The sequence below is a fragment of the Schistocerca serialis genome, chromosome 4, assembly GCF_023864345.2.
Source record: "Schistocerca serialis cubense isolate TAMUIC-IGC-003099 chromosome 4, iqSchSeri2.2, whole genome shotgun sequence".
NCBI classification, from domain to species: domain Eukaryota; kingdom Metazoa; phylum Arthropoda; class Insecta; order Orthoptera; family Acrididae; genus Schistocerca; species Schistocerca serialis.
Window position 1 is genome coordinate 282,339,276 of NC_064641.1, and position 72,089 is coordinate 282,411,364.

A 72,089-nucleotide genomic window follows, 5' to 3' on the forward strand; every position below is an offset into this window, starting at 1 on the left:
GCATGAATGAGGATGAAATGATGAGGACAACACAAACACCCAGCCATCTTGAGGCATGTGAAAATCCCTGACCCCGCTGGGAATCGAACCCAGGATCCCATGCTCGGGAAGCAAGAACGTGGCCGCGAGACCACGAGCTGCGAACTGGATGATTTGAGTGAATGACTTGGCCACCCAGATCACCCAATATGAATCTCATTGAACATTTATGGGGCATATTCAAGAGGTCAGTTCATACACAAAATCCTGCATTGTAACAGTTTCACAATTATGGACAGCCATAGAGGCAGCATGCTGGGGGCTTCCAAGACTTGTTGAGTCCATGCCATGTCGAGTTGCTGTACTCTGCACTGGGCAAAAAGGTGCTGACACTTCATTAAGAGGTATCCTATGAATTTGTCATCTCAGTGTACCAGTTTAACTAAGCAAATAAAAAAACTGTGGCCAGGGTAGCTGAGGTACTTACTTTTGTAGCTGGGTATTGTGCTGGTGAGCATATATAGAATGGCACTACTTGAAGGATAGGGATCTAAAAGCTCAGTGATTTGTGATAGCTGTTTAAATTTCCCTCAGTACCAGAGAGTCAAGACTGCATATTGTATCAAGTGGTATTCCTAACAAATACACTAACAATTTGCCCATTATACAATTCACCACAGCAAGCTTCAAATTTGTGCTCATCAGAGTACTTTCTAATTAAAATTTGGGAATTTCTGATTAGTTCTGTGGTACCAAACTGCTGAGGACATTGGTCCCTAGGCTTACACACTACTTAATCTAACTTAAACTAACTTATGCTAAGGACAACACACACACAACTATGCATGCCAAGCGAGGACTCGAACCTCCAACAGGGGGAGCTGTGCATACCATGGCAAGGTGCCTTAGACTGCATGGCTGTCCCGTGCAGCACTAATAAATATTTAGCCATGACTGTAGAACAACCTGAAGTGGAACTCTACATTGTTCCACTCGGAACAGGTGACAATTTCCACATGTCTATTGTGGCTTCTGAAAAACAAAAGTCAATGTAAGCATACAAGACATGTAGATGATGATGGTGTTGATGAAGGCACATCCACAACCCTTGAAGAGCTACATCAATGTGCTAGCATTATGGATGAATATAAGATCACTGTTTCAGTAAGTTCAGTCAAGATAGAATCATCATACACAATGGAAAAGTGAAATAAAATGCAAATATCTCCCCTGAGTGTCATAGGATGTTTTTCTCAGTTTGTGAGAGAGCTTAAATGAAGCAAAAATATTAGTCTTTATATATTACACTCACGTCAACAAGAAGGTAGTTATGACATTTCTTGTTGTAAATCACACATTTCTAGCCACTGGTCCCACACATGTGTCACTGTCGTAGCAGCATGCCCAATGTTGCAGTTGTTGTGGTCTTCAGTATGAAGCATCTTTATTTCTAAATAACTACTACAACCTACATCCATTTGAAGCTGTTTTCTGCATTCAAGCCTTCATCTCCTTCTTCTATTATTACCACCATTATAAAATTGATGATTCCCTGGTGCCTCAGGATGTGTCCAGTCAATCAAAGTCTTCCTTTATCGAAGCTGTACCATACATTTTTCACCACTTTGATTCAGTATGTCTTCATTAGTTATTTGCCCTGTCTATCTAAGTTTCAGTTTTCTTCTATAGTACCACAGTCAAAAAGCTTCTCTTCTCTTCTTGTCTGAACTATACATTATCCATATTTCACTTCCATGCAAGGCAACTCTCCAGAGAAATGCCTTCAGAAAGAAGACTTCACAGCCTTAAATTTATATTTTATGTTAGCAAATTTCTCTTTCTATGAAATGCCTTTATGATACTGCCAGCCAACATTTTATTTACTCTCTACTTTGGCCATCAACAGTCATTTTAAGGCACAAATATCAAATTTAATCTACTGTTTTTATTGCCTCATTTCCTAATTTAATTGCCTCAGTAACACCTGATTTAATTTGATTACATTTCATTACCCATATTTTATGTTTGTGCTGCTGAATGAAGTGAATGCTGTCTTAACAAGAGTTTAAGGATGAATATCAACTCATCCTATAAACTCAAAAGAGTTCACTTCATTCAACTGCATTTCTAAGTCTGTTGCCTCCTGTAACAAAATTACAATTTCACTGGCAAATTTCAAAGTATTTACCTCTTCTTCAAAAAGTTTAATACCCTTTCCAAATTTCTTCTGTGGATTCCAAACCACTGGGGATAAGCTACAATCCTGTTTCCCTCTCTTTCCAACTAGCGATTAACTTCACAAGTCAACATGTCACTGGTGAATAAATCACTGTCCTTGAGGCCAATGATTTTGCCTCATTTGAGCTTTCTCACATATTGATATAACAGCCTTTGACATCAAAGAGAGATACTTGGTATTTGCTTTAATGTTTGCATTTTGTTTTGTGGCTCTTCCTTGACTGAGCTTGGTGTGGTATAGATGCGCCTGATCACAAAAGACAGATGCTACTAGCCTTATGTGGTTCTCATATTTCTTCAGCCTTACTCATTTATTAATGATTCATTTGGGTCATTCTTTCTATAACATGTAATTTTCATGAATTTTAGTTTAATTAAAGTATTTTTTGTTCAATATGTAGGATGTTTTTCAGATTATGAGGTCAACAGTAACTGTAAATGTTGGTTAAATTAATGAGTGGAATAAACTTATGCACCCTTTCATAGCTTGACTGGTTGGGTGAGCCACTTGCCAACCATAACCATGACCTATCTGATTATGTGTGAACACCAGAGAGAACTTGCTGGACCCTGCCTGTCTGTACTGACAGTGTATGGGCTGGCTGGTAGCAGTCAGGGTAAGCAGGTAGTGGTAGCCTATGGATCTGACACACCCAAACCATGGATCTGACATCAAGGTCAACCCCATTGCCCATGTACAGGTGAGTTGGTCACGGCCGACCCACTTGGCAAATGGATCAGCAGACCAGACAGCCTGTACATGGGGGCTTTTACTGTAAAATTTCAGAGTAACCATTCATCATAAGTGAAATGTTTGTGGGTGCAGATACAAAGATAAGAGTAGGAGGGAGCAAGGAGAGATGAGAAGGCTGAGGGCATGAATGACAACACAAAAGCTGTATATTTTAAGTTCTTAGTGTAGCACAGTAAGAATCTACCATTCAGTATTGCTTGCTGTGCTTTTTGTACCAGTATGTTAAACCAAATACTCCTGAAGTATAATTTTAATTTCTCAAAATTAGTTTTTTTTTTTTTTTTTTTTTTTTCATTTGTGCTGTGCACATTCCGATACAATTCTTTATTTTCATCACAGAAAATAGCAAGCCCTAATCTAGAAACTATGATCTGGAAAATGTGTTCACTTAAGACTCTATGTATATACACTCCTGGAAATGGAAAAAAGAACACATTGACACCGGTGTGTCAGACCCACCATACTTGCTCCAGACACTGCGAGAGGGCTGTACAAGCAATGATCACACGCACGGCACAGCGGACACACCAGGAACCGCGGTGTTGGTCGTCGAATGGCGCTAGCTGCGCAGTATTTGTGCACCGCTGCCGTCAGTGTCAGCCAGTTTGCCGTGGCATACGGAGCTCCATCGCAGTCTTTAACACTGGTAGCATGCCGCAACAGTGTGGACGTGAACCGTATGTGCAGTTGACGGACTTTGAGCGAGGGCGTATAGTGGGCATGCGGGAGGCCGGGTGGACGCACCGCCGAATTGCTCAACACGTGGGGCGTGAGGTCTCCACAGTACATCGATGTTGTCGCCAGTGGTCGGCGGAAGGTGCACGTGCCCGTCGACCTGGGACCGGACCGCAGCGACGCACGGATGCACGCCAAGACCGTAGGATCCTACGCAGTGCCGTAGGGGACCGCACCGCCTTTTCCCAGCAAATTAGGGACACTGTTGCTCCTGGGGTATCGGCGAGGACCATTCGCAACCGTCTCCATGAAGCTGGGCTACGGTCCCGCACACCGTTAGGCCGTCTTCCGCTCACGCCCCAACATCGTGCAGCCCGCCTCCAGTGGTGTCGCGACAGGCGTGAATGGAGGGACGAATGGAGACGTGTCGTCTTCAGCGATGAGAGTCGCTTCTGCCATGGTGCCAATGATGGTCGTATGCGTGTTTGGTGTCGTGCAGGTGAGCGCCACAATCAGGACTGCATACGACCGAGGCACACAGGGCCAACACCCGGCATCATGGTGTGGGGAGCGATCTCCTACACTGGCTGTACACCACTGGTGATCGTCGAGGGGACACTGAATAGTGCACGGTACATCCAAACCGTCATCGAACCCATCGTTCTACCATTCCTAGACCGGCAAGGGAACTTGCTGTTCCAACAGGACAATGCACGTCCGCATGTATCCCGTGCCACCCAACGTGCTCTAGATGGTGTAAGTCAACTACCCTGGCCAGCAAGATCTCCAGATCTGTCCCCCATTGAGCATGTTTGGGACTGGATGAAGCGTCGTCTCACGCGGTCTGCACGTCCAGCACGAACGCTGGTCCAACTGAGGCGCCAGGTGGAAATGGCATGGCAAGCCGTTCCACAGGACTACATCCAGCATCTCTACGATCGTCTCCATGGGAGAATAGCAGCCTGCATTGCTGCGAAATGTGGATATACACTGTACTAGTGCCGACATTGTGCATGCTCTGTTGCCTGTGTCTATGTGCCTGTGGTTCTGTCAGTGTGATCATGTGATGTATCTGACCCCAGGAATGTGTCAATAAAGTTTCCCCTTCCTGGGACAATGAATTCACGGTGTTCTTATTTCAATTTCCAGGAGTGTAGTTTTATCACAGTGGACTGCAGACAAACGGATAAAGTAGGTAAGACTGGCTGGATAAGGAAAGATCAGAAATTTCATATACACATGTAACTCATAATTGCATTGAATGAAGCCATAAGATGATTTTTCTCATTTTTACATGTGGTTTTCGCTAGTGTGGCATATTACGTAATAGTAATTGTGGCTCTCAAATTCATCACAATTCTGATTATGAAATTGTATAGTCAACATTTGTTTCTCAGAAATTTAATATTCATTCACTCATCTGTGGATCCCATCATTGTAAAAACTCTTCAGAGTTATGAAGTAAGTGAAGTGGCAGCTAGGAATTGCATTAATAATTGACTTACACGCTAATAGAAACTATGTTTGCTTACTCAAGTTAAATTCAAATTAGCAGTACTCTGAAAAAAATTAAGCTGCTGGTTGGACACTTGTATTAAATGTTTATTGTTCATCTCCTAGTGCAAGCTTAATATACGTAATTGATCACAATAAAAGGAAAAGGATAGATTGCTACTCACTGTACTGATGACACACTGAGCTGCAGACAGGCACAACAAAGAGGCTGTCACACATTTAGCTTTCCACCAAAGTCTTCTTCAGAAAAGGAAACACACACACAAATTCATTCACACAAGCAAGTACAGCTCACACATACAAGACAGCCATCTCCAGCAGCTCAGACTGAGTGGTTATATGTGTGTGTGAGGTGTGCTTTCTTGTGTGAATGAATATGTGTGTGCTTCCTTTTCTGAAGACAGCTTTGGCTGAAAGCTAAGCATGTAACAGTCTTTTCATTGTGCCTGTATGGAACTCAGTGTGTCATCTTTCCAATAAGTAGCAATCTATCATTTTCCTTTTATTGTTGATATTTCAACCTGGAGTTTCCATTGTATAACTGATTTCAATGGCATTTACCATAGAAAAACAGTTCTTTATGTGGAATCAGAGCACGGGCCTGTTTACAACAGTGTCATGAATCAACAGGAATCTTCAACAGCAATGATATCATTCATGTAAGGAGTGGCTCATAAGCCGTCTTCAGTTGCACTTTAAATTTTTAGGTTTTCTACATTTTTTACCTTACATCAGCTTGGAGTTGTTCTGGAAATAACAGTCGCTGAAAATGGTAAGTAGATGCATTGATCTGAAATAAACAATGCATCATATTGTGGAAAGATATAAAACATCTCAAATCTTCCATCAGGAAATTTATAGTTTCTCTCTTCATACAGCAGATGGTGCTCCTATTTTTTGAGCCCATAATTTTTATTGTGAGAATACCATATACTTCATAAAAAGGATCATTAGCTTCCTTTCAGTATGCATGTTCAAAAATTATTCACAGCTCAGAAGAAAATTAAAAATACACCTCACTGGTCACTCCTACAAATCATCTGATTTCTACTCAAGGCTGAAAATCCTGTTATCAACACAGTATGCAACAATTTTCACCGAAAAATTGCCTGACCATTGTAAACATTGTAAATGGGATGTGCATAACCATTTTCTCTGAAAATACAGGGTGATCACAAAGCCTTGATTCATTTCTAAAAAATAATAAATGCATTTATATAATGCATAGTTACAATCAATTTCTGTGATAATGTAGGCCTGTTACTTTTTCCTTTTCAGAATAATCAACAATAATACTTCTGACACCAGAATTTGTGACTGTTGTTAGTGTGTGATGGCACAATTTGTTTTTTTCTAGAGGTGTAATGAGAGATCACTCATAAATTTCACAAGCCAGTGGTAACATCAGCAGAACTTAGTTACTTCACAATACATTACAAAGAACTGATAAATCATGATCTTGGAAAACTCTTCTACCACAAGAGACTATTCAGTGAATCAGAGATGAAATTGAAAGAAGCTTGAAACCATCAGCTAGATGATAAAGCAATGAATTAGGTGTGCCAAAGCCAACAATACTTAAAGTTGTACATTTAGCGCTAAAGAAACAGTCATAAACATTCAGGTGGCTCACAAATTAAACCATGAAGATTATGCACCTCATCAAGCAGCGTGCTATGATTTGATAGGAGTTACAAGCAATGAACACCTCATGGCTCACATTTTGCTTGACGATGAGGCCACATTCTACATCTTTGGAAAAGCTAACAAACATAACTGCCACATATTGAGTAAGGAGCCACCTCAGGCTGCCACTGAATGCCAATTAGATACACCAAAAGTGAATGTGTGGCTTGCATTCACAAAGATTACAGTTTATAGACCCTTCATTTTTGCAAGAAAGACAGGTAACATCTACCTTGATATGTGAGAGCAATTCCTGGAGCCAGAGTTACAGCAACAACTCTTAGGACAGGCACCTTGTATACAGACTTATAACATTTTTTATGTATTATCAGGGTGACACACACAAATGTTATGGTGTACATAACCACAACACAAGAAGCAAGCATAGTTATTACAGACAAAGAACTAAATTAAAAGTAACAGACCACCATCCATACATCATTGGCTCTGTGTGGTACAACAAACTCAGAATCAGTAAGAGCATGTACTGGGCAAAAGTAGTTATATCACTCTACACTTTTTGTTAACCATCAGGGTGACACACTTAAATTGTATGATGTATATAACACCCATGAACCATGGACCTTGCCGTTGGTGGGGAGGCTTGCGTGCCTCAGCGATACAGATAGCCGTACCGTAGGTGCAAACACAATGGAGGGGTGTCTGTTGAAAGGCCAGACAAACGTGTGGTTCCTGAAGAGGGGCAGCAGCCTTTTCAGTAGTTGCAAGGGCAACAGTCTGGATGATTGACTGATCTGGCCTTGTAACACAAACCAAAACAGCCTTGCTGTGCTGGTACTGCGAACGGCTGAAAGCAAGGGGAAACTACGGCCGTAATTTTTTCCCGAGGGCATGCAGCTTTACTGTATGGTTAAATGATGATGGCGTCCTCTTGGGTAAAATATTCCGGAGGTAAAATAGTCCCCCATTCAGATCTCCAGGTGGGGACTACTACAGAGGATGTTGTTATCAGGAGAAAGAAAACTGGCGTTCTACGGATCAGAGCGTGGAATGTCAGATCCCTTAATCGGGCAGGTAGGTTAGAAAATTTAAAAAGGGAAAGGGCTAGGTTAAAGTTAGATATAGTGGGAATTAGTGAAGTTTGGTGGAAGGAGGAACAAGACTTCTGGTCAGGTGACTACAGGGTTCTAAACACAAAATCAAATAGGGGTAATGCAGGAGTAGGTTTAATAATGAATAGGAAAATAGGAATGTGAGTAAGCTATGACAAACAGCATAGTGAACACATTATTGTGGCCAAGATAGATACGAAGCCCATGCCTACTACAGTAGTACAAGTTTATATGCCAAGTAGCTATGCAGATGACGAAGAAATTGAAGAAATGTATGATGAAATAAAAGAAATTATTCAGATAGTGAAGGGAGACGAAAATTTAATAGTTATGGGTGACTGTAATTCGGTAGTAGGAAAAGGGAGAGAAGGAAACGTAGTAGGTGAATATGGATTGGGGGTAAGAAATGAAAGAGGAAGCCGCCTGGTAGAATTTTGCACAGAGCACAACTTAATCATAGCTAACACTTGGTTCAAGAATCATGAAAGAAGGTTGTATACATGGAAGAAGCCTGGAGATACTGACAAGTTTCAGATAGATTATATAATGGTAAGACAGAGATTTAGGAATCAGGTTTTAAATTGTAAGACATTTCCAGGGGCAGATGTTGATTCTTACCACAATCTATTGGTTGTGACCTGTAGATTAAAACTGAAGAAACTGCAAAAAGGTGGGAATTTAAGGAGATGGGACCTGGATAAACTGACTAAACCAGAGGTTGTACAGAGTTTCAGGGAGAGCATAAGGAACAAATGACAGGAATGGGGGAAAGAAATACAGTAGAAGAAGAATGGGTAGCTTTGAGGGATGAAGTAGTGAAGGCAGCAGAGGATCAAGTAGGTAAAAAGAGGAGGGCTAGTAGAAGTCCTTGAGTGACAGAAGAAATACTGAATTTAATTGATGAAAGGAGAAAATATAAAAATGCAGTAAATGAAGCAGGCAAAAAGGAATACAAATGTCTCAAAAATGAGATTGACGGGCAGTGCAAAATGGCTAAGCAGGCATGGTTAGAGGACAAATGTAAGGATGTAGAGGCTTATCTCACTAGGGGTAAGATAGATACTGCCTACAGGAAAATTAAAGAGACCTTCAGAGAAAAGAGAACCACTTGTATGAATATCAAAAGCTCAGATGGAAACCCAGTTCTAAGCAAAGAAGGGAAAGCAGAAACGTGGAAGGAGTATATGGAGGGTCTATACAAGGGCAATGTACTTGAGGACAATATTATGGAAATGGAAGAGGATGTAGATGAAGATGAAATGGGAGATATAATACTGCGTGAAGAGTTTGACAGAGCACTGACAGACCTGAGTCGAAACAAGGCCCCGGGAGTAGACTACATTCCATTAGAACTACTGACAGCCTTGGGAGAGCCAGTCCTGACAAAACTCTACCATCTGGTGAGCAAGATGTATGAAACAGGCGATATACCCTCGGACTTCAAGAAGAATATAATAATTCCAATCCCAAAGAAAGCAGGTGTTGACAAATGTGAAAATTACCGAACTATCACATTAATAAGTCACGGCTGCAAAATACTAATGCAGATTCTTTACAGACGAATGGAAAAACTAGTAGAAGCCGACCTCGGGGAAGATCAGTTTGGATTCCACAGAAGTGTTGGGACACGTGAGGCAATACTGACCCTACGACTTATCTTAGAAGCTAGATTAAGGAAAGGCAAACCTATGTTTCTAGCATTTGTAGACTTAGAGAAAGCTTTTGACAATGTTGACTGGAATACTCTCTTTCAAATTCTGAAGCTGGCAGGGATAAAATACAGGGAGCGAAAGGCTATTTACAATTTGTACAGAAACCAGATGGCAGTTATAAGAGTGGAGGGGCATGAAAGGGAAGCAATTGTTGGGAAGGGAGTGAGACAGGGTTGAAGTCTCTCCCCGATGATCTGTATATTGAGCAAGCAGTGAAGGAAACAAAAGAAAAATTTGGAGTAGGTATTAAAATCCATCGAGAAGTAATAAAAACTTTGAGGTTCGCCGATGACATTGTAATTCTGTCAGAGACAGAATAGGACTTGGAAGAGCAGTTGAAAGGAATGGATAGTGCCTTGAAAGGAGGGTAGAAGATAAACATCAACAAAAGCAAAACGAGGATAATGGAATGTAGTCGAATTAAGTCATGTGATGCTGACCGAATTAGATTAGGAAATGAGACACTTAAAGTAGTAAAGGAATTTTGCTATTTGGGCAGCAAAATAACTGATGATGGTCGAAGTAGAGAGGATATAATATGTAGACTGGCAATGGCAAGGAAAGCGTTTCTGAAGAAGAGAAATTTGTTAACATCGAGTATAGATTTAAATGCCAGGAAGTCATTTCTGAAAGTATTTGTATGGAAGTGAAACATGGACGATAAATAGTTTGGACAAGAAGAGAATAGAAGCTTTTGAAATGTGCTGCTACAGAAGAATGCTGAAGATTAGATGAGTAGATCACGTAACTAATGAGGAGGTACTGAATAGGATTGGGGAGAAGAGAAGTTTGTGGCACAACTTTACTAGAAGAAGGGATCGGTTGGCAGGACATGTCCTGAGGCATCAAGGGATCACAAATTTAGCATTGGAGGGCAGAGTGGAGGGTAAAAATCGTAGAGGGAGGCCAAGAGATGAATACACTAAGCAGATTCAAAAGGATGTAGGTTGCAGTATGTACTGGGAGATGAAGAAGCTTGCACAGGATAGAGTAGCATGGAGAGCTTTATCAAACCAGTCTCAGTACTGAAGACCACAACAACAACATATAACACCAACACAAGAAATAAGCACAGTTATTACAAACAAAGAACAAAATTAAAAGCAACAGACTCTATATATCAGTGACTCAGTGTGGTATAACAAACTGCCAGAATCAATAAGAATATATATTGTGAATCCACTTAAGACAAAACTAAAAACTGTTCCAGTAAATAAATGTTTGTATTCACTGAAAGCATTTTTAGTTATATACATCATGTATCAACCTTTTAGTTAAATATAACAAGAAAACAATTCATTTTTGACAAAATAATTTAACTGAGTACATAAAAAAATCTACTCACCAAGCAGTGGCAGAACACACATATAAAAGAAGCTTGTGATTAGGCAAGCTTTCAGAGCCAGTGGCTCCTTCTTCAAGCAGAAGGGTTGAAGGGGAAGGAAGAGGGGCGAAGGAAAAGGACTGGAGAGGTCTAGGAAGAGGGGAGATCTCTGGAAAGTCAACCAGAACTGTGAGTCAGGAGAGACTTACCACATTGGATGAGAAGGAAAGACTCCTACCCCTTTTCCTAGACCTCTTCAGTCCTTTTCCTTCACCCCTGTTTCTTCCCCTTCAACCCTTCTGCCTGTAGAAGGAGCCACTGACTCCAAAAGCCTGCCTAGTTACAACCTTCTTTTATGTATGTGTTCAGCTGCCACTTGATGAATAGATTTGTGGTTAAATATGTTATGCATTAAACTTTCATACAGTAATATGATGTCTACTCTACCTCTATAATGATATAACATTAGCAAAAGCCTTCTTTTGATGATTACAAGAAGAAATAAATTTAATTAAGTAAATACATAAATAAATGTAAGAACACCACATATAAAATTAATCATGATCCAGGAAACAGAAACTAATACCATGTAATGTCACCTCTAGCCACAATAACAGCCTCATTTTGGCTAGGAAGATAGTCCACAAGTTTCTTCTGGTATACTGAACCCATTCATGGATAATTAGATCCTGTAGAACATCCAAATTGTGGGTATGTTGACTGCTACAGTTCACCGACTGTTTGTATAGACCCAAACACTTTCCATGGAATTAAGGTCTCACGACTTTGCAGACAACTTGAGGAGCGAGAGAGTGACTGATGTGGCTATGAAGTATCTTGTGACAGAGTCCTTGCATAAAAATTTCTCCATTGACTTGCTGCATAAAATTTCCATAAAATTCCAAGCTTATTATGATATCCACCACCATCTTCATCAGGGACTAAAACTGACTATTGTGAACTATGGGTATAAAAGAACTGTGGGTATAAAAAGAGGAAACCTTGCTGTTTCACTGCAGTCAATTTTAGTCCCTGATGAAGATGATGGTAGATATCATCAAAAACCTGGAATTTTATCCAATGCAATAAGGCAACTGAACTGAGAAATTTTGAAACATGGTAACCAATGTTTGTAAGCTCAGAAATGTATGTATGTAGCCCTGTGAACAGGGATAATGTCAGAGGGTGGAAGTGGAATATTCCCACCCTTGCTCATATAGTTTCATGAACTTCTGATAGGTGGCAGCATCATATGTAGCCTTCAAAATGGCATCCATAAAGGGGGTGCATTCCATGCAGAGAGCTGTCATTGAGTTTCTTTAGACAGGAAACCAGAAAATCACCTATATTACCTATATTCATATGCACTTGCAGAATGTCTATGGAGACCTGGCAGAGAACAAAAGCACATTGAATTGTTGGACAAAGTGTCTGACACCATCGCAACAAGGTCATGCAAACCTGTCTGATTTCCCATGTACCACTTGGTTCAACACAGCTGAGACTCCTGCATAGTTGAAACACTTGATGTCATCAACTAAATGCAAATGAACTTTTCTTCTCCATTACAACACAAGGTCTTACACAAATCAGCACACCCAAGAGGAGCTCACAAAACTTCACCAGACTGTTTTTCCTCATCCACCCTACAGCCCAGATCTTGCACCTTCTGACATCCATCTCTTTGGCCCAATGAAGGATGTACTCCACAGGCAGCAGTATGTGGATGATGGATAGATTATTGATGCAGCAAGACATTGGCTCTGACATCAACCAGTAGAGTGGTGCCATGTGGGCATACAGCACCACCCAGTAAGATGGCATTAGGCCATTGCACTGAATAGAGATTACATTGAAAAACAGGATTTTGTAGCCAAAAGAGTGGGGAATAATGTGGTGTATTGGAATCCTGTGTAAAACTAACCTGCTTTCAGAAAATATTAAGTGTTGCCTTACTTTCTGAATGCCCCTCATAAAAAAGGACAACACTCGTCCTTGAGAATGTTAAAATAAACATCCTGGTCATTGTTTATGATAACCTGAATGAGTTGGCCCACATCATGGTATGAAAAACACCCCAAAAACATCACAGAACTATCTGCAGCCTAAACTATATCGTCCATACACTACAAGAAAACTGCCCCACCAGACCATCGATATACTTGGTCCACAATACATTCTGAAAAGAGGTAAAAGCACAACTCACTGTACTATATTACATGCCTCTAGTCAGCTACTGTCCACTTTCCATGTTGCTCAGGCCACTGAAGAAGTGCTGCTTTCTGTGTCCTGGAAAACATGACCTCTTGCTAGGTACCAGATTTCAAATATCCATTACATTCAGTTTCATTTACAGTACTCACTCTACAACTGTTTGAGGTGTGTTTTCATTCAATGACACTTCCATTTAGTTTAAAACATATTGTCACTGACTTGGTGTGATGCTCACCTCTCATACCTGTTGGTTATGATCTTGTTACAAACATGACTGCAAATATGTTGAACATACCACATTGATACAACAACAAACTGGGCAACTTCATTCACAGTGCAGTCATAAGTACACCAAACATCATAGCTTGTATCTGACGTTCAGTCATATCTCATTTTCTATAACATTTTATTTTGATGAACATTTGTTTAACATATTTATGGTTACATAATTTATACATATCTGTGCCATTTTAATGATGTACCAGGAATAACAGGAATTCTTTTATTGATAGTGGTATATTTATGGCTCAAACTGTTGTTTTTATGTTGCAGCCAGTTCTTAAAGTTGATAAAAGTTGATAAAAGAGCTGGTATTTTGATGGCTGTCACCCATAGATTAGATATTTGCCTGAGTGAGGTCTGCTTCTGTTATAAACACAGTACCATCCAATCTCATTTTTCCTAAGGAGTAATCAATAACTTAAGGAAAAATTTCATTTATTGTTCCTTCTGTTGGTGCAAGTTGTGCAACTTTTCATAATCTGCATAACACTCTTGAAGCCTACATATTGCTCATATTGCACATGTTGTATCTAATATTATAATTACCCTAAATATTACTGTGAATAAATGGAATTGGCCAAAGCAAACTAACTTACTGATACTTTTGTGGCATCTATCAGAACACAATAATTGCCTCTTCGGAGAGAACCTCTTTTACACCAGGAAAAGGAAAAGTTTCATTTATTGTTCCTTTTGTTGATGCATCTTTGTTCAGTTTACCTTTACATCATCTACATAATACTCTGCAAGCCACCTAATGATGCACAGCAAAACAACAAGGGGTGCAAGCCTCCTCCATGAAAAATATGACCACACCGTAACACCTCTGCCTCCAAATTTTACTGTTGGCACTACATACGCTGGGAGATGATGTTCACTGGGAATTTGCCATACCCACACCCTACCATCAGATCACCACATTGTGTACTGTGATTCATCACTCCACACAATGTTTTTCCACTTTTCAGTCATCCAATGTTTATGCTTCTTACACCAAGTGAGGCATCGTTTGTCATCTAACAGTGTGATGTGTGGCTTATGAGCAGTCACTCAAGCATGAAATTCAAGTTTTCTCACGTCCTACATAACTGTCATAGACTTACAGTGGATCCTGATGCAGTTTGGAATTCCTGTGTGATGGTCTGGATAGATGTCTGCTTATTACACATTACAACCCCTCTTCAACTGTCAGCAGTCTCTGTCAGTCAACTGGTGAGGTCGGCCCGTACACTTTTGTGCTGTACATGCCCCTTCACGTTTACACTTCACTATCACATTGGAAACAATGGATTTAGGGATGTTTACGAGTGTGGAAATCTCGCGTAGAGACATATGACACAAGTGACACCTAATCACTTGACCACGTTCGAAGTCCGTGAGTTCCACTTTGTGCCCCATTCTGCTCTCTCACCATGTCTAATGACTACTGAGGTCACTGATATGGAGTACCTGGCAATATATGGCAGCACAATGCACCTAATGTGAATTGGGGGTGTCTGGATACTTTTGATCACATAGTGTACTGTATGTATATTGGAAACAGTAACAGTCTTGTCACACTTCCCTGAGGTACTCTGGTAATTACCTTTGAATCTGTTGATTTTGTTCTGTTAAGAGTGACTTATTGAGTTTTATCAGCAAGAAAGTCTTGAATCTTGTCACAAGTTTAGTTCAGTTATCAGTAAACTTGTAACTTCTTCACTAAATGGCAGTGCAGGATGGTGTCAAATGCCGTCCTAAAGTCAAGGAACCCAGCATCAACCTGAGTGCCACTTCCTACAGCACTATGGATTTTGAGGAAGAACAGGGAGAGCTGAGTTTTGCTAGATGATGCTTAGGTCATCAACAAAGGAAAATATTCTGTAGTACAAAGTGGTAATTAATTTCAGAATTGGAGAAGGATCATCAAAACTTACTTTGACATGCACATAGTAATCTGCCTGTGGTGCAAAAAGATTCCATATGCACACTGGCAGAGCTCCTATATCAACTTTCCAATTTTCTGCAGGTCTTCTTTCATTTCTTATTTCTCCATAGTTTAGAAGACATAATCTATATTTCTTAAAAGTTAAGATCCTCTCTCCTACAGAATCACCAGAAGTATAAGGATCCAATCACATAATATTAGAGGCTAAGTGTTAAGTCTAGATCCTGAATTTACCTCCAGTGGTCTCTGTGACATATGTCAGAAGACTAACAGCCTGATTCAAAACTATTAATAATCAGAATTATAACAATGATGTATAATTACTGCAAATTCTTTAACTAAATATTTTATGGTTGCAAGACATTTGTTTTAAATCCCTACATTGAATGCATAATTATAATATCAATAAAATTGTGAAGGTAATTCATTTCTTTATGTTCCATGTGCAAATTGTTTTACAATACTTTTAAGAAGTACTGTTTAATTCTGCAAAGGTTGTAGCTCATAAAATAGGAGCAATGTATGCTATACTACAAGTCAAACTGGAGAGAATATTGTGCATATAAGCTGAAATTACTTTAGTAGCAAATATCTTATAATGTACAATTAATATTAGATGTACTCTGCCTACAATTGAATTACAGGTAGATGTTTTATAAAAAGATGTTTCTGTCGTATTAATGAATAGAATAGTTAAATGTGGCACACAGATCATGCACTGATTGTGTGTGTGAGTAACAGTAAGCTATAGGAAGACAAAACAGGATATCTGAGTATATTTTAAGATGACCAAATCAGAGGGGCCAATGGAATGGGAAATTCCCAGCTGCAACTGTAAATGTATTATGTTTTTCACGTGCCTCCATATCAAGGGCCTACTGTTTGTAGCGTTAATTTACATTTTGGTAATATTGTTGTGGTTTTGATCAAGAATGAGTGTGGTTCAATAAGTCTGGTAAAAAAAAATGTTTGTCTCATAATGATTTCATCTTACTTTTCAACATTGTCTCCTCTGAGAAATATAGCTTGGTCCAGCAATCATCTGGATTTTTCATTCCATTGGAAAAATAGTTTCTGTCAACCTCTTCCAGATACTCATTGACTGCAAATATCATTTCCTTATTTGATAAAAATTTCTTTCCCAGCAAACAAAAGTTTCAAGTTAGAGAACAGGAAGGCTTCACTTGGGGCTAAATCTGATGGATACGGTGGATGAGGGACCAATGCAAAGCGTTTCCACCATTGTTATTGTTGATGCATGGGATGGTGCATTTTCCTGGTGAAAGAGCACTTTTTTGAATGTTAACCTTGTTCTTTTTCAGCCAATGCAAGTTTCAAACAAACCAACAATGAAACATAACAGGGTCTGATTCTGCTTTTTTCCAAGTGTGGATGAAAATCCTTACCAGCTGAAAAAATGGTCTTTGCCTTCTTCAGTACACGTTCATGAGCCTTTGTCCATTGTTTTAACTGCTGTTTTGACCCTGGTGAATGGTGGATGCAGTTTCAGTCTCCAGTCACAAATCAGTGCAAAAAGTCTCTCTCAGATGGTCTTTTGGTCGATTAGGAGCAATCATGACACCAGCCTCACACACAGCTCCTTCAAAGCCAATCTCAATGCAGGATGTTATGCACTCACTCAGTTGAGACGCCTATAGTCTCAACAATCTCACAATTTTTATATGGCAGTCTTGTTTTACCATGTCATGGATTTTGTCTAAGGTTTCCTCTGTGGTGGCCTCAACTGAACAGCTGCAGCATGCTTCATCTTCAGGGCTTGTCTGATCACATTTGAATTCATTAATCCAAAAGTACATGGTCTTCAATGACAGTGCAGAGTCTGCAAGAACTTCTTTCAGTTATGTTTTGATTCATGTGGCACTCATCTCTTGAAATAAAAATGTTTAATAACAGGACGAATCTCGATTTTCCCCATTTTCGATTGCAGCCAACACAATGACCAATTCAAACAGTGTTGGCAATGAACTTGTGTGCTGTCCATTGTTCCATTGTTGAAATTCTTTACATGGTCTTTGGAATAATCAAGCTTACTCATCTTGAAGGTGCAACAAAAATGTTCCAGTCATTCATAGAAATTTACCAGACTTATCAAATCACCCTCATACAACAACCAAAAGTGTGTGGAAGAAAGGTATCAATGTTGGGTATGTCAAATTGATATTTTGGATAGATGGGCAACACTGCAGCACATCACTTGTTAATACCGAGCAGTATTTGACTGACTGACTCTTATTTGGTCCCATTTTATTACATTGTGTACAGAATGTGTATCTCCAATTTATTATTCCTGTTCTACATGGACAGGCTATCTACTCATCATATTTTGGATTACCTCTAGCTTAATTTCCTTGTCTTGTTTATTATATATATTTTTGGCTCAGATGAAAAGAAATATGACATGTAATTTTCTATTCTGTCCTTCAGACTTCAGATGCTCAGCCTTACCTCTGTACTGGGAATATCATCTCTTAAGGGATCTTTTTAAGTTAAAAACATCATTTTAGCTCACAGTCTTTCATTGTTTGTTGCTGATTGGTCAGTAATTTAGTATTTTATTACAGGTACAGGTATAACTACATAAAATTTCAATGGCCTTTTCCCAGAGCTTTCTTTTTTTTTAAGTTTGTCCACAGTTCCATAGATCTGCTGAAATGAAACGTAGGCAGTCTGTATTCCGTATAGTTATCTCCATCATAGGAAACTGAGAACCCAAATAGATAAAACTGTTCATTTGTCAATGACTTTGCTAATTACCATCTTTGACCTAAATGAATGTTTGGCTTTGAAAACTTCACATTTAAGTATTTTCACAGATATTTTAAATTATGTTTTCCTGTAGTTATTTGAGAAGATTGCTAGTTTTATGCAGACTGACTTCAATTTTTTTAAAAGATAACTTGACTGCCACCTAATAAAATAGTATTTACTCTAAGCTCTTTGACTGGTTTGAATTACCTTTTGATGAATTGCTGTGCAATACAAATATCTACATCTATACTCTGCAAACCATCATGAGGTGCTTGGCAAAGAGTATGTCACAATGTACCATTTATTAGGGCTTCTTCCTGTTACATTCATCTGTGGAGCACAGGAAGAATAATTGTTTGAATGCCTTGTGTATGCAGAAATTAGTCTAATTTTATCCTCTTGATCCCTATGTGAGTGATACATAGGAGGTTGTAGTAAATTCCTAGAATCATCATTCAAAGTCAGTTCTTGATACTTTCTCAGAATAGTTTACATCTATCTTCAAGGGTCTTACAGTTCAGTTTCTTCAGTATCTCTGTGCAACTCCCCCACAGATTAGAAAAAACCTGTGACTACTCATACTGCCATTCTCTGTATATGTTCAATATCCTCTGTTCATCCTGTTTGTGTGTGTACCACAGGCTTGAGCAATAATCTAGAACCAATCTCATGAGTAATTTGTGACCAGTCTCCTTTGTTGACTGTTTGTACTTCCCCAGTATTCTACCAATAAACGAAAGTCTACCACCCACTTTACCCAAACTGAGAGTATGTGACCATTCCATTTCACATCCCTACAGAGTGTTATACCCAGGTATTAGTGGGAGTTGGCCAATTCCAACAGTGACTCATTGGCATTATAGTCATAGGATACTACATTTTCTTGTGTAGTGCATTTGCATTTCTGAATAATTGGAGCAAGTTGCCAGTCTTTGCACCACTTCGAAGTTTCATCAAGATCTGACTGAATATTTATACAGTTTCTTTCAAATAGTGCTTCATTACAGAGAACTGCATCATTTTCTGCAAAAAAGACTGAGGTTACTATTAATATTGTCTGCAACATCATTGATACACAACATGAGCAGCAAGGGTGCCAACACACTTTCCTGAGGCACACCAGAAGTCTTTCTACATCTGACGATGACTATACATCCAGATAACATGCTGCATCCTCCCTACAAAAAACTCCTCATTCCAGTCACAAATTTCACTTGATACCCTGTATGATCATACTTTTGATGGTAAGCATAGGTGTGGTACCGTGTCAAATGCTTTTTGGAAATCAAGAAATACTGTATCTACCTGCCTGCCTTTATCCAAAGCTCTCAGAATGTCATGTGAGAAAAATGCAAGTTGGGTTTCATGTGATCAATGTTTTCAGAATCCATGCTGGTTGGCAGTGAGGAGGTCACTGTCTTCAAGATACCTCATTGTGTTTGAGTTCAGAATATGTTCTAACATTCTAAAACAAATTGATATCAAAGATGATGAACAGTAGTTTTGTGGATCACTTTCGCTACCATTCTTGTAATTGGGTGTGACCTGCACATTTTTCCAAGAACTGGGTGTGGTTTTTTGTTCAAGATACCTACAGTAGATTATAGTTAGAAGAGGGGCTAACTCTGCCACAAATTCGGTATAGAATTTGATAGGGATTCCACCAGGGCCTGGAGCTTTGTTCAATATTAACAATTTCAGCTATTTCTCAACACCACTGACACTACACTTATTTCATTCATCTTTTCACTGGTACAAGGATTAAATTGGGCAATTTTCCTGGGTTTGCCTTTTGTAGAGGGACATTTCAAAGTGGAGTTAAGCATCTCCACTTTTGCTTTGCGACCCTCAATTTCAGTTCTTCTCTCATTCACTAGGGTCTGGACACTAACTTTGCTACCACTAATGGCCTTTACATATGCTACCTGACTAGCAGCCTCTAATGTGTAGCGCACACCTGGTCCATTTAGGAGGACCTACGGTTCTCAACTGTACAGTAGAAATCTAGCAAGTTACAGCCTAGCTGGCACAGGACCTTTGAAGTCTCTTGTTCAATCCTTCCACTCAGCTCAGAACCAAAGAGCCACAATCAGGTCTGGGGACAATGCTGCAAACTGTGAACTTCGTTGACAGTCCATGCACAAGGCTGCTCTTCTCAACCTTCTCTGCCAGCTGCTGGAATGACCCAAGTATGACCTTGGAAGCCATAGGCATTACTCGTTCCCATGGCATCACAATCTGCAGTTGGTTGCACCCTATTCCCTCAACAGGTCTCTTCAGCATGCTGTATTAGGCTCCAAGGCATACACACTGAGTGCACCTGTTGTCCTTTCCTGACCGTTGCTGCCATTTCCCTAAGGTGTACCATCATTCGCCGAGTGTTTGAGCTGCCACTGACTAATAGACCCCCTACCTTTTGTGTTTGCCTCCTCTTGACACAGGACAAAACACATGAAGTGAATCCCACTGGCACAAAACAATGCAGAAGTTAGTAAACAATCATTACTCATTATTTTATTTATTATTTATTTCTTCTAATATTACAAACATACATTGTGCCAATTTTCAAAAAAATAATGCAAGATTTCACTTATAGGGACTATACACAGTCCAGTCACATTAATGTGACCACTGCCTATGTTTGACATCAGTGTGCAATAACCAGTCCCAATGCAGGTGGCAGCACTAGCAGTGGAATCTGCATGCCAGTACTGCAACTTGACGTCCACTGAGTGGTGACAGGTGGCCTTTTCTGATGAATCATGTTTGATGCTCTATCAGACAATAGTCATTGCCAAGTATGGCATAAAATTCTAACACTTCCTTGGATGACAAGAGACAGTGCTGTGTTCAGTTGCATGACCCACATGTCTCTTCCAGTTGACTCATACATTGTGCGTGCAGCCAATCCCCTTCTTTGGGTCATCTGCTACGCCACTCTCACTGTTTAATTCTTCTCCGAAGACTGTATCAGATTAAAGGGAATAATATTAACCAAATCTCTATTCTTGAAATACATCATGTACTCGTAGAACATTTTCAGTTCAAAAACAATATATTTTCAACTCTCATCCCCAAAGTAACAATTATTCTGTACAAGCTCCAGCAAGCCAACTGGTTCCAAGATAAATGTCAGAATCGACAGAACACCCATACAATTACATACATGCTGCCTCATGCAGAGCCAAGATATGAAGTAAGAGTCTCTATACAATACACACTTCATCTGCTTCTATAACAATCCTCGTGACACCACAGAACATGGAACATTATACAAACACTCTTTGAGTTTTTGATATAAATTCCAAGTCTCTGCTGGTAATTTCGAGGCGACTCATCTGACACAGCTCCTGGCTTCTCGTGACAGCTGTCCCTCCTGCACACACAAATATGTGTGGTGCAGTAAAAAGGCTCTCTCACCCTCATCATTAAAATATCGGGTGTTCGAGATGGTGCAGAGCCAAGTGTTTCTAGAACTTACCCTGAAATTCTCAAAGCACTGCAAAATGTGAAAGCAAACACTCTGCAAACAGGAGGGAGAGTTATGATCTGGGAAATGCTTTCAAGGTGGTCAATGGGTGATCTCAACATTATGAAAGTTGCAATGGATCAACACATGTATGGATCTGACCACGTCCACCCTTACATGCAGTTTGCTTTTCCTTATCATCCTGTCAGGTAAGTCTCCCCTGACCTGCAGTTCTGGATGACTTCCTCAAAATCTACCCCTTTTCCTAGACCTCTCCAATCCTTTTCCTTCACTCCTCTTCCTTCCCCTTCAACCCTTCTTTGTGAAGAAGGAGCCACTGGCTCCGAAAGCTTACTGATTGTAACCTCCTTCTGTGTGTGTTCTGCCGCTGCTCAGTGAGTAGATTTTTTATCCAGCCAATTACATTATTTTGCCAAAAATTGATTGTTTTCAATGTTATATTAGCCTGCATGCAATTTTTTTTCCTCGGCACAATGGCGTCTACCAGCAGGACAAAGCAACATGTCACACACTCACAGTGTACATGTGAGGTTCAAATAGCACCGGAATGAGTTTACTGTGCTCTCCTGACCACCAAACTAGCTGGATTTAAATCAAATCGAGAGTCTGTGGGACCACAACTGTATTGATTGGGCTGTTTGTACCATGGATTCTCAACTGAGAAACCACATCCCCCTTCGCACCTTACAGAACCTCACTAACTCTCTTCCTGCATGTCTCACAGTGGCCTGTGCTGCAAAAGATGGTTACTCAGGTTGTTGACAGGTGGTCATCTTAATGTTACTAGAAAGTGTGTATGGTCAAACAATGGTAAAGTTATAGATAAAAATTGCAAAATAGAAAGTAAAATAATTGTTGTGTTATAACTCTAGCTCACACTTGTGTATAAAACAAGCAAGAACAAGAAGAGCCCTGGTACTAAGATAACAGTATAGACATTCAGTTCCTTTCACAATAAATAAAAGGGTTTGTTGTTAATTTGAACATGTGGTGGAAGTCTCAGCATATCCCTGAACTATGGAAAAACTGTTAATTCATCCCATACTGAAAAGGGGTGACTGCTATAACTACACTGGCATAGCACCTCAATGCATCCAACAAAATACATGCTAAAATACGATTAGGAGTGATTGAAATAGTAACAGAATCCCTACTTAGTGATGGAAAGCATGAGGTCAAGAGAGGGTCTCATACAGATCACATATTCATTACAATGTAAACATACAGCGTACAACCTGGAAGCATATACATTTTGTTTATTGCTTCCTGATTTTTGAGAGAGCTATAGAAGGTAAAAACAGTGGTGAAGACAGATACAGGAATATATCCAAACAAATAGCTGAGAACATTGGATGCAAGTGCTACTCTGAGATGAAGAGGTTGGCACAGGAAGAAATTTACTCTGATAGTCAGAAAATAACTAAAATACAGGAAATTGTAAAACAATGAGGATGCTCAGACCATATGACAGAAACAATAGACAGCTGTACAAACATAAAAAAGTGTGTGTTAGCGAATGATCCCCAGAGAAAACTACAGTACATAGTTGGATACCTGGTTACTAGTGTTACTCTACCTATGACATTAACATTACTGCATTTCAGTTCACAGTGTAACATAAAAATTAGTATTGTGAGGAATAAAAGTTTACAGTAATGGGGCTCATCTGAAAAATGGAGAAAAACATTTCAAGTTGACAGATATTGACAAAAAAATGTGGGTACTACACCAACAAACAATATTTTGCAGTTAGACAACTTCCTACATTCTGATACTTTAAATCTGAAGATATTTTTATGTCTGTATATGAGGGTAGTATAGAGAACACCAAATCCAATGTTTAATATTACATGAGAAAAACAGTATTTTAAACAACTGAACAACATAAAGTAGGATAGATTGCTACTCACTCATTGAGGAGGTTTTCAGTGACAGACAGACACATTGAAAGAAGACTACTTGATATTATCAGCTACTGGAGTAAGTCCTTCATCAGATGTAGATAAAACACACATAAAATCTCATATGCATAACTCACAAGCTCATGGCCACTGCATCTCTAGACACTAGAGCCTATGTCTTCCCTATGTGGTGAGTAGCTATCTAGACAATATTTTAAAATTTAGAAGGTGATACTTGAAATACACTGAGGTAATAGTGAAGTACAGCAGGATTTAAATTATACCATCCAGATCTCCTGATTTGTGTTTTGAACAGTTTCTCTAAGTCATTCCAAGCAAATCTACACAGCATTTCTTTTGGTAAGACCAGAGCTGATTCTCTCACATATATTTCTTCAATTGGGCCAGTTCTTTGCCTCTAATCCTAATGATGATAAAATTTTAAATCAATACCTTCCTCTCTGTATTACTTTATTGCATTATTATTTTTAACACAGTCCCTGTCCCCTTGATGTGTATTTGATTTATAGTAGCTTCTATACTGTTACACTATTGCTAATCAGATTTTCTGCCAGGAAATAGTTATTTTGGATTGTCCGCATGAAGTGAAATAGAAGTTCATAGCTGGCCAATCAGAATACCACTCGGTAATTGCAACTATATCTGGTTCATTCACCCATGGGCATCATTGCCAGGAGAAGGGGGTGGGGGGAGGTGATGTGTCCCTCCCAATAGCAGCAGTTTCAATATTTTGAGTCTCAGTTGATGAAAAATGACACCACTGAATGAACTTATCCAAGATTAACTAATTACACATACTAAAATCTCTTGTACAGTAAGAATTAATGGTGTTGTGTTTTTAAATGTATTTTCAGTGTCTGAAAAGCAAACTAAATAATATTGTGTATGATGGGCTATTTATTTACATTTCCAATGAAAATCAACCAGAGTTTAGTTTGAAACAACTATTCAATTTGAAATATTTACCAAGGTCGTTTAGGGAATGTACAAACTAATCATGCACACACTGTCAATAAATTTAAATTTTAATGTTATACAAGTTTTTTATACTCAATAATTGCAAAATATGTTTTAATCCAGGCTAAAATTGGCACGCTTTAAGAGTTTTAAGTGCCATTGAAATATATGGTCTGAGGCATCAAAAATTCTCCAAAAAGTAGTTTTAGGTCCTAATTTTTTCAACTTTTTTCAAGGGGGTCCATCCATTTAGATCCCATTGTGATGTAACATTACATATTGAGTCATCCCCCCCCCCCCCCCTTCCAATAATTTAGTGCTACTGATGCCAGCGCATTCATTATCACAAAACAGACTTCACAGAACTTCTGTTGTTCATAAAATGAGAAGTCTGTCTTCCATCATAAATTTTCCCTTTTAGGTATACTGATGTCTTGATTCTGGATGCCTAGTGAAGAATCAAAATGTCATTCATATTTACACATACCTGTAAACATTTAAATGTGTTTTTTGTTTTTATTAAATAACAAAATAGCTGTAATGTATTCTTGTATATGAACTGAATCTTGCTTGTTTAAATATGCATAACTTCAGCAGTACTGGAGAGTTTGTCCCTGATGCACTTTGCAGTTTTTCAATTGGGTTATTGTAAATTCTGGTATTAAATCCATCTGAATTTTGTACACTATCAATTTGTAAATTGTTATATAACACAACAAACATTTACAAACAACTGCTTGGCTTCAGACTGATGCAGCTACACTATCACCAAGAACTACATACCTTTAAAAAATGCATGACATCCTACCTACTGCAAAACTGTTTTTATTCAACCACTCAGTATCTCTAGCATGAAAACATGTAATTCATAACTTTAACTCTAGAAAAAGGTTATAAATGTATGCATGTACTCAAATTTGTAACTATTCTTTACATGGATCAATTTGTTACACTAACTTACATGTCATTTATTTGCAAATTGTAAAACAAACAGATAAAAAGTTTTCCTGTCTAATATCTTGTGTATGATATATGTTCAGAAAGAAAGATTTATATAGACAAATAAATAATTAAATGTTTATTCTGTGTTGTTCTCAAGAAAAGTAGAAGCTTGTAACCGGTCAAATTCGAAATGTATAGTGTTTTTCTGAAATGTTAAATAAAATGTGTTTATAATGAGGATCAGTAGATCATCAATGCTAATTTCTGTGTCAGGTGATTTCACACAGCACATTTCTAGTTGATAACAAGGCACTCCAACAGGCCAGTTCAGCATTCCGCATAAGAAGAAATACAGCACTGTTTTATTGAAATATAAACCCATGAGTATAGGTTACAACTTCATCCCAGAGTTACTGTATAGGTAAAAAGAAATTTCAGCATGGAGAAAAATGCTGAACCAATACATAGTAAATGAATTTAGATTAGGTCACAAACTCAAAGAAGTATATATTGATTTCTGTAGCGACAAATGGTCTCATGAGTCACAACTGCAATAATTCAGTAGACAGGATGTTCAGCCATCAAAAGGAAGGAGTTATGAGACTAGGACTATAGATTTCCTTCAGGCAAGAAAATATGGTAAAATTTTAATAGCAGACGTCAATGGAAGGACTATGAGAAGAACAAATGAGTCAAGAAATTTATTTACTTGGGGTGAGGTTATTCAGCTAAAAGTGATATAGGATTTAAAAATTAGATTAGGTCTATTGCATGGAAAAAACTTCTATAATAAGGATTTAGTGAAAATAAGGATGGGCTGATGGGCAGATGTGATTATGATCTGATGACAAATAGAACATATAATAATGTTAGAATGATGAGGCAGTTGTTCTGCACACATATGTTCAAAAGGGCCACATACAGGAAGACTGAGAAAATGATATTCATAATCTTCTAAAGATATATACGTATATACAGTAGATTTCAAGGACTAGAGAAAGAACTCTTACAAACTACAATGACAGGAGGGAATTCAAGCAGGTGGCACAAGGCTACAAGAATTTCAAAGTGCCGCCAAAGTAAAGAAGACAGGCTCAAGTGGTACTGTTAGGCTATAAAAGTCGTAAGTGCAGATGATTTAAGCACTGAATACAACACTAGATATTAACCAATGAATCACAGATGTTCAATTTGAATATTTAAGAAAGTGAAAATATAACAAAAACGGATAATCAAACAATGGAAAATTCAGGATTGAATGTAACAATATTATGAAAAGGAAAGTCGCTACTAACCATATGGTGGAGATGCTGAGTCACAGATAGGCACAACAAAAAGACTGTCACAATATAAGCTTTTTAGCCAGCAAAGGCCATGTTGGTCAAAAACTTATATTGTGGCAGTCTTTTTGTTGAGTTTATCTGCAACTCAGCATCTCCACTACATGGTGAGTAGCAACTTTCCTTTTCATAATATTGTTACAAAAATAGATACAACATTGTTGATTATTGGACCTGTTTCTAACTCATATGTCATTACCGTGTTAAAGTCCAAAGCATCAATAGTGACAATGTCATGAAAAGGACAGATTGCTACTCACCATGTAGTGGAGATGATGAGTTGCAGACATGCACAAGGAAAAGATTGCTAAACACGTAAGCTTTTGGCCAAAAGACATCCTTCCAAATCAGAAAAAATTACACACACACACATATATATATATATATATATATATATATATATATATATATATATATATATATATATATATATATATATATATAAAGATGATGAGACTTACCAAACAAAAGTGCTGGCAGGTCGATAGACACCGATAGACACAAACAAACACAAACATACACACAAAATTCAAGCTTTCGCAACAAACCGTTGCTTCATCAGCCAGATTACGCTCCCATATTTTATTTTCTCAGGCTTGTCTGACATTTGGCATTACCCCCAAAGGCCTCACACTTAAAGTTCCCATCTCTGGCTGCAACCCTTCTTTCGATCAGTCCCTATACCAGTTCCAAACTGAACAATCCATTGCCCTCACCCACCTAATCCTTCACCTACACATCGACTCAGCCAATGAACACACCCGTTTTACCCTCTTTCCTGATGAAGCAATGGTTTGTTGCGAAAGCTTGAATTTTGTGTGTATGTTTGTGTGTCTATCGACCTGCGAGCACTTTTGTTTGGTAAGTCTCATCATCTTTGTTTTTAGATATATTTTTCCCACAAAGATGATGTCATTCCACTCCTTACCCCCTCCTTTAAAACCCACATCCTTTCGTCTTTCCCTCTCCTTCCCTCTTTCCTGACGAAGCAACCGTTGGTTGCGAAAGCTAGAATTTTGTGTGTATGTATGTGTGTCCGTTTGTGTTTCTATTGACCTGCCAGCGCTTTCGTATGGTAAGTCACATCATCTTTGTTTTTAAATATATTTTTCCCGCGTGGAATGTTTCCCTAATATGATATGGTTATAATAGAGGGAAACATTCCACTCACATGAACAGTGTCTCTTGCTACCAAATCCAGACTGCAACAGCACACCTTCAGTCTGAATAGTATATTGGGAATGGTTTCTTGCTTGACATCTATGAACCATATCATTCATCAAATATATATTGATTTCTGTCTCTTGATATCTTCCTCATCAGGCTCCACTGACAATACAGTGATATGTAAGACTAGTATCAGCAATTATACCTAAGTCACTCAATCAAATTATTGGTTTTAAATTATTGATTACCAGTTATTACTAATTACAGTTTCTGTTAAGCTAGGTCAAAGCAATTAAATGATTATCTGTAATCTTGCTGAATATATTTGAGCAATGATATTTTGAAAGTTCTCTTTTATTTAATATATCTGTCTTTATCTCTGCTTTTCATATGAATGAAACTTTTGATGAACATCACACAATGCAGTTAAATGTGCAATTTCTTTTTCACATGAAGTGTTCATACAAAGTGTTTGTTGATTAATTTACTTAATATAGCTACACACTCTTCTATATGTGTCAGAATCTTCACTTTCAATCAGTTACACCTTTGTAGTGAATTTTTGTCTTCAACACATTGACAGCTGCGTACTTAGTGATGGATGTTTCATCACCAAGCCAGGTACACAGTGTTAGATTCTGCTGTGGCTGCCAGCATCCACACAGCAGTCGAGATGTTGATACTTCTTTCTCCTCTTTCGAAGATTTGTATATATATGGAGAAAATACTAAGTTGCACTTTGTTTTGGAGTCCACATTCAACTGCAGGTCTTCCAATAACGGGCCAGGTATATCACAATAACTTCTAATATGACACTGTCTAATGAAGCACTACGGTGTTCAAGCCAACATCTGGGCTTAGAACAGCTTTACTTGGGTGCTAGAACGCAGACATGACATGACATTTCAAACAACACCCTAGATCTATAACAGCCTCCCCTTTATTATGCACAAGATAGTCACTAAAATTATGACCATGAAAAAACGAAAAATATCGGTTTCTAATCAGAAAAGAGGCTGCCTTTAAAACTCCATACCAGTACAGACAATGTAACATTTGGAAGTCAAGAATGAAATTAGAAATAGGAACAGTCAGTATGAATTACCATTTTGAGTGAGACACAGTTCTTGAAAAAATTTTGACAAATTCAATTAAATCTATGCTAATATACCTAGAAAAAAAAATACATTATTTTCATCCTACAACTTTCATTAGCATTCAAGACAATAGGAAATTTAAAATTGAAGTAGGAATCAGCAGACATGTTCCAGTCACCAAAACTATTATTGGCAGCCCTAGTGAAAGTTTCCAGATTCTTAAATTGAGCCTGTATTTGAACCACTTTAATTTTTGTTATGGCACTGTTCTACCTAGTTGAGAAAACTCCAACTAATAAAAGAGCTTACTAAGTTTGAAAACAGACCTAAAAATCAATTAGTAAAGTCCATAAACATCACTCATGAATTAGGCCTTAGGCTTGTTCTGACTGCTGTTCACTAAACAGTACAAGGAGTGCCCTATGATTATGAGACATGTGATCAGCCCGTCAGCAATCCTTCCAGCCACTACTGGCAGGAAGTGGATTCTCTTGATGTGCCAGCCAACTGGACCCCGTAAAAAAAAATCAGTTGTCAGACTAAAGTATAAAACACATACAGATGAAACTTCTACAAACTAAGGAAAAAAGTCACAGAACTGACTGAGGTTTAGTGTTAGGAAAATTCAAGAAGGCTGGATGGACAGCAAAGGAAATAACTAGAAAATGGCTAGAAGTGCTTTTGGTTATCTGATGAGGCTTTTGGCTTCCCCCCCTCCAACATTAAGCCTCAGATGTGTTTGAAGTTCAAAGTTCACAATGCAAACCATTCAAAACTTGCTCAAGAGCAGTGGAGCGATGTATGAGGATAGAAAAAATAACAAAAAATGTATTACGGAGTACTTTGGAACAAAGACATAATGAATTCCAAGAAAGTGTAAATTCCAAGAGCTAAGGGAAGATAAATGTGACAACCTACTGAAATGTAGGTGGATGAAACCACAAAACATGCAGCAGTATCATGTGGAGGTGTGTGGGGTGGGAGGGGGCAGGTTAATGGGAGAGTTTTAATGAGAGCTCTGTTGTTGGTAATCAAGCCTCTAGTGATGCATCTACCAAGAGTTCTGTTCCTTTAAGTCCTTCCATACTTTCAGCCAGCAATTTATAAGGACATACAACAGTATCTATGTAGATTGATCCACTAATTGTAATTGAACCAGTCTACCAGATATAGTGCATTTTCCAAGCCTGGATTTTGTTTACCCCCTACACAGTACAAACATCTGACATGATTTAGGTACACTAATTATTGTTCTTACCCATCACAACAGATTTTATATGAACTGATGTTCAAGGACTGGCAGGATACAGGAAGTACAATACCAAATAAACTTAAAGATTAAACTTTGCTTTTATCCAACTTTATTTGTACAAAACAGTTATACAGATCAAAACGTAAAAACACTGATTTGGGCAACATACTGTCATTAAATTAAAAGTCAATGCAACAAAACAGCTCAAAAAGTACAATAAATGTGTAGGCCACAGAAAAATAAATAATATATTGAGCATGCACTGTTTTCAGTACAAATATTTAACTTTCAAAACAAGACATTTATAAAGAACTGGTTATACTGAAAATTCCAACCAAAAATTGGAATCAACTGCCGTAAAGTTCTTAACCAGTTCTCATGCCAGTACTTCCTCTTGTTACTAACACTGAAAAATACAGTAGTTTTCATTGATAATATAACTGATATTTTTGCTGTATTTCAAAATGGAATGATTAGGCTTAAAAAGATATGCCTGTAGTAACAACATTGAGAAACACCACTCACACATCATCTTTCAGGTTATAATTTGGATACATAAATGTTTTAGGCAATTACATTTCAGATCATTAGCAACAGAGAAATTTATATGTCCTCTAGTTTTAACATGCATTAAATACAAAAAGATAAATAATTCTGAGATGTTGCAATTAAAAATTTAAGCAGACTTATTTCATAGTGATTTCAGAATACTGATTCAAAATTTACTGCATTGTAAAACAATCCACAATAGATAACTGTGGATGTAATCTTCACAATGGATGAAACTCCAGGTGAGTTTCTTGAATCACAAAGAGAATGTTGAGTTGTGACGACAGCCCAACATTTTCCACTTTAATTAGCTTGGCTTCAGTCTGACCAGGATCACGTCTAATAATAGCAGTCCCTGATACTCTCATAACGTGGGGCTCTGGTGCATCAGTCAAGGACAAAGACACATGACATGTCACATCCACATGAATATATTTTGTAAGTGCAGTCTTATTACCGAGCTTCACCTGAAAAAAGAAAAAAAGTGTTAGAGCATGAGTTAAATATATTTGCCAACATGTTTACATTTGTGCTCCAAAGCCCAAGAAAACAAAAGGGAAGTCCACTCCACAGCTCAATTTGTGTCATTATTGCAAGTTTGAAAAAGATGATGATGATGTATGTGAAGCATTCCAGGACTGTCATTACATCACTTTCACATAGTGCCCAAGTCACGGGACAAGTGTGAATAAGTCAACAATAATTCTACAACTAACACAAATGTAATGGTGCCAGTGAATGAATGTTTACAGCACGACGATTGTTTTAACAATTTAAAATAAACTATTTAAATGGTAGAAGCTAACGAAGAATTTTTTTAAAAATCCAACAGTGATCATTTTAAAAGGCTAAAGTTATGGGATTGGAACGTGTTCATATAGGTAACAAATTGTAGTTCCTGGTGATAGTCTGTAGAGAATTTATGGAAATACAGAGCAACTTAACACTGGAATAATAATCAACCATCACAGTGTTCCTTTGTAAATAAGCAGTTGTTTGTGTAATTTGTTGTGTTTTCTGAAATCGTCACTGATTTTACAGTTCAGGCAATTTCATGGACTTAATGTTAATATGCAATAGTGGAAGAGAAAAATTACTGCTCAGTTAATAGAAAAAGTCAGGAGTGAAGTAAAATCAGTCCTTCCTTCCCACAGTCTTCACCAAGCCCTGAACATGCAGTTAATGATTTGTGTAAGCCATTTGCTGCAGAAAATACCTTATAGGAGCATTATCTCCCAAAAAATCTGGTAATAGAAACAGAATCTCTTTCCTCATTGCTACGCAACTTCTCACATTTTACTGCACATAAATACCTGCCAAGTTATAAGTTAAATTATTTGTAAGTAAATAACTTGTGCTCAATGTACCTTCACATTTCATTTTTTCCAAAATAACACACTGAGGAAACTGACAGATGATAAACAATACAGAGCTAAAGTTTTCATTTTGACTACTTCCACCTCTGTGTCTGTTATAAACAATATCCCTTCCCTTCCTTATGACTGAATGCAAAATGAAAATTGTGGTGACTTGCTTCAATTCGTTACTATGACTGGATAATTAATCTTTGCCAAAATACATTCTCCTGTTTAAGACAAGAGTTACCTACTTTCTCAGAGATCATTAATGTTTGCATAAAAGAAACCAATAGCAGATGATTCTTAACAGCCAATTTTAACAATGAATACTGATGAAACAGGAATAATAGTGAAGGCTGAAGTCATGAAGGAAATTAGATACGATATAATACAGTTATGTTATCACATTTCATTTTTACTGTGTTATGGCTATAAAACAAACAGTTACTCATTGGAAAAAGTATTCAGAATATTGTGATCATAACACAAGGAAATCAGATATGCAGAGGTAAGTCTCCCAGGACATGTCATATGAAAATATAAAAAGCATTTTCTTTAATTAACTACTTAATTAATGAGGAACATATAAACTGAGTCAACAAGCAACTAGTCACTTACCAGCTCTTGCTTCTCCTCCTGCTGAGCCGCATCAGCTCTGAACACAGAAGCCTCCCCCACACGCTGTCCATCTGCCACAACAGCAAACCTCATACCCGTGTGCACAGCTCTTGGCTCAAAACCCACACCATCTGGATGAGAATCACTCCAGAAATAGTTTGCTGGTTCATTGAGGTTGTCAGGATCAGGTGCAAATGTTATTCTCTTTCCATACCCCATGCCTATATTAAGCAAGCGAAGGGCACGTCCACCGAACAAGTGCCTCTTGCTGCCAGCTGGGCGTACACGGTAACAGAATCCAGGTGCAATACGTGGGTCAACGTATGTACCTATGAACAAAAATGAAATGAAATTTCTTCTGTAGCTTCAACATAGAATAGAAACAAGGTCAGTCGGTTGGTCTCTCTCTCTCTCTCTCTCTCTCTCTCTCTCTCTCTCTCTCTCTCTATGGTAACATCTAAATTACTGCTGAAGTATAGTGGAAGCATCCTTTGGTAACTATGGTCTCAACACTAAGTGGCACAAGACAAACTGTAGAATTTGAATGAGAACTAATTATCTGCATAAATATTCTTTGAAGTTTAATTTCATAGTTCTACCTGAATTTCAGTTTATATAAAACATGTACACTGAAAACATTAATCAAAGCAATATCTAAAAATCTATGAGGAAAAAGAATAAGAACCAATCTTTTCCTCCAGCTAACTAGCTTAAATATGTTGGTGAAGGTAAATGTCTTATGATTGTTAATAGTGTGATCCAGACAGAAATTTTTATTATAATTGCTGACTTATACACAGTTTTTCATGTCTTAGTTCAGCTTCAAGGAAAATTATGATGGAAAATTGTGTGCAAGATTTTTTTCTGGTCACCAAACTTTGCCAGTTTACTGTGATGTGGACTCTATGTCCAATATGCCCCAACATCAAACCAATGATGGCTCCTGCTGCATTACATTCATTTGTGCAGACAATGATGTACTGAAGCCTAATTGATTGGTGTTCACTTGATATACCTCATTTCTGCTGTAGTGAGGACCACGGAAGTGTTGCACACTACAGAATTGAGCATGTTGCAAAATTCAGTATCAATACTTGGCTAATACCTGCTACAATGGTCTAAGATATCATTGGGTACTTTGCAGTAATACAGCCAATGCAGGATACTTTGTTTGAATTGTGGTGCATACACTAGGGGGGAAAAAAACTGGTAGCTACTGTCAGTTTCAAAAGTCTATAACACAAGTTCTTATTTATGCTTTAGAAGAGCAAATGCAACACAAAAATTCATTTTTATTGGTTTGAGTGCCTTAGGATAGATTTGCACATAATCAGGATTTACCTGTATTTATTCTCAGCATTTGATCTCAAATATGATTGAAAAAGAAGTCTTACAGTAACTTCAGTCTTTGAAATTAAGGCATGTGCAGTAATTTCCCCCCAGACACACTACACGACAATGGATGAATAAAGAAGAATCGTACCTTACTTTTCCTAAAACCATTAGACAGAGCTACATTTGTCTTACCACCAAAACTATTACTGAATTAATGACATACTCACCTACTACAGGGAGTTCATAAGCCTCAAGTCCTGTGACAGTATAGGCAGTAGGAATGTCATCACAGCGTACAGTGATGCACCTCAGTCTTTCGTCCACTCCTGGTTCCAATGTGAAACCACGTTTGTGGTGACTGCCAACACGCACATCAGTAAGGCGAACCACATTGGCAGCTGCTGCACCTCGTGATCTGGTTACTACTGCCAGACCATCCACAGACACTACCGGTGGAGCTTGACCATCATCGAACCATTCTGCCTTGCACAATGCACGTACACGGATGGTCTTCTCTACCACTCCATCATCAAGAACAGTATGTCTTACTTCTTCTTGTGGTTTCTGAAACACAATTAGGGATACATTTTTAGCACATTTTTTGAGATGCATTCCAAATCTATGCACATATTTTAATGAACTGTACTGAAGAACTTTCTTCAAAGACATTTTTGCTAAACCAACAGTCATATCTGAATGAATTATATCCTTACATTATTGTTGGCGACTCTGTATTGTATAAGATTAAATGAAATCCAGTGAAATTCATATAAACCGGTTAAGGAATTTCTGCAAAATTGCCCTTCCACTAACATTGAGCTTATAAGTGATTGCACTTGCAAGATTTACCAAGGCATTTTAAATTTCACCAATTACTGTAAGCAAAATGCTTTTAAGCTAAGAAAAATTTTAACAAACTTCCGAAAAATACTTTGCATCAAACATAGAATAAAAATGGTTAAATCCTTCACTAAGAATTACCTGACATTGTAGAACTTCAAGTGAAGCAATTGGAAGATGGTTGGCATCATGCAAGGTGAATTTGTCTCCAGCAGACACTGCTTCTATTTCGAAAGCAAATCCCTCAGGGTTTGAATCAGCCCAGAAGTAATTAGAGTTTTCATTGAGATTATTTTCATCAGCTTGGAATGTTAATCTTCGTGAATAACCTCGGCCAATGCTTTCCAACACAAGTGCTCTACCACCGAACAGATACTTTTGCCTTCTAGTGCTCTGGAAAGATATTTACAACATTTTTCAAGAAAGGTTCAGTTCTAGATACAAAGCAATGTACATGACTTATTCTACTTTGGCAGAAGTGAGAGAGATTCATTGAATTTAATATTATTCCAGAAGTATTTGGAATATTTAGAGCATTTGTTTGGCACATTTGTAACATTTTTTAATTTTTTTTTTTTGTACCTGGGATGACAGAGGATGGACTCTGTATCGGAATCCTGGCACTATACGAGGATCTACCCATACTCCCACAGCTGGAATCTCATGTGGTTTGAGAGCAGGTATAACATAGCGAGCTGGAATGTCTCGTAGAATTGCGCCATCTAGATACAGCGACTGACTCTTTTCAGTACATGCATCCTGAAACAAGAATCAACATTTTTGTAGCTAGGCTGGAGAACACCACCAAAACTAACTTCAATCATAAAATTTCACATGGGTTAAATTAGTATTTACAAATGTACACCTAAGCTATGTGCATTACTGAATTGTCAACATGAGGGATAATTTCAGCTGATTTTTCTGAAAGATCTTATCAAGCTCAAAACTTGTTGAGGGGAAACCAGAGTGAAACTAGCAATTACACGCACAGGCACTTGTAAGGCGTTGGAGAAACCTTACAAGGCTGTCTGCAGAGTTAATTGTGGAGGGTCACAATACTCCCTAACCCTGGGTTCCAGCAAGAAATAAATAGCATTCAATTCAGTACTTCCATTAGAGAAATAAAAGATTAAACAACATTTTAAAATATACCTATATAACAACCTGATGGATTCTTACCTTTCCCTGACAAATTTCACACAACTGAGGAGCAGCATGAACAGGTTGTGGGCTGCAACAGCGTGGCTTCACTGGCAGTTCATCTTCAGCCTGTAAAAGTTTTACAGCTCACTTTTGTGTTTGCATGCATTACATGAGGCTGAGCAGTCTTAACATTACAGTTCCAACAGAAAGTTGGTAAACTGTCAATTATTACTACACGGTAACTTCTCCTTAACAGACATTACCCAATAGTGGACGTTATAAAATTCCCCTGAAAAATAACATTAGCACTTATGGTAAAACTCTTCTGAATAGTGGACATTCTTAATAGTGTACACAGACATTGCAATATAAACCCCAACAGCAATTAGAGCTTGCATGTAACGGACAGTGTGAAAGAAAAAGATGGTTGTAAACTAAAAGACGATAATCATTATCATGCATCTGAAGATTCTGTAAGTTAAAAATGCCTACTGTTCCCGTCTTCAAGGAAGAGAACTTACGTTCTATTGTGCTAATATGTCATAAAAATGGAAATGGTTAAGGCCGAATGAAAAGGTTGGTATCATCAGAACCTACAAAAATGAAAAGCTCAGTGTTAAGAGATATGGCCATGAGGTTTGCTGTTGGAAAAGACACACATCAGTAACATTTTAAGAAACAAAAAGGACATTGTGAAATTGGGGACTAGAAATGATAATCTTACCAACACATCGGGCTTAAAAGTTTGTAATTTGAGTTTTGAATGGTTCTGTCATACTCACAGCATTAACTTGCTAGTTAATGGGGCACTAATCCACAGAAAAGTACTCTCAATCACCCTGGAGTTAGAACTTCATGACTTTAAAGCATCTGTACCTTGTCTTGACAAATTTAGGACCAACACAGCACCCCTTTTCTAAGTGTGTGTGGTGAACCCAGTTCAGTGGACCAAAACATATTGGAGTTGCAAGAAATGGGTAGCAGGAATTTGTGAGGTTATCAAGAAACAAAAATCTAAACTGTCACAAGACTGGTCTTTTCTTCGGAAACAGTGGCATTCAAAGGTGAAACTGTCCAGGAGACAAAATTTTGAAAGAACGACTCACTTCTACTCCGTGTTAATGTGACAGACAAATTTTAAAAGCCTTTAATTATTAGTAAGGCTGCAAAGCGTAAATGTTTCAAGGGTATTGATTTGAGTAAAATGAACATGGTGTGGTATGCTAGTGAACAATCTTGGATGATGAGAGCAATAATGACAAATAGTTGCTGGCATTTAAGATGGAAGAATGGAAAGACTAAGGAGGAAAGTGATTCTGTTTATGAATAACACCACATCTCATACTGAGCCAGCATTAGAAAATGTGAAAATAACCTTTTTGAAGCCAAATTCAGCTTCACCTTGCCCTTGCCAAACACTGGATAAGGGGATATTCAATTTTCAAAAGTGTTCAACAGGCGAAAAGTGTTGACACACATTTTGTCTTGAACGGACAATGTCGAATCTGGATACAAACTCACAAAATCTGTCAGTGTATTGGACGCACTTCTGTGGATTTCTTCTGCCTCGAAACAAGTAACATCTACTACAATCAGCAATGGTTTAAAGAAGGCAGCATTCATTTTTATGATCATGCTTTATCAATTGATGATGGTGTCAAAGAAACATGAGCATCAACTTCAGACTTTAATAGAGGAATTTGATGGACCTGAGGGATGTGATATTATCAATGAGGGACTGTTCACAGGAAGTTCACAAACTACCATAAGTGAACTCATACAAGTGCTTCATCAATGTCAAGAATGGGCAAGAGGATGCAGATGATAATGATGCAGCTGAACCACACTTTGATCCACTTTCAAGTAAACAGATATCCGAAGATGTAAGAAAATTTTAGTAAGAAGTTATGAAGAGGGAATGAGTTTAATGTTAGCAGTTGAAACATACTGAGAAGACAAGTATAAATGGCACTCTGTCTCAGGAAAGTTATACATGATTACTTCAAATCAACATCCCAGAATGCATGAAAAATTTTAAGCCTGAATTATACTAGTGTGAGTGGACTTGTTAATGCAGAACTGAGCTTCAATAAAGATACTTGTCTACTAATTTACTTCTGTAGTATAACATAATACAATACTTTTATATATTCAGTATGAGACACTATTTAAGTGAATCCCTATAGATGTCCATTATTCACAAGTTTTACTACATTATAATTACGCTTAAGTCCAAAGAAGTTACAAAAATCTCTTAATGTTTTTTCCATGATCAATAACTATAAAACTGTAAACCATTTTTTTATTTCAGCTCTATTAGTATGTTTGTTGTACCTCTTTCCTATACATGAATTATCCTAGCCTAATTAATAATGAACACAGAACAGGGCTGTATGTGGCACACAATTATGCTCATCTTTGATGTGCAAGTTTTACAGTACATGTTTTTTTTTAAAAAAAAAAAAAAAAAAAAAAAAAAAAAAAAAAAAAAAAAAAAAAAAAAAAAAAAAAAAAAAAGAGAGAGAGAGAGAGAGAGAGAGAGAGAGAGAGAGAGAGAGAGAGAGAGGAAAGAAAAGGAAACATTCTACAGGAGGTTTCACAGATTGAACATACTCTATTAAAATATTTCTCTAACTTGGTAGTAATATTAACATATGCAAAGTGAATTCACCCAAAGTCTACTTAATTTACTACATCACACTCTGTGATTCAACTTGGTGTTATAGGTAGGCTAAAGTTTCTGGAATTAAGAAATGTCAGAACTTCATATAAATGGCTGTACTTTACTAAGTGTTTATAATACTCAGAGCCAGCTGAAAGTCTACAATCACTCCATATCGTGCAATTTGTCATGGACACTCCTTCATTTCAGTATTAAGTGTTCTCATTTCTTTAGGAAGAACCAGTAATCTCATAACGATCAGTGTACCGTAACTAACATTGAAAAAAATAACTGGTACATGTCAGCCAAATAACATATTACTCGTTCACATTTCACAGGAAAGGTGTGCTGTTATGGATGTCTAACTCTGCTAATGATTCTGAGGCTTAATTCCTGAATCTGTTTCATAGTGAAACTCGTAGCAACATATTCAGAACATATAAAATTACGGCATCAGAACAATCAGCAACAGAAGCTTTCACAAGAAAGGAAAATGAAAAATTAATATTGCTGTTTGACTTCAGTCATATGTCTATTTATTTGATGATATGGTTCTGTTTTTCATATGTTTCTCTTCACATTTCATTCTTTTATATACCAGTCTGCTCTAAATCATACAGTATTTCCCTGTACTGCTCCTAGTGCCGTGTTTACTTTACAACATGACGTATTTGAATTGTAGATGTAACGCTTTTTTGAACAGAAATTAAAAACAGTGATACATATCTGTACACGAGATTTTGTACACTTAGAAATGGGGTATACCAGCAGGGATCATTGTTATTCGCTGCATTTAATACAGCAGTGCATCATCTCCATAATGGTGGGGGTGCTTAATATGATGTAGCCTCCCCTCCATCTTTCACGGGGGCAAAAATCGGATGCATCCCGCCTACCGAACACTGACGTGCAAATGTCTGGCGTCCTAACGCTGCTATTCATAACATGCTTGTCTGGGGTTTCCGGCGTAACGGTTAAGTGTCCACACTGGTCACTAGTACTAAAAGTAGCGCTCGTGATGCCAAATATAATCAATCCTATGTACGGTTGCCGCTTCAATATACGTGCAGGGTCTCGGCGACGCTTTCAGATTGTAAAAAAAATAGCACAATCGCCAGTATATGTTTTCTGTCCATTTTCCGAAAGGATGAGTCGCCATAAACGAGCTAATTACATCTGCAATAGACATACATAATGCCTACTGCTAATTACTAAATTTATTCTCATCAAGTGCTTGGCCCTAGCAAATATATACCTTCAGTACCTCTTAATATAGTAGAAATATAGCACAATGTCTAGCTGAGTAACTTACTCTGCTCTTGCATTAAACGGATCAGTATATGACAAACGGCGAATCGTCAAACGATGTCTAACCACATATAAGCATAAAGCACATTAAAATGTGCTTTATCATAACTGTCTTAAGCTCTCTCAATTAGGGTAATAAATTCCTGTTAGCTTGTCTTCACTAAGACAACTACTAACGTGGCAGTTATGGGAACTTGAGCAATAACTATTAGGCGAACTGTGTTCTTTCCATCTTCCTTAGCAACCTGCTTCTTATTGCAAAATGGAGACTATTAGGTTTCTCCCCTGCGCCGACTCCTTATGGGTAGATTCTCACCAGCAATTGTGATTTGTCGCACTTCAATAACGATTAAGGAACAACGTGGAGCGATTAGTTAAACTACTATTAATTTCGATCCAAAGTGACAGGATGCGACGCATGAACTCAGCAGTACTTTCTGTTCTTTTCTTTTGTCTCTCTCAGAACTACTGGCATCTCTATCTATGAAATGCTCTGAGTTCATTTTTGTGTTCTTTACAACATAAGAGGAACTTACGGCTTTTATGGAAGTCATTTTGACTCTTGAGTTAAAAGTCACACTAGCAATTTTCACAATGTTTAAACGGGGGATCATTAGCACTGGTTGCAAAATAGTTATTTACGTTTCTTTGTTATAGCCCAGTATGTAAAGTTTCCGGCGTTTTGATCTAGCCAGTTCGCTTTCTATTTTACTTTGTCTTTGTTTCGATAGCGGTACCGTCCACCAGTACAGGATTGACAACGGAAGCAAATAAAAGAAATGTTAATTTTCCTTTACTAGAGCAGGAGAAGAAAAGGCCACTTTGTGTGCGGCAAAGACATAAAGGGTATCAATATTCGCCGGAATATTGTGCGATTCACTCGTTATTCAACATCTCACGACGGTGAATCGATTAAGTATGGATTATGGTCAACCAGAGATTATCATCGCCAACTACCTGAGTAAACTCGCATCCAAAATTTACAGCGAGTCAATGACTTTTCAATAATTCTCTCTCCCACAGAGATTCTGCATCTAATGGTCTCAACGACTTCCACTTCCACAATATTTGACTTCCTATGGGAAGTCTGTACGTTCTGCTGCCAAATTATCAGTTTTCTGGAATCTTAATCCGAACCACCAACCGGCCAATTCTCCGAAAACTTCAGCGATACTTTAATCGTGTTACATGTAGTACACCACGCCATTGGTTTAACCTTTACGGAATTTTTATGCCACCACTTTGCAAATGCTTTGTCAGTTACCGTAATCAATAGCGCCATATTCAATATGTACATCATAGAAAATGTAGGCAGTTTTAGGCCGGCGTTAGATATAAAAGCTTCATTCTGCTGCAGTAGTCTCAAATTTTCAATGTACCAGCCATGTTGCGTAGTCTACTTTATTTCACCAACTTTCATTTAATCTGCGAATTGTGATAATTATGCCGTGTTGCTTCCTTGCTGCTTAAGGATTTGTCGTCTCAGCCGATCCCTTGCTTTAGTCAATTTAAGCAATAAATTTCTTTGTCGCCCATGTTTTATTTTCGTACAAGTCTACGTTCCAGGCAGAACTTTTAGTACAGACTTCCTAGGCCTTAATTTACATTAGATATTACAACCTCTTTGTTAAAAATGTTTTTCTTGCTACAGCAAGTCTGCATATTATACTTCTGTAGTTGTGTCATCGTCAGTCGCTCCCCAAATAGCAAAAGTCGTCTACTACTTTCCGCGTCTTATTTCCTATTAAATCCTTTTCAGCATCACTGGATGTAATTCGATTACATTCCCTTGCTGGTCATTTACTTTCGTTAATTCTATCTATAAACACAGTGAATGATTAATGTCATTAATGACATTTACTTACAGCAACAAATTTTGACTAACAAGGGAACCTTCCCATCGCACGCCCCTCGGATTTAGTTATAAGTTAGCACATTGGATAGGCCTTGAAAAACTAAACACAGATCAATCGAGAAAACAGGAAAAAGTTGTATGGAACTATGAAAAAATAAGCAAAATATACAAACTGAGTAGTCCATGTGCAACATAGACAATTAGTGTCTGTGTTTTGCGACCGCACCGCAAAACCGTGCGATTAGTAGACGAAAGGACGTGCCACTCCAATGGGAACCGAAAACATTTGATCACAAGGTCATAGGTCAACCGATTCCTCCACAGGAAAACACGTCTGATATATTCTATACGACACTGGTGGCGGCATGTGCGTCACATGACAGGAATATGTTGCCGACTCACCTAACTTGTACACTTGGCGAATGGGTAAAAAGATTCTTCTACCTTGCCCGATTTAGGTTTTCTTGTGGATGTGATAATCACTCCCAAAAAAGTGATGAAAACATAAGCGTTTGTCATATAAAATTAAAATAAAAATTTAAATTTTTCACCCGAGGGAAGGCTTGAACCAAGGACCTCTCGTTCGGCAGCTGCTCACACTAACCACGGGACCACGACACTCCGGAGCTCATATGATCCATGTTCTTGCCTATCTTCGGCATGGACTACTCAGTTTGTATATTTTGCTTATTTTTTCAAGGTTCTACACAACTTCTTCCTGTTTTCTCGATTGATCTATGTTCAGTTTTTCAAGGCCTATCCACTGTGCCAACTTATAAGTAAATCTGAGGGGGGTGCGATGGGGAGGTTCCCTTGTAAGATATGTGACGCTGGCAAGGTCACACTTTATTGCAAGTAGTTTCTGTCCTGTTCTGCATACCAAAGCGAAAGAATATTCCAAAGTAATAGAGCGAAACAATCGGTATTAAAAACATTCCAGAAACACCGTGGTGCACTGACTCACATCCAACAAAATTCGTTGAACTATGATAAGTACGAGACTACGCAATGTCTTTGGAATGTCAGATGTAACCAGTTGACGGAAACAATTCATCCTTAAAGATGCAGTATTACATATTTCAGTACCGAGAAGGCCTCTGTAACGCAGTCGAGAATGTTACGCAAGGAGGGACGTTGGCCAAGCATCTTGCCAGCAATCAGTTCGGATGTGTCTCACGTTTTACAGGCGCCAGTTATATTTAGGTGAATTTTGACACGTGAGCTAACCGGCGCCAACAAAAACAGAACGTCTTAGTTTTAAGTGTGGTTTCCACATGCGAAGATTAAAGATGACTTCGGATTAGTGACAGAAAGCTAGCTCCCTGAACTCAGTATATTTCACTGGCGCCAAGCAGCTGGAGCTTTGCCTAACTATCTCGAGGTTTCGCATATCAAGACCTGCATCTGTCTAATAAAACAACCCAACTTGTTAACTGATGTCGATTTAGGAAGGCAGTACAAATACTATCTACACTCGTATTCAGGAGAAACTAAGTCGGAAACCATTGGACCTCAACGACGTAAATTTCGACAATAACAGTATTTGTCCAAACAGAAAAACTGGGGTAAGTCAGTTCATCTGAAGCCGTTAGCGTCTAGCTCAGAAACGCTCGAAACAAAGGTGGAGAAGTGCTGGCCTGGTTCCAGTAATCTGAGCGAGCGTGTGCAAAACGTGGTTTTAGTCTTTTGGTAGGGAAACAAGATGGCAAGAAATACTTTCAGTGCAATGCTGGCAAGCGCGCTCCAGGAATGCAGCCCACAATGGACAGGCAGAGGGAGGCGGTTTTTGTGTCTATCGCCCGCCGCCACAAGGGATAACGGTCCTTTCCCTGGCCGTTCCAGTCCAGGCAGTAAACCAGAATGTCCATTCTCTTCCCTGGAAAGAACTACCACTGAGGGACTACTGTTTAATTCCATATAGGCTGTACATGATCATTAGGTCCTAAGTCTGTGCATTTGGCAGTTCCGGCATTAGGTTTCTAGTTACTAGGTTATAAAATGAGACAATTTAATGTACTAAAATTTGATGCAAGAAGAGCCTTTCACGACGCTACAACGCATCGATTTGAAACTTGGAAAAAAACCAAGAAAATTGTATCTTTGGCTGTTGTCGCTTCATAGTAGCTAACATAGTTCAGCAAATTTTTGCCTTAGACCATCTTAGTGTTTTGTTAGAAACAGAAATCGTTTCGTAACACCTAATGCCGCTCTCAGCAGTCTTAGAAGTAACGCAGTTTGGCTGTTTTAGAGCAAAGTACCATAAGTGATCTACCGCAGTTGTGACACACTTTCGAGACAAAGATGCCATTGCGCTTTGCCGTACGTACAGCGACTTTAAACTGATGATAAAATCGCAGGAGGCAGTAATGCCATTAAGTTTCAATGCACATACGCGCAGTCTGTTCCGCACTAATTCCTGCTTTCCTAATCGATTAGGGGAAACACCTTTACATTGAAACAGCTACAAAGAATAGTAATCAACGATCTTAAAAATCTCTCATTGCTCCAAGTCCCTTAACTCTGACCTAAGAATCGGCTCACTATTGTCAAAATTACAGACTAGTGGAGGGAGGGGGAAAGGGGGGCGGGTAATTATACAAGGCGTCCCAAAATTGATGTGTTTATGCGTTTTTAAGCAAGCGTTATAATACATTTTAATGACCTGCAATGGCACAAGTATAGTAATCACACCCAACAAACGTAACTTGTAAACTACGTCTTTCAGAAAATTATTAAGACGTCCACTGCAAATGGACTCCCTAAATTTTGAGAAAACGTAGCATATGTAGCTCTGTATAGTAAATGACATAACACCATTGATCAATATAGATTTTGAACGCAAGTCTGTTGCTATGGCAGAACATTCAAAATTTCTAGGCGAGTGCATCGATGACAAGATTGTACTGGAAGAAACACGTTGAACTGCTGAAACGTTTAGTTCAGTTATTCATGCTATTAGGGTTATTGAAAATTTTGGTGATATACATGTCAGTAAATTAGCCTACTGTACCTATTTTCATGCATTGCTTTCCTATGGCATTATATTTTGGGGTAATTCATCTTACAAAAGCGTGTAGTCAGAATAATAGATGGCGCCCATCCAAGATCACCTAGCATACATTTACTTAAGGAAATCCCGATAGTCACAGTATCTTCGCAATGCATACATTCACTTATGAAACTGTTAGCAACCACCCCACTCCAGAAATAGTGAAGTACATAGCTACTACACTAGACGAAAGGATGATATTCACTATTCTGGGTTAAATCTGACTTTGGCTCAGAAAGTGATGAATTACGCTACCACAAAAATCTTTGGTCATTTACCAAACAGCATTACAAGTTCGGCAGATAGCCAAACAGCATTTAAAAACAAAGTAATAGAATTTCTGAATGACAACTCCTTCATATCTCAAAATTCATATATTGAGTAGAAGTAGCAATTAAAAAAACAAATAAAAAATATATCGTGTAAAGAAAACTTATTTTAAAGTGACACGTTCCACGTCATTACGAAATGTCGTGCTCATGATCTATGGAACAAGTATTAATGTAATGTTTTTCACAAACACAAAACATTTGCAGAGATAAAGGATGTAGCTGCATGACAAATGTTAATATTTACCGCTGCCTTCAGATTTGTCACGTCTATTCTTAATGTTCGATCCTTCTGTCATGATACCGAATCTCCTTCGTCGCTTCCTGGATTTGGAGTGCAACTCTTGTACCACCCAGAAATTGCTGCTGGGTGGGGCACTCTGAATGACAGATTCAAAGCAAGACCCGATAATTTTTGCTGTGTTCAGTTACTGAGAACCGCTGTCATTTTCTACCTGCTTCCTCGTATCTTCGCTTGTTCAAGAGCACAATCTAATAATATTGGAAGGAACCTTACGATGTATAGTACCTAGTAAGAGTACAGAAATCAAGCGTAGCAAGCCAGTATGTATGCTGCTAAGTTTCCCGCCCTCCGCAAGCAAGCACAACCACCATTTGAGCTACGTAACAATACGTAAAGGTCAAATGACTGTTTGCGAAACCCGAACCTAAGTTTACACATACCGGTATGTCATTAGATAATTCGTTCGCAGTTCTGTCAACAGATGGAGGACTCGTCAGGAACTTTAATGTAACGCTATTTCTGTTCCCTTCAAGTGAAGCTGTCAATGCGTTGTAGAACGCTGCCTCTGTGTGAGTAAAATATTTCTGCTGTGCACGTGGGTCTGGCGTTACCCTTTATCGCCTTGCGCCGCGTCACAAATACAGTGTGTACAATCAGCGTGAAGTATGCGGAAGAAGCGTACACACGCAGACCAGATAAACCAGCTGACACACTGCCCTCCCCACCGCGACCTTACTCATTATCGCTCAAACAGTAGTCAATGAATTCGTGTCTCCCTCCCCTTCTGCCCCTCCCAACCCACTGAGACAGCGTACTGCCACAAGGCACGCTGCTCCAGCCAGGAAGCGGCGCTCCGCCGTGAGAATGTTCTGGACTCTCGCGTTCCCCCACCACTCCACGTGCGCTCCCTCTTCGCAGAGAAACCACTCCCGCGCCGTATGACACCTCTCCAGGAACGGCGTGATTAAACGCTTAGTCTGCCTGGAATGCATTCACATCCTGTTAGCTATTTCGGAGCAACTGTGCCGTCAGAATGTTTCATAGAAGTCCGAAGACTTGCAGATGCGTTGTATGTTTGCTTTCTTAGAGTATATTTCCTACAACCAATAACACGATTGAGGTAGTAATTTTAATCTTAAACGACATTTACATAATTACGACGGACTGTAAACTGAAAATAAAAACAGCATATGTCTATCCTTCATCAATGCCCTTGGACGGAAATAATATTTACAAAGTTTACTAAATTATTATTTACGTTTGCTACGATACACAAAAAGCAAAGGCAACAACAGCACTAACAATAATTAAAAAGGAACATAATCGGTGCAATGAAAACTGCAGATGGTTGGAAAATAAGAAGTAATGAGGAGATCTACAAAAATATAGAGAAAATATCTGAAGTAATGGCCAAACGAAGATTAACCGTTTTTGGACATCTCTACCGAATGGATGGAAATAGACTAACAAAACAAATACTCTTCTATTTCTGGAAGAAGAAATCGACAATAGCATGGATTACAGAAGTAAGAAAAGATCTTGAAAGAAACAACATCAAAGAATCAGAAATAGCAGAAAGAAACCGTTTTAAAAACAAAATACTAAATTTGGAAGGCTTTCAAAGCAGAAGAAATAAAAAAATCGGGAACAACATGGACGGAAGAAAAGAACAGACTTCATGGGGAGAAAATGAGGGAATACTGGAAAAATAGGAAACAACAACAAAGGAAGAAGAGGAACTGAAGTTGTTAACGTGATCCTAGGTGGTCAATACGACTGCAATAAAAAAAAAAATTATTAAAAGGAACAAACAATTGGTAGCTGGCCACAATTGCAAAACAAGGAATAGGAAAAATAATAAATGATTATGAGTGCTATGGTCGACAAAGACAGGTATTATGAAAAGCCCATTTGAGATAACGCCTGGAAGTGCTACTATAATTACGAAAGTTAATCATGATGTTTAAGGCAGTAGACAACGTAAGTAGCTTTCCACTAGTGACGTGCTGGAACAGCAATTACACGTGCCTTGCAAAAGAGTTTATTGTTAACATTATTTGTATGCAGGAGTATGATCTGGACATATTTTAAATAAGTAGCGGAAGCACATAAAGAAGCTGTTGTTCGCATTACAACCTGTATTCTACGATTCTGTACTCTTCAATATTCTTCCTCAAACCTTAAATATAATAGTTATAAAACAATTATCGAAGTTCCACAGCGGCTACACGTTTGCTTAGGATTAAAATCACAGTTCAGCCAGAACTTAAATACTCGCCAAAAATTAAAATCCATTAATTTGCTACAAGTGTAATATTACTGCCGTGACAATTAACAATGTTCCTCCCCCCCTCCCCCTCCTGAATCGGAACTGAAAAACTGACGCTACAGCTTCGAACTACGCATATTTCGATTCGCAGATCCTCTTCCAATCAACGAATTCTCAGGCAGTTTCTGCACTTACCTGTGCTGGAGGGAAAATGTCCTCGAGCAATTCCTCCTCAGGAGGGGGTGGGGCAGTTAGGGTGCCCCTCCGAGCCCAAAGGCGCTGCAAGCCAGGGGGTGGGGGCTGCTCTTCTACGGCTGCGGCTTCAAGCATTAGTGGCGACAGCATCTTTCACAACTCAGAGGCGGAAACAACTGCAAATAGAAATTACTATTATTTTATAGGCGAAGATTCGATTGATTGAGAAAAAAACACACACACACACACACACACACACACACACACACACACACACACAGAGAGAGAGAGAGAGAGAGAGAGAGAGAGAGAGAGAGAGAGAGAGAGAGAGGGGGGGGGGGGGAAGGGGAAGTAATTGGTCTACATTTTTTCTAAGGTAGTCGAGATAATTCACAATATGTGCAAAATGGCAAGCTGTTCTTCCGAGCTGTGGTTTCTGGGGTAATATTTACCGTTTGATAAATGCTATTTCACCTGTTCAAGATTGACAAGTTTAGACTGCAAATAATTCATAGACTATTAAACCAATCAAGTCGCCGTTTTCCCTTCCTTTCACATTGCACTAAGAGCGAAGAATTTAATTCAATGTGTGTACACATTCTAGTCTTCAATTCTGGCAAAAATATGAGAACAGCAATTTTTACTACAAACACTAATGAAATCAAACATGTTCACGTGGCTGGCTCTCTTTCGGTACTTCACGTAACTACTTCTGGAGTTTCGTGAAAGTGCAGAATCAGTTGCTCATACCGCTGCTGTCGCGTTTTCTGCTTAGCGCCGGTGCGTCCGTGACAAACGCAGCACCTAGGTGGCTGTGGGTCAGTATTCGTTCCCCTGCCACGTAGCAGCCTGGAATGTGCCACTCTGCCTGCCTTACCACCAGGGCAGCGGCCCCAACGCGATCGATAACGCTGCACGTGTCCGCTACGCCGCCAAGGAAAAAGGAGGCTAAAGAAACGCTTCTTGTGCTGAATGTCTTGATGCTGATCGCCGATGGATGCTCGAGAGTACCTAAGGAAATACGGGTAAAGTTGTCGATGTACTGCGGAAATAAACAATGTTTTCATTTTCGTACATCGTTTGAGTTTGGGCTGTACGCAGTAGTTCCTTGGTTGATGCAGGCGTTGACGAAACAACGGGGCAGCAATTCATTTACGAAAGTTCCCATAATCTGGATGGGGGAATAGGGCAGCAGACGAAATGTGTTCTCTCTGGGGCAAGCCTTCGAGGTACATTTTCGCTGGTAACGGTGGACTGGATGACGGAATAAGTATTGTCTTCGACGGTCGATGCAGGGTATGCTTACCAACGAATCAGGACTGGGCGTTTTCGACTGGCACAACACACTCTTCCTCTCGCTGCGAAGGCTTCCAACTCAATGCTTGCGCGCCACCGCGCGGTCACTTATATTGAGCCCGATCGCGGCCTCCCATTGGCCTGCGCCGTGCTTGCGCAAAGCCACGCGCACACCGCGTGCTCCGCGGTGCAGGCCAGCAGGGCTGCCAACACGTCTCCGCTGCACAGTATACTCTGGTCGGGAATTTCCCTCCCACTCGACAGGTGCTTCTGAGATTGTCTTTCGCTCTCAGATGACGTCTCAGCGGCTTCACACGCCACGTGTTTGTCGTGTGGCGTCCGAAATTCCATCGACGAAGCCAAGTTGTAACATATACGAGTGTCTTGTAGTCGTACACGAGATACAGTGGCGTGAAAGTTGGGAGACCGCGACTAATTTTAATATACCTTCCCAAACGCTACAGTCACAATCGCAATATAGGCAACGTATTTTAGTACACAAAGTGAAACAATTACCAAATTGAAAAAGCTTCGAATTGTAAGAGGACCACAAACAGCAGACAAAGTGTAGACCACACTCTATACATGGGACAGTTTTCGAGGTCATTACACCTTTTGTCATTGCGATAGATGAATTTTCTTTTTGTGGTTTCACTCGCCGAAGCTAGACTTTGTGGTTGCGCTTCCTTTCTGCTTTTCGTGACTGATGCTGCCACCTGGCGGCTGGTCACTGTGTAGAGGCTGCAACTGTTTCCCAACGGTCGGTGTTTCTCACAGAAAACACGAGTGCTCACTTTACAGACTCCATTAAAAGACGAGTTCGAGTATTTTTATTCTCCAAGATCGAAAACTGGGAACATTTTAGCTCTGTGCATCAGAGAGCTGTTTCTGGAACTACGTGAGGGAATTTTATACCTCTTTAAGATGAAAATAAAAATCTTGAAATACAAACAATTTTGAAAATGCAGAGATAATAGAACTAGGAAACATAAATTAAATTAAATTACTGAACTGTATGAATTGAGGTAAAAAATCATTTGAAGTTAACCTTAAGGCATGGATTAATAATATGAATGATCATTTATTAGGCAATTAATTGTCAAGAGGTGATAAAAGCTGGCAATAATTTACAGATACAGTCGAAATTCGCGTTGAAAGCGTGCAGTATAACGCGATACTTCTTTTTGTCGTGTGTAGCTGCATCCACTTTGATACAGTCGCCAAATGGCAGTATCAGTCAGGGAAAGTATGAAGGTGGAGAAACCCAAGAGACTAGTACCGGCCAGTGCAGTCGCAGAAAGAAATTTCATCTAGCGCAATAGACAAAAATGATGTGACCTTCAAATCTATGCCGTGCTGAAAATGTGAGTGACAAGAAAGAGACAGAAACAGCGAGATGAAGTACTGTTCACCTCGCAATACGCAACTGCTATGTTGTAGTTTAGTACAATTAGATATCGACTACAGAGTATTTGCAGCTAGAGTGCAATGGTTTCTCTTCCTGGTTGTCCTTAGATTCTTTTATCATGTCCTTATTAGGTTCTAATTCCCGCTACTAGTGTGCACACTAGATAGGAGTAACTGCTGCAGCTGTTTCTTACTTGTTTTATTCTTGAATGTCATCTCACTGAACTGCTCCGCATATGGTCACTATCGATTAGTAACTGACAGTGGTCGTAACAAACCAAAAATCGATTTCTGTTACCTTGCAGTCATATCTCATACCGATTCTGTTATTTAAGTAGCAGCGTAAAAATATTGCTGCTGGTAATAGAACGAAGGAACTAATGATTAGGCAACGTATTGGGTTTTCTGAGCGTTGTACAACGAAGGATCATACATGTGGTCGCTTGGTTTTACTGTACGTCGCGACTTGAATGCATCCGCTGAGTCAACGAGATGCCAGCAGAAGACAAGTCGCCGCGCTTAAACTGGAACACGTGCGCATAACGCGCGATCCGGGTCCGCTGTCTACGCGGAGGCTGAAGTCCTCTGCGTGGAATTGTCGTCGCGTGCGTCACAAATGGTCAATCGTCACCTGGCATTTTCCGCTGGCTCCGCGTCTGCAGCAGTTACGTGGACGGTGAAAACAATTTGAAAACGTCCACATTTTATTAACTGTCTTATGCCCTAGACCGCGAGTGCGCAACCAGCGGCCTGGGGGCTGGGTCCGTGCGCGAGTGTTTTCAATTCAGTCAACGAAAGAAACTCGCGAAGTTACTCCTGAGATTGTCTGTCTCATTGCCTTATTTTGCTTTTCTATCTTTTCTCATAGTAACATTACTAAATAATTCATAACTGTTGTAGACGTATTAGAGCACAGCAACTGTTGAAATTGGTGATTTATAATCAGTTAGCTGCAACCAATTGCTTTTATAGGAGTTTATTTTTACGCGATGACATCTCATGTTTCCTGACAAGCCATCTTTATACGTTTACATTAGTTTATTTGTCGTGATCATTGTATCTTTTCTGCAAAATTTTGCGACGGAAGTATTTTTTTCTTACAAGGGAACCTCCCCATCGCACCCCCCTCAGATTTAGTTATAAGTTGGCATAGAGGATAGGCCTCGAAAAACTGAACACAAATCAACCGAGGAAACAGGAAGAAGTTGTGTGGAACTATGAAAAAAAAAGCAAAATATGCAAACTGAGTAGTCCATGCCGAAGATAGGCAACATCAAGGAGAATCTGAGCTCAGGAGCGCCGTGGTCTCGTGGTTAGCATGAGCAGATGCGCAATGAGAGGTCCTTAGTTCAGGTCTTCCCTCGAGTGAAATGTTTTTATTTTCAGACAATTATTATCTGTCCGTCCGTCCGTCCGATGCGATCACTTTTTTGGGAGTGATTATCAAGAAAACCTAAATCGGGCAAGGTAGAAGAATCTTTTTACCCATTCGCCAAGTGTACAAGTTAGGTGGGTCAAGTGTACAAGTTAGGTGGGTCGACAACATATTCCTGTCATGTGACGCACATGCCGTCACCAGTGTCGTATAGAATATATCAGACATGTTTTCCTGTGGAGGAATCGGTTTACCTATGATCTTGCGATCAAATGTTTTCGGTTCCCATTGGAGGGGCACGTCCTTTCGTCTACTAATCGCACGGTTTTGCGGTGCGGTCGCAAAACACAGACACTTAACTTATTACAGTTAACAGAGACGTCAATGAACGAACGGACAGATCATAGCTTTGCGAAAATAAGCTTTTCACGCGAGGGAATATTTGAACCAAGGACCTCTCGTTCCGCAGCTGCTCACGCTACCCACGGGACCACGGCGCTGCTGAGCTCATGTTCTCCTTGATGTTGCTTATTTTGCGCATGGACTACTCAGTTTGTATATTTTGTTTATTTTTTTCATGGTTCCACACAACTTCTTCCTGTTTTCTCGATTGATCTGTGTTCAGTTTTTCAAGTCCTATCCACTGTGCCTACTTATAACTAAATCTGAAGGGGGTGCGATGGGAAGGTTCCCTTGTTAGGACACCTATTGTAAAACGTAAGTAAAGATACAATGTTCACGACACGTAAGTAAATGTAAATATCTGAGTTTATACGCTAGGAACGCTGCTGTCCCCTCACGTGTTGAGGCGGCCCGCGAGCTTAAGTATGTGAATCTGGCCCGCGTGTCAGTAAAGATTGCCCATGCCTTACCTGGACACTTTCAAATTTAATGGCAAACAAAACAAATTGCCATCAGCCACTGATTTGCATCTGTTTTCAGAGAGCTCAATCGTCCACCCTCTGGTAGTGTGCAACGATACTGTTGCAGGAAAAGTGATTATCAGACGAAATCATTGTAAGTCACTTCAAGATGATTAACCCAATGTTTACCAGTGGTGCCTGGGACCTTTAAAGGACGATTATCAATCTTACCAGCTGTGTGAGTGGAACCATCACGTTTGCTATTAGCTACTGACCACCACCAGCTAACCCCAGTACCCACTGTTAACATTCTCACCTTTCTGGCTTTGAGATTACTGCAGTACCTCATACCCTTTGTGTGCTCCGCTGTTTGTAATCTGTTTTCTATTTGTTATTATAAAGGGGAGACAACTTCAGGTTTTGTCGGTGGTAAATGTTTATGTGACTTTTGAAATTATGTTTTTGTGCGTCGCAAGTCAGTACTACGAGTAGACTTTCGAACTAAACAAATAATCAGGTCGAGGCTTTTTCTCTTTTCAGCAATGGAATCGTGAATTCTGCAGCTGCACAGCTGCATAGCGGCATGATATATCAACTACTGTATGAATTAACAAGTGATCATATTCAGTTACCTGGGACGGTCATAATGAAAGAGAAACGGTGCCACCGCATAATGTGTCGTTTTCTTGATATGCCTGTAGTCAAAGCCAGCAGTAGCTTAAGATTTGCGATCATTGCAGGGCTTGCGGTGATAATGTCTACGCCAACAACAAACGCAAATAAAGCACCATGTGTCAGCTGTTACAGACTATCGTTCTACAAGCTAACCGAGTAAATGTTGCAGCATATATGCTTCCAGAGGGAACGTCGTTCTAGAAGGTGTACGTTGTGTAACACTGTAAGGCACCCCTGTCGTACCAAATATGGATGTGCTAGACAGGAGCTGTTGGGTACGGTATGAGAAATAACAGGAACTATTTTGCAGTGTACCAAAACAGTGAATAATACCTTGTTTACCAGTGGTTTTGCTGTGAAATCGCATTTAATAAAAACGCTTTCATTCTGAAAATACTAGAACTTACATTAATTTGCCATGAACTTGATGGTACCCATGTTAATAAAATAATAATTCTGACGAACATTTAATTGATGGAAACAAAGACATAACAGATCCTTGGAAGCTATTTGTTGAGTGCAAATACAAAATGGAACCTGCACATGGCTACTTTTGCTGTATATTAGTCCATACCTCAAGCTCTTACTTCAACAAGAAGATCTTAGCCAATGAATCCCACTGGTTTAGCACTGTTGGAACGAAGACTTGTACTTTTTGTCGAAAGAGCATACATACTACTCATCTGGCTAGGATCAATTTAGAAATGGGCCGGAATGATTTCAGTGATAGTTAACATGGCATTTACAAAATTTACTGCTTTGACTCTAAAGCTAGCTACTTCGGACGAACGGGAAGGAATTTTAAAACACCATATAAAGGACACACAGAATAAAAAGGAAGAAAAGACATAGGAAGGAAATCAACGGTTGCAGCTCACGCCATAAAAGATAGTCCAACGGTGCATAGTATCGAAAAAAAAACTCGTAATTTTTCGTTAGTTATTATCAGTATGGATCTGTCTAATTAAAAAAGTTTTCGTGTCATAAATGTTTCGCCTTGTTATTTAAGAGGCATCTTCAGTGGATTAAAGCCTATACTTGTTTACCTTATTTATATTACATATTTGTTTCTTTTATTCTTAATTAGACGCTTCCAAAATAATATTGAGGTTATAAACATTTCTGGCGCTCTCCGATTTTCTATGACGTTGTATTAGTTAATATTTGTACTTGAAAATTCCGTAGATATTGCTCTACACGTGTTCTTCTTCTGGTTTTATAGCTATTCTTCCGCTTGTTTCATTCTGCAAATTTCATTTTCACGGCACTAAGAAATGAACACTCACTTTCAACATGTTATATTTTGGATATTAGTGTTCATTTTCTAGTGCTGTGCAAATGACATTTTCTATGGGAACAGATATAAGACCAGTTATAAAACCGGAACAAGAAAACTTGTAGAAAAGTATTTACGAAATTTGTAAGCAGAAATTTAAACTACTTTGACGTACTTTTTATAACCTGTGTCCAGTGTCCAATATATACAAAAATGTATACATTTTAAGCCACTAAGACCCCTTCCAAATAATGAAGAGAAAAGGCGTATGACACGAAAAATTTGTTTCTTTTATTCTTAATTGGACGCTTCCAAAATAATAATTATCAACATAATATGACACGCAGCTGCGAACGACAGGACAAAGGAAGTTAAAGTTATTTATCATACAATGAAGAAGCGATACGTTATGGGCATATCATGTGAAGTAACAGAAATTTAAGCTCACCTGAATAAACGCAGAGAAAAGCCGCTCTAAGAGCAGCGCATACCTAGAAACGCTAGTATCCTGCATATCGCGGTTCTGTTACTGACAGCGTTCATAAAAGGCACACCGCGATTTCGGAGCTCAGGTGTTAGTAAACTTGCATTTGTAAACAACCAACGTTCCATCCAAGGCACACAAAGTCCCTAAATCCAAGCAAATGCTTTTAGTTTTTGACCTGAAAAGTTAGAAAATTAAAATTCTGAACTTGTCAAAGTATAACTTATTTCAAAGCTAAAAAATACCAGCACTTTTCGTGCATCAAAACGCACAGTTATTGTAATTATGACGCAGCTATTTCTCCTACAGTATTATTGGACACATCACTTTCAGATCTACTTGACTTTTACTTTCACATAGATTTTATATTACTTCGCCACAGCTGACACTGTGAATGTGTAGAGTTAACATTTGTCATGTGCTGTCATATAAAGTATTGCCCACCTCGATAGCTGAGTGGTCAGCGTGACGGATTGCCGTTCTACGGGCCCGGATTCGATTCCCGGCTGGGTCGGGGGTTTTCTCCGCTCAGGGGCTGGATGTTGTGCTGTCTTCATCATCATTTCATCCCCATCCGGCGCGCAGGTCGCCCAATGTGGCGTCGAATATAGTAAGTCCTGCACCACGGCAGCCGGACCTGCCCTGCAAGGGCCAATGACGCGAGACGCTCATTTCCATACAAAGTATTTAAATATTTATTGTATCATGCGTTTACAATTTCAGTTTCAGATCAGCAAGAAAACGACGTCAATGTAAAAACTGAAACCGGCAGCAGACTGAAATAAAGAACTGGAGCAGACGGTTATTCATTCAGTACGAAGTTGCGCGCAAACAGCGCCATCCAAACATGGGGAAACTGCTAACTGTTAGTTTCTACTGTAAAGTCAACATTTCTAAATGTGTCACCCTCTAAACTGCCTCGCGAGTGTGGAAAAGTTGTCTTTTGAGAGAAACAAAATGGCCGAATCCGGTTGAGATAACGAGCTCGTGAGTGGAATTTCACCCGTGCCGTAGAGGTTCTCTAAGTCTACAAATGCTAGAAACGTAGGTTTGCCTTTTCTTAATCTTTCTTCTAAGATAAGTCGTAAGGTTAGTATTGCCTCACGTGTTCCAACATTTCTACGGAATCCAAACTGATCCTCCCCGAGGATTTCAAATTCTGAAGGTGGCAGGGGTAAAATACAGGGAGCGAAAGGCTATTTGCAATTTGTACAGAAACCAGATGGCAGTTATAAGAGTCGAGGGGCATGAAAGGGAAGCAGTGGTTGGGAAAGGAGTGAGACAGGGTTGTAGCCTCTCCCCGATGTTATTCAATCTGTATATTGAGCAAGCAGTAAAGGAAACAAAAGAAAAATTCGGAGTAGGTATTAAAATCCATGGAGAAGAAGTAAAAACTTTGAGGTTTGCCGATGACATTGTAATTCTATCAGAGACAGCAAAGGACTTCGAAGAGCAGTTGAACGGAATGGACAGTGTCTTGAAAGAAGGATATAAGATGAACATCAACAAAAGCAAAACGAGGACAATGGAATGTAGTCAAATTAAATCGGGTGATGCTGAGGGGATTAGATTAGGAAATGAGACACTTAAAGTAGTAAAGGAGTTTTGCTATTTGGGGAGTAAAATAACTGATGATGGTCGAAGTAGAGAGGATATAAAATGTAGACTGGCAATGGCAAGGAAATCGTTTCTGAAGAAGAGAAATTTGTTAACATCGAGTATAGATTTAAGTGTCAGGAAGTCGTTTCTGAAAGTATTTGTATGGAGTGTAGCCATGTATGGAAGTGAAACATGGACGATAACCAGTTTGGACAAGAAGAGAATAGTAGCTTTCGAAATGTGGTGCTACAGAAGAATGCTGAAGATAAGGTGGGTAGATCACGTAACTAATGTGGAGGTATTGAATAGGATTGGGGAGAAGAGAAGTTTGTGGCACAACGTGACTAGAAGAAGGGATCGGTTGGTAGGACATGTTTTGAGGCATCAAGGGATCACAAATTTAGCATTGGAGGGCAGCATGGAGGATAAAAATCGTATAGGGAGACCAAGAGACGAATACACTAAGCAGATTCAGAAGGATGTAGGTTGCAGTAGGTACTGGGAGATGAAGAAGCTTGCACAGGATAGAGTAGCATGGAGAGCTGCATCAAACCAGTCTCAGGACTGAAGACCACAACAACAACAACAACAACAGAGGTTCTCAGGTTATCGTCGTATTTGCTAATACTTTGATGGTTCTCCTAGTATTCCTACCATAGGAGTCCCTGCGTGTGCTCGTCACTATAAGCTGTCACGAAACAAAATTTTCTGTGACATTTTTTCAGTCCATGTAAGTTTTCTTTCTTAGAAATATGAAAACCATCGTGGGAGAAGACACCTACGTAGCTCGCTTCAAAATGAGACTAGAGCATGACACCTTCTATATATGTTGGTTAAAAGCGAAATAAAATAAATTAGACCAAAAGTATCACGGACGAGAGGGGGGTGCAAAGAAATTAGAAAAAAGATACATGCGAAAACGTGACGTTACTTTCTTTTTTTCCATTCACTCAATCGTACTTCTTGTTACAGCTGTTCCATCGCGAAGCAGCGCCTCCAGTGACGAAGAAAGAGCTAAGTAACACTGGTGTATCACCAGTAATTTCGGTAAAGTGATGACTGAAGGCCTCTGTTGAGCACATACTTGGTGTGAGCATACAATCTTCCCCCGGGTATAAAAAAGTATTTCTAAGGAATTATAATACACACATCTATGCAGTTTATTGCAAATGGTAACTTAACTCATTTCTGCAATTGATGCCTGTAGATTTCCTTCCATTTCTTTGCCAACATCTCTTGCGCCACCGCCTCTAGAGCATCCCGTAATGGTGCCGTAAGAGTTTGCACCTCAGGAACTGACGAACTGAACACTCTATCCTTAATGTAACATCACAAAAAAGTCACCAGAGGTTGCGTCTTGTGCACTTGTTGACCATAATGTCGGACCGTCTCTACGGATCCATCTGTGTGGAAAGGTTTCATCCAAGAACTGGCGAACAAATAACAAAAATGTTCAAATGTGTGTGAGATCTTATGGGACTTAACTGCTAAGGTCATCAGTCCCTAAGCTTACACACTACTTAAGCTAAATTATCCTAAGGACAAACACACACACACCCATGCCCGAGGGAGGACTCGAACCTCCGCCGGGACCAGCCACACAGTCGATGACTGCAGCGCCCAGACCACTCGGCTAATCCCGCGCGGCGAAAAAATAACACTTAGTGTGACGATGGGCCTTCGTGTCGAAACATTATCCATGATTGAAATTCTTGTAATTAAGGTGTAACGTAAAGTTCCAACATGCCTAGGTAAAGTGTTGCCGTAATGGTAGCCTCACTGGAATAGAACGGTCCAGTAACTGTGTTGTGCATTACGTCACATCACGCATTCACTTTCAGGTTGTCCTTTATCAGCTGTACCACGATATGTACGTTCTCTGGTCCCCAGACCCGAACGTTATTCCAGTTTACTTTCCCGGGGATGTGGAAAGTTCTTTCATCAGAAAACAAACTTTATGAAGGCAGTAATAGGTCATTATATGCATCGATTCGTTCCGGAATGTTCCCCGCAAACTCAGCACGCCTATGGCTGCAAAGCTTGCAAGAGTTTCATTTTGTATGGACAGAAATGCAGCCGTTCGTGTGAAATATTCATGACCGTTTTCTGAGGTAAGCGCGTTTCACTGGAAACACGACGCGCCAGTTTCCGCGGTCTGAGCTGATACGCTGCACACACGGTATGAACAGTGATGTCATTCATTGTAGGTGTACCGCTTATGACTTGTCATTAACACTGCCATTCTAGATTTTTCATATCATCCTTTGAAGAGCTACACATTTGGCGGATATCGACCATTGCCTAACCTTTAGCGGCAGAAAATAGCGATCTTCAGCGTATCCTTGTCTGATTAGTTCAGAGAAGCAGAGTTCCAGGTAGACTATGCAACAGTTCTACTGCCTCCATTGAATATCTCGCGTAGGAATCGCGAGAATAGATTGAATACAAACCAGATATATAGAGGATGGTCCATTGATCGAGACCGGGCCAAATATCTCACGGAATAAGCGTCAAACGAAAAAACTACAAAGGACGAAACTTGTCTACCTTGAAGGGGGAAACCAGATGGTACGTTTGAACATTTTATTTCGGTTGTTCCAAAGTGATACATGTACCTTTGTGAACTTATCATTTCTGAGAAAGCATGCTGTTACAGCGTGATTACCTGTAAATACCACATTAATGCAATAAATGCTCAAAATGATGTCCGTCAACCTCAATGCATTTGGCAATACGTGTAACGACATTCCTCTCAACAGCGAGTACTTCGCCTTCCGTAACGTTCGCACATGCATTGACAGTGCGCTGACGCATGCTGTCAGGCGTTGTCGGTGGATCACGATAGCAAATATCCTTCAACTTTCCCCACAGAAAGAAATCCGGGGACGTCAGACCCGGTGAACGTGCGGTCCATGGTATGGTGTTTCGACGACCAATCCACCTGTCATGAAATATATTATTCAGTATCGCTTCATCCGCACGCTATGTGCCGGACATTCATCATGTTGAAAGTACATCGCCATTCTGTCATGCAGTGAAACATCTTGTAGTAACATCGGTAGAACATTACGTAGGAAATCAGCATACATTGCACCATTTAGATTGCCATCGATAAAATGGAGGCCAATTATCCTTCCTACCATAATTCCGCACCATACATTAACCCGCCAAGGTCGCTGATGTTCCACTCGTCGCAGCCATCGTGGATTTTCTGTTGCCCAATAGTGCATATTATGCCGGTTTACGTTACCGCTCTTGGTGAATGACGCTTAATCGCCAAATAGAATGCGTGCAAAAAATGGCAGAACTGTACACGACGTTCAAAATCGTCGCCATGCAATTCCTGGTGCATAGAAATATGGTACGGGTGCAATCGATGTTGATGTAGCATTCTCAACACCGACGTTTTTGAGATTCCCGATTCTCGCGCAGTTTGTCTGCTATTGATGTGCGGTTTACCCGCGACTGCAGCTAAAACACCTACTTGGGCACCATCATTTGTTGCAGGTCGTGGCTGACGTTTCACATGTGGCTGAACACTTCCTGTTTCCTTAAATAACGTAACTATCCGGCGAACGGTCCGAACACATGGATGATGTCGTCCAGGATACGATATATATATATATATATATATATATATATATATATATATATATATATATATATATATATATATCAGATCAAGTATTACTGATGTTCCAAATCTATCTTATCAGTAACTTATGGTTTTAGTACTTGACGTGTGATGCTATACTGCTGCGTGTGCTCCACCAGCGAGGTATGTTTTATTATAACTTTGACGTTGCATTTTAATATCTATAGGTTCACGCTAGATGACAGCGCTCTGTAAAGAGTGGCACAATATTTGAAGTATGTAGATAATACGCAACGCACATATGTTGAAAAAAATGTCTTTCAAAATGAATTTCGGCTATTAGACTGTAAAAAACTGGTGTAAAAATTTCTTTCAGATCTAAAGACGACAAATAAAATTTGCCGAGACTAGTCGTTCATATGTGTAAATACTGTGATCTCGGCAATAAAAAACTTTGACAAGAAGATTATATTTTTCACAATAAGAGATCGCTCTGCTGCTCACAGTATCAGGTAAGCGCTTTACAGTGCCATACACAACCACACATGTAAGGCGTAGGGCAGGGAGTCGCTAATATTGGTACAACGTGTATGCGATCATTCACTAGGTCAGTGCTTTTCGGCACAGAGATGTAGAATTATCTCATACTCTCCATGCCTGTCGGTCCTAGGGAAATCGCTCGCGCAAGACGCCGGCTACAGTTGAAAACGGATTACTGCCGACGCTAATCGATGATCAAGTGCCTTATTACCAGAGCCGGGGAACCGCGGAACTTTTTATTCCGGAAGTGTGGGAGCCTGTGGCAATTACCGCGTCATTATCTCGAGAGCAGCGGCGCGCCGAGTGGGCGAGTATAACGGGGCGGCACGGGATAGCGGCCGGGCGTTCTCATGAATCGCGGTCTGCGCTTATCTCGACCTCCACAAAGCCGGCTTGCGACGTGGGCGAGTGTTACGCAACGCGGTCGCCGCTTATGCGTCGGCCGTCAAGTTCATTGCCGGATCAGCTGCACGCGTTAGTACGGCGTGGAAAGCCACCGGCTGCATCCCGAGGCACAGAGTGCGCTATTTCTCCGTCGTAGCTGACAGAGTCCGGCGCGTCTGAACACAATTGTGACACACCAATGCAGTTGCTGGCGGTATCAGAACAATACATCAGTTGAGAATAATCGTCGTGGGCTTTAACCTGTGTTCTCAAAACAGTTACACAAAGTAATAATAAAAATCGCGTCACCAAACTAAATTCCGTAACAGACAATATTTTTATTTTCCTAAGTTATATTAAGTCTACAATCTTATAACAGTTTATTACCACACATAGGCACTTTTAAGTTTTCAAAACCGACTGGTTTCAACCATCACTATCTTGTTGTGTTATCGTATCTCCTGTGCTTACCTAATATCCTACAGCACACTGTGTAAGATAGCGTGTTCTGAAGTTGGCCAGTGACAACCGAAAGAGGGCATTTGTGAAACCTCAAAAGTACATATGACTGGTAGTTGTAATCGTTAAATCATTATGGATGGACAGCACAAACTTCCCCTTTGACGAAATACAATGTCTTTCCGCAGTAGACAATAAAGGTTTCCTTTCAGTTCTTTTAATCCTGTGTCATCCCCGCTTTAAATGTTAATAATGTCTACATTAATGTCTACATCAACATCTACATGGTGTTCCATTGGTCTGATGACGCATGCACTCCGCTTGTAGATGGAGGGCAGCGAGCGCTCCGTTGCCCAGCGAGACAGATTTCGTGTCGCCCGTCTACCACCGCAGTGCCAAATTTAAAATACTGAACTTGTAAGTAGATTATCCTCATACATCTCAGGCAAGGAGATGCTCGAATAGGTTTACCAACTGTTTAAGGTGGGGATAGGGGACGGCAGTGCATGATAGAAGTGAAAATAAGGGATGAATGCAGAAAATAAGGAACCTAAAATTGACTTCTCGTGCAGAATAACAAATGGTAAATAATCGTATTATTATTCTCAATAAAAAAATATATCACTACATCAACAACACAAACTACATATATTCCTGCAAATACAAAGAAGGAAAAATAACACAGTAATAATACAGAAAAATAAGTTCCATTTAGACGGGTCTTTCAAAATTTCAGTAAAATCGGACACACTTTTGGGGGTCCAAAACATTTCTCACAAGATCTTCAGCTTCTGTGAGACCACACTGCATGTTGTTTGAGGTACACGAATCACTGAACACTTCCTTAGTCAGTTTTACGTTGCAAAATGGCTCTGAGCACTATGGGACTTAACATCTATGGTCATCAGTCCCCTAGAACTTAGAACTACTTAAACCTAACCAACCTAAGGACAACACACAATACCCAGTCATCACGAGGCAGAGAAAATCCCTGACCCCGCCGGGAATCGAACCCGGGAACCCGGGCGCGGGAAGCAAGAACGCTACCACACGACCACGAGTTGCGGCCATTTACGTTGTAATCCGTGCTATTAGTACTGAGATTACCTTTTACAGTGTGATACACAAATGGCAGTTCTCCTCCAGTTGCGCTGCATAATTCTTGTTGTGATGTGCCGCTCAGGAAGTTACATTTATTGTTTGCTGTCTTAACTTCCCTTTCCCTCTCTTTGTGACCTACCAAGACAGAAAAAAAACTAATCAGTCGCTGCTGCATTATCTAGATTAAGAAACGAATGACATAAAATAAGTAATGATTATAAGTCTATAATTCATATAAATTCGTTCATATAAAGGAAAGGAAGTGACAAAGAGCATCAAAGCAATCATCATCTAATGGCTGGAGTTCTGAAAATATGGGATATGTCTCGAAAAATACGGGACCCGGTATTTTCGTCCAAATTAAGTGAATGACGGCATTTCCCGGGATATACGGGATTGTTGGCAACCCTATGCTGGAACTGCTTGCCTCTATTTTCCTCGCATTTTTAACATGTACTCAAGAAATCATTCATCACTCATTGTAACTCTCTTTGAGAAATTCAATTAACTGACCCCCGGATATTATCCTTCAGTTCTTGTAACGTATGCGAAATTTGTTGTGTATGCTTTATCCTTTAGTGATCCCCAAAATAGAAACTTCACGGTGTGAAACCGGGACTTTGAATGGGCCACATATTGTTACTTAGTAATGAAACACCTCGTAAACTGCATGCAAAGAAACATTGGGTGTCACTAAAGAAAATGAGCCTATTATGCTGTAACCACTAGCTACGCATCACATTCATTTTTTCTGATCGTGAAGGGGTTCTTCACGAAGCGAATATGTCTATTGGCACTCCAATGTCTTGGAAGTAACACACCATTGTAAATGGAGACCAACCTCGACCAAAACAGAATGGAAAAGGCCATTTCACCATTATGCACTTGTTTTAGAATCCATTTGGAGTACCTAACCCTGTGCACGGGATCACCGGGCTCAACTTCTTTCACTATTGTTAGTTGATACGCTCTTTGTACAGAGCTGCAAGAAATTTGCGTTTGCTATGAAATATGTCTAAGGAACTCTTTAGGAAAATTTTCCAGGCAATATGCAGTGTCGTTGAGATGAGCTTCTCAGAGCACTGTACCTCATCGTTTACAGTTCTTGTCATGAAAATTTCCTGTTTCACAAAATTTATTTACTAATTTATGAACTGTATCATGATTCGGAATTCGAATACCCGGAAATTTATGTTCAAGGCATCTCCAGCAATACGAGCAGATTCTGTACCCTCATACTAATCATAAACAAACACTCGTCGTTCAATGGATTAATTCGGTCTTGCCATTATTACGTTCACAGACTTCACTGTTACACTATGAAGTTTGTTTCACTGTTCGAATGACACTGGCCGAAAAGGTGCATAGTGCGGCAAACTTTGTCACCGTATGCTTCAGTTTATTAATGTTAACACTGTGAAGACTTAGAATGATATAATAAATATGTTTTGCTAAATATATTATTTTAAGAAAAAAATAAGTAGCGCTAAATAATGAAGCTAGAAAGCTAAAATTAGTTCAGAATGTACAAATGTACGTCACAACCAAAACTTGACCGGAGTAATATTTTGGTCAAAATCGGCTATTTTTTTTTTTTTTAAGGCGCTAAATATTATGCTCAGGAAGACGACAATTCGTATGTAGCCTACGTTTGATATGAAAACATTAACTACAATATGTGATTCCATTAAGCTACCTCTATTAGTTTTCCAATTATTCACTAAAAATTAAATTTGAAACGAAAATGTCCCTATTCATATTGGGTTAAGTATCATTCGTATTTGTCATAGAAAGTTCTAATTACAGCACTCAATTACAATGATGAAATAATACAGCTGCACAATCATTAGAGGGAATCTAAAAGAGGCAGTTCAGAGGTCATGTCCTACTGTCGGTCCGTTCTAAAACTTGTAGCCTGCATAATTTGAATGCAGTCGAGCTAAAAGTTATGCAGTGACTAAACCAAACTTAACTCCATTCATATAAAAACTAAGAAGATTGTAAATTGTTAAACGACAGAGTTATTAATTAACACGACTCCGAGAAAGGGGCCATTTAGATGCTACTTCCTTTGCCTAGTGCGGTTGACAGCAGATGTTCCGTTCGGTAGTCCGCTGCGCCCAGGGTGGTTAGAACAAAATTCCCCCTATATAACACCTTACAACAAGGAAACTAATTACCGTACGAGGACCAAACTTGATAGCATTTACGTCAATGAGATGAGGAAATGAAATAATGGGGAATCAATTCAACTGAAACACTTTTAATATACAACATACCATTATATGCCGGTACCATTAATGCTACAAAAGGGGATCGATATGGTGTTCCATCTTGCATGAAATCTGTTGAGTTCAATGCGTCTCTCTCCTGTAGGACGGGTTGACATGCTGGCGAAGCATATCGCAGTAACGCTTGCTCGTCTCACTGCACGTGTTTGGTCCTTAAGTGTCAACCTGTTCAAAAAAGAATGGGCCAGTGGTGAACGTAGCCATGAAGCCACACTTTGTATGGTGACACGTTCACCATACAGAGGAACTTCATCCACAGTGACTGGAGGTGAAGATCCCCACAATCGGCAGTTCTGTGTGTTCACCTTACCCATCAGAGAAGAATGAGCTTCGTCTGTCCTGGGTCAGCCTTGGTCGACTTCAATCCCTTGCGATAAAGTGGAGAGCGAAGTCAATACGTCGTTGTGCGCCCGGTGATGCAAGCTGATGTACGATATGGATCTTGTACGGATATCATTTGACGATGGTTCAAAGCACCTTCCGTACGGTAGGCTACGGGATGATCAACTGTCGTGTCACAGCGCGCGCACTGCCTGACGATTGGGAATTGCGCGCAGCGTTGTCTGTCATAGCGACAGCGATTTCATCAACGACATGTGGTGCAATCGGCCAGCGGCCACTTCCCGGAGTGACGCCCAGTTCTCCAGTGGATTCGAACTTCTTCACCATGCTCTACACAGCAGGTAGAGAAAGAGGACCCTTCCGTAATCCCTTCAGCCGGAGATATTCTCGAAGTGCAGCTGCAGCATTACTGTTGTTTTCATAACAGAGCTTCACCAACAGTGCCCTGCTCCTTTTGTCCAAGCTCATGTTGACACATCGAAAGTGCACTGCAACTGGTCAGGTGTAGGTGTGTGAGACTATGAATCACGGTGACTGATGACGACGCCTGGTGGCCATAGTTGGAACTGGACGGTGGCGATGTGACGCATGGAAATCCTGCACTCCATACTGTGGACATTAATGCTACCAAGTTTGGTAGTCGTACGGTAATTAGTTTCCGTGGTATAACGTGCTAAATATGGAAAGTTTAATTATAGCCACCCGAGAGGCAGTAAGATGAGTCACTTCGCACCGACCTATCAATCTGTCCGCGTCAGTCAAATACCGACACACGCTGCACCTCGGACGACGTCGGAGCTAGGCACCTTCCAAATGCGTGATTAGATTAGATTAGATTCAGTTTTCGTTCCATATACCCAAAAAATGATATGATTCTTGTGGGTATGGAACATGGCAGAAAGTAAAAGTAGGAAGTGAACTCGCGAGGACTGTACGTCCTGGATCGCTTAGTTTTCACGCGTGTTTGTGTGCCGCCTGTAATGTTGACAAAACCACTTGGCAGGTGGCGAGATTATTTTCCACTTCTAAGGCGAGCAGTTAACTTTGATGATTAGAAGTCAGGGTGATAGACCATTTTACTTGGAACTTACCGTAGAGATCGCCTCAGAACTGCTAATAGTGCTGTTTCTGATAGGGACATTATTATTATTATCATCATCAGGAATATTATCATGTTTGTGCATGTGAACTTTTACTGAATATATTAATCAGTTACAGCTCAAAACTTTTATTTATATTAATACACTCCTGGAAATGGAAAAAAGAACACATTGACACCGGTGTGTCAGACCCACCATACTTGCTCCGGACACTGCGAGAGGGCTGTACAAGCAATGATCACACGCACGGCATAGCGGACACACCAGGAACCGCGGTGTTGGCCGTCGAATGGCGCTAGCTGCGCAGCATTTGTGCACCGCCGCCGCCATTGTCAGCCAGTTTGCCGTGGCATACGGAGCTCCATCGCAGTCTTTAACACTGGTAGCATGCCGCGACAGCGTGGACGTGAACCGTATGTGCAGTTGACGGACTTTGAGCGAGGGCGTATAGTGGGCATGCGGGAGGCCGGGTGGACGTACCGCCGAATTGCTCAACACGTGGGGCGTGAGGTCTCCACAGCACATCGATGTTGTCGCCAGTGGTCGGCGGAAGGTGCACGTGCCCGTCGACCTGGGACCGGACCGCAGCGACGCACGGATGCACGCCAAGACCGTAGGATCCTACGCAGTGCCGTAGGGGACCGCACCGCCACTTCCCAGCAAATTAGGGACACTGTTGCTCCTGGGGTATCGGCGAGGACCATTCGCAACCGTCTCCATGAAGCTGGGCTACGGTCCCGCACACCGTTAGGCCGTCTTCCGCTCACGCCCCAACATCGTGCAGCCCGCGTCCAGTGGTGTCGCGACAGGCGTGAATGGAGGGACGAATGGAGACGTGTCGTCTTCAGCGATGAGAGTCGCTTCTGCCTTGGTACCAATGATGGTCGTATGCGTGTTTGGCGCCGTGCAGGTGAGCGCCACAATCAGGACTGCATACGACCGAGGCACACAGGGCCAACACCCGGCATCATGGTGTGGGGAGCGATCTCCTACACTGGCCGTGCACCACTGGTGATCGTCGAGGGGACACTGAATAGTGCACGGTACATCCAAACCGTCATCGAACCCATCGTTCTACCATTCCTAGACCGGCAAGGGAACTTGCTGTTCCAACAGGACAATGCACGTCCGCATGTATCCCGTGCCACCCAACGTGCTCTAGAAGGTGTAAGTCAACTACCCTGGCCAGCAAGATCTCCGGATCTGTCCCCCATCGAGCATGATTGGGACTGGATGAAGCGTCGTCTCACGCGGTCTGCACGTCCAGCACGAACGCTGGTCCAACTGAGGCGCCAGGTGGAAATGGCATGGCAAGCCGTTCCACAGGACTACATCCAGCATCTCTACGATCGTCTCCATGGGAGAATAGCAGCCTGCATTGCTGCGAAAGGTGGATATACACTGTACTAGTGCCGACATTGTGCATGCTCTGTTGCCTGTGTCTATGTGCCTGTGGTTCTGTCAGTGTGATCATGTGATGTATCTGACCCCAGGAATGTGTCAATAAAGTTTCCCCTTCCCGGGACAATGAATTCACGGTGTTCTTATTTCAATTTCCAGGAGTGTAGTTCCTGATCCCGCTGAGTAAGTAGAAAGTAGGAACATTTTCTTTCAATGAGTATGAAGAGTAATGCTGACTTGCAGACTGGAAATTATGGTCAGTATTTTCTCCATCGCTTTCTAGCTGACCGCTGAAATAGTTTCCAGACTCTTGTAAACCGCGACACTGTTTTACCTGCCGCCCAACATCCACCGTAGCCGTGGTCACCGGGATGGAAGGTCACCAGGTTCTGCCAGGGGGCAGGCCACTCTCTGTATAAAAAAATAAAATAAAATAAAATAAAAATAAAAAAAATTGCACCAATGACGTCTGACAAGTGTCATGTCACATCTGCACACAACTACTGACTAAAAAACAAAAAAACGTAGATGGTGGTAGATAGCGAAATGTGTCCGGCTGCAAAAATGGTTCAAATGGCTCTGAGCACTATGGGACTTAAAATCTGACGTCATCAGTCACCTAGAACTTACAACTACTTAAACCTAACTAACCTAAGGACATCACACACTTCCATGCCCGAGGCGGGCGGAACGCGGTTCCAGACTGAAGCGCCTAGAACCGCTCGGTCACAGCGGCCGGCTGTAGCCAGCGTGGCATTTCATTCTATCTAAGCACCTATATTAATTAGGTAACATGATATGCAGATTTCCTTTTCGATGGTGTAATGTGTGTTTAATGTTGGGCTTGATTCATATGAGGCAGAAATGATGATTGCTAGGGTTACCTATTCCCATTTTATAATGTTCCTTCTGATGGCGAATCTGTATATGAAGGGCTTATTTCAATAGTGGTACAAGTCCATTACCTCCACTTTTCTGCCTGCAATGCTTCTGAAATTAATGATCCAAACAAACAGAAAGAAAGGTTGGTTCAAATGGCTCTGAGCACTATGGGACTCAACTGCTGTGGTCATAAGTCCCCTAGAACTTAGAACTACTTAAACCTAACTAACCTAAGGACATCACACACATCCATGCCCGAGGCAGGATTCGAACCTGCGACCGTAGCGGTCGTGCGGTTCCAGACTGTAGCGCCTTTAACCGCTCGGCCACTCCGGCCGGCGAGAAAGAAAGGTTCATCTCTAGCAAAAAGCCATATGCTTCAATATTTCTGGTATCTCAATTGAAAATTTTTCAGCGCTCATTTAACTTTAGGTCTCTGCATCTCAAAATGAACAAAAATGGACAGAACAGCCGAGCGAGAGGCCACGTCAGGGTTCCAGGAACAGTCCGGGTCCAGGGCTTTTGTGTGGCCGTGGCTGAACGCCCTTTCGACCCGGTCATTCCTGTGGGCAGGTCGTGCCGTTTGATAGGATTAACTGTTCCGCGAATTGTGGGGTGCCTGGTCGGCATGGTCTCACTTGCAGCCTGCAGCATATCGGAGAGGCAGCGACATTGTTCTATAGTGCGTCTCATGACTGTTAGTCACAATACGTACAGTGGATGGGGGCGACCGAACGTCAGGCAGTGAACAGCGAGTGACTCTGGGCGACCCAGCACAATACGATCGGTTCGTAAATGGGAAGTGCATAACACCACTGTTTAGGGCCAGCTTTGTAGTATGCCGACGCATTGCTGGCACAGCTATTAAAAGGAAGACCACGTGGACCTCTGGGAAGAAAGCCTGGCGGTGTTCCGATTGCTCTACATCTTCAAACTGTAGGAACTGTGTTTTTCTAATCATCAGAACGCACAACAATACGAAAGTATTCATATACGAGGGGCGTTCAACGAGTAACTTTTTATTTATTTATTTTGTTTTGTTTGAAAGCCGATTGGTTTTACTCAAGACTTCAATACATCGTATTACTCCCCGGTCTTTTGGCTACAAAACTCAATTTTTGAACGTAATCTCCGTTCAAAGTGACAGCCTTACGCCACTTTACTGGGAGGGCCTGTACGCTAGCAAGACACCACTTCACTGGTCGACGTCGGGGTCCAGGTCTTGCTGCATCAATAACATCTCCATCAGCCACGCTCTTCTTCCAGCAGGGCGCATCCCTCATTGGGACAAACAGGCGGAAATCGGAAGGTGCGAAATCTGGGCTGTAGGGTGTATGAGAAAGAACAGTTCAATGAAGCTTTGTGAGCTGTTCTCGGTTACGAAGAGGTGTTCAAAAATGTTCAAATGTGTGTGACATCTTATGGGACTTAACTGCTAAGGTCATCAGTCCCTAAGCTTACACACTACTTAACCTAAATTATCCTAAGGACAAACACACACACCCATGCCCGAGGGAGGACTCGAGCCTCCGCCGGGACCAGCCGCACAGTCCATGACTGCAGCGCCCAAGACCGCTCGGTTAATCCCGCGCGGCCGAAGACGTGTGTGACGCCTTGCGTTGTTATGGAGAAGGAGAAATTCGTTTGCATTTTTGTGACGACGAACACGCTGAAGTCGTTTCACCAATTTCCTGAGTATAGCACAATACACTTCAGAGTTGATCATTGTACCGTGAGGGAGGACATGAAACAGAATAACCCATTCAGAGACCCAGAAGATCGTCGCCATGATTTTACCGGCTGAGATTACTCCTTCGAACTTTTCTTCAGAGGAGAGGTGATAGGCGCCACTCCATGGATTGCCGTTTTGGTTGCAGTTCGAAGTGACGAACCCATGCTTCATTGCCTGTGATGATGTTTGACAAAGAATTGTCGCGATCAGCCCTATAACATGGAAGCAATTCCGCGCAGATGGTCCAGACGTCCAGTTGTGCAGCGAGGTGCTTGATTATGATCCATCGATCATCTCGAGTGAGATTGTAGGTGTCACAGCTGTGCGCGGGCGGCCTTTACGCTGAAGATCGGACAGATTTCTTCCACCTTGTTGCAATGATGACAGACGTCTCGCCCAACGACTCACCATGCTTTTGTTCACTGCCAAGTTTCGGTAGACATTCTGCAAGCGCCTACGAATATCTGCGATGCTCTGGTTTCCGCCAAAAGTAACTCAGAGACACCTCTCTGCTTGGAACTCATCTCTGTTACAGACGCCACTTCGAAGGCTACGTATAGCGCTGCCCCAAAACTGAACTTCATGAAACATTGGGGGTAAAGTGAGAATATGGGAAGAGGTCCCACAAAAAGATCCGCATTTTTTTCAACCGAACTGGCGACGAAAAAATTTGCTGAATTACGTATTGGACGCCCCTCGTAGTTCTGCATAATGAACGAACTACTTTTTGTGACATGAGTTCTCACTGGCCGCAGTAGAGAAGGCATCGCGAGAGCAGAAACAGCAGAGCGCACGTTTGAGAGTCATTCGATGCCGATTTGTGATCTGATTTTGCTACTACTCGCATTCTGATTCTTATTCCTATTCTCTTTGCACTCTGATTCTGGAAGAGGGTTTGGAGATGTTTGCAAGTATAGTTTCGGAGACAGAAATTCGTTCGAGATTTGAGAGACGGCACTTGGCAGTCCATTATCTGCAGCAGCATCAGTTCACCACCCAGCTCAGCTTCGCAAATGTAAAAAGTTCACGTAGAAATGGGACCAGCCGTTAGTACTCACGTCTTGACAATGACTTTTTTATTGCGTTTTCAAGCATGCTTGTCCGCCTTACTCAATGAATCGATACAATCATCATGGCCGGCCGCTGGTGGCCGAGCGGTTCTGGCGCTACAGTCTGGAACCGCGCGACCGCTACGGTCGCAGGTTCGAATCCTGCCTT

At 40.2% G+C, this 72,089-nt stretch overlaps 1 protein-coding gene across 1 annotated transcript; it reads right to left on the reverse strand.

The window, feature by feature from the left end:
- Positions 1-30,449: 30,449 nt before the first annotated feature.
- Positions 30,450-49,494, reverse strand: LOC126473864 (uncharacterized). Its single transcript, XM_050101193.1, has 8 exons — positions 49,376-49,494; positions 48,070-48,245; positions 36,195-36,284; positions 35,598-35,774; positions 35,157-35,408; positions 34,403-34,739; positions 32,841-33,169; positions 30,450-31,331 (listed from the first exon to the last, which is right to left on the reverse strand). Exons 2-8 carry the CDS (start codon positions 48,217-48,219, stop codon positions 31,086-31,088), a joined length of 1,581 nt encoding a protein of 526 aa, XP_049957150.1. The 5' UTR covers positions 48,220-48,245; positions 49,376-49,494; the 3' UTR covers positions 30,450-31,085.
- Between the last annotated feature and the right edge of the window lie 22,595 nt (positions 49,495-72,089).

Coding starts and splice junctions, on each gene's coding strand:
- LOC126473864 (XM_050101193.1), bottom strand. CDS start 48,219: ATGCTGTCGCCACTAATGCTTGAAGCCGCAGCCGTAGAAGAGCAGCCC. Junction 36,285..48,069: donor ACATTTTCCCTCCAGCACAG/GTAAGTGCAGAA, acceptor AAACTTTTACAG/GCTGAAGATGAACTGCCAGT. Junction 31,332..32,840: donor AGGAGGAGAAGCAAGAGCTG/GTAAGTGACTAG, acceptor TTCTTTTTTCAG/GTGAAGCTCGGTAATAAGAC.